This window comes from Mycena indigotica (assembly GCF_014461135.1).
Source record: "Mycena indigotica strain 171206Taipei chromosome Unknown Mind.scaff0009, whole genome shotgun sequence".
Taxonomy (NCBI): domain Eukaryota; kingdom Fungi; phylum Basidiomycota; class Agaricomycetes; order Agaricales; family Mycenaceae; genus Mycena; species Mycena indigotica.
The window spans coordinates 879,924-946,598 of NW_023503008.1; the positions used below are offsets into that span (position 1 = coordinate 879,924).

Below are 66,675 nucleotides of genomic sequence, written 5' to 3' on the forward strand. Positions count from 1 at the left end.
CGCTCCTCTCCCCTGGCCAAGGAGACGGAGCGATCCGAAATTGTTGATTCGAAATATGGACGTTATTCTCCTCTCAGTAAATTAAATGCGACTTCCAATATGCCTGCTACGGACTCTTTTTATGGTACCGACTCGGACTCGTTACGAAAGGACATACATGAATTCCTTTACAACTCTCGTCGTATCCATGTTTTGCAAAATCAGAATCGTCTTCATAACTTAAAGGAACAAAAGCGTGCTGAGAAAGATGAGTGGTGGACTGAGTTCCAAAAAGGCCTGCGGAGAAAAAACCGCATCAACAAAGACTGAGAGAGGAAGTGAGGAGGCGGAAGCTGATGTGACTGTACCTCCAGTCCCAGTGCACACTAGGGTTCGAGACTCTATCCGGATGCAAGAGGCTGCTGCGACAAGCTAGAGCCAAGCCAGATCGTCTTAGTCAGGAACTGAAAGACTTTCAACGGGAACGTAAACGCTATGAGATGTTGGTCCCAATAACTCTCATGGTTCCCGAGACTGGCAAGGTTCGCGCAATAAAAGGCTTTGCTTGACAATGGTTGTACAACGACCTGCATTGACCGAGCATATGCCCAAGCAGAAGGATTTGAGTTGAAAGAGCTGGACTCTCATATTATTGCCCGCAATGCAGACGGCACCGAGAATACTCATGGCAAAATAACACACTATGTCGAACTACGCATGGGTGTTGGCGATCATTGGGAAATGCAACGCTTCCTTGTCACTGGACTGGGTAAAGCCCGTGTCTTCATTGGATACGACTGGCTTCTTAAACATAACCCGGAAATTGACTGGCGTTCCCAAAAGATCAAGTTTTCTCGCTGCCCTGTTGAATGCAATGCTCGTGATGAAGAGTTCCAAGCTGACCCTGATCTGGAAGAAGGAGAGTCGATCTTGCTCGTGGACTTTGGTCCAGCAGTTGATCTCCGACTGAAGGAGACCCAAGCACAGCGAATGGCAGAAGAAGCTGGTCGAAACAAAGAACGAATGACCGAGGAGAAGATTCCCAATCAGTATCGAGAGTTTGTCAAAGTGTTCGCTAAAGAATCATTTGACTCTCTACCTGAACGTCGTCCGTGGGATCATGCAATCGAACTTAAGCCAGACTCTAAGGCTGTAGATTGCAAAATCTATCCTCTGTCTCGTGATGAACAAAGAGAGCTCGACAATTTCCTGGAAGAAAACCTAAAGAGCGGACGCATCCAACCATCAAAGTCACCGATGGCATCAGCCTTCTTCTTTGTCAAGAAAAAAGACGGCTCTCTTCGACCTGTGCAAGATTATCGGAAGTTAAACGAGATGACAATTAAAAACCGTTATCCTCTGCCCTTGATCTCTGAGCTTGTCAATAAGCTCCAAGGTGCCCGATACTTCACAAAGCTTGACATTCGCTGGGGTTATAATAATGTGCGCATCAAGGAGGGAGACGAGTGGAAGGCAGCTTTCCGAACCAACCGAGGACTGTTCGAACCCTTAGTCATGTTCTTTGGGCTTACCAATTCGCCGGCAACATTCCAAACAATGATGAATGACATCTTACGTGATCTGATCAATGAAGGACACGTTGTCGTCTATCTTGACGATATTCTTATCTTTACGGATTCACTGGAGGAACATCGGAAGATTGTTCGCCAGGTGCTTGAGGTTCTCCAGAAGCACAAACTCTATCTCAAACCCGAAAAGTGTGAATTTGAACGCACTGAGATTGAGTATCTGGGAGTGATTATCTCGCACAACTCAATGAAAATGGATCCTGTGAAGATCAAAGGTGTCATGGAATGGCCGCAGCCCAGAACAGTAAAGCATGTGCAAGCTTTCTTAGGGTTCACCAACTTCTACCGCCGATTTATTCGAGGCTACAGCGAAGTGGCTCGACCTTTGACCAAGCTCACTGGCAAAGGCGGTTGGACTTGGGGACCAGAACAGCAACAAGCCTTCGATGGACTGAAGTTGCGAATAGCTGAGGATGCAGTACTGGCACTGCCAACGGACGATGGAAAATTCCGTCTTGAGGCTGATGCTTCGGAAGGTGCAATTGGAGCCATTCTTAGTCAAGAACAGAATGGTGTATGGCGTCCCGTTGGGTTTTTGTCACATAGCCTGACGGAGACAGAGCGAAATTACGAAATCTATGGCAAAGAAATGCTCGCCATCATGTTTGCACTGGAAGAATATCGTGCCATCCTCATGGGTGCTAAGGAGACGTTCGAGATCTTCACTGATCATCAAAACCTCGAATATTTCAAGAAGCCCCAGAAGCTGAATCGCCGACAAGCCCGATGGGTCACCGAGTTGTCACAATATGACTTCACACTGCACCATCGGCCCGGAGCGCTTAATCGGAAGGCTGACCTGCTATCTCGACGGGCTGATCATGATCAAGGAAAGGACGATAACAAGGACGTCATTCTCCTAAAGCCAGAATTATTCAGGGCGACTCAAGTACACTTCGAGGGACCAGAAGATGATCTTCTTAGTCAGATCAAAACGACTAGAAGATTAGATACCAGCGTCAAATTGGCCCTTGAAAAGTCGCTGCCTGATTGGCGAAAAGATGGCGACCTGATCCTTTACCGAGATAAGATCTATGTGCCTCGAGATGATACTCTTCGTGAACGGATCATTCGCTTGCATCATGATACCCCGCTTGTTGGACATCCAGGAGAATATCGGACCCAGGAACTCATTGAACGTAAATATTGGTGGCCCAGAATGGGTAACCAAATCAAAGAGTATATCCGAACCTGTGATGCATGCCAACGGACTCGATGGAGACAACGAACTCATGGATTCCTGAAACCCCATAGTGTCCCCAATGGACCATGGGAGACAGTGTCAATGGACTTGATCGGCCCACTACCAGAAAGTAATGGCTTTACAGCTATCCAAGTCTGGGTCGACTTGTTTACCAAACGGATCCATATCGAGCCCGTGAGCATCAAGATCAACAGCGAGGGAATCGCACGCTTGACACGCGATCGGATTGTGCGATATCACGGGGTTCCTCGGAAGATAATCTCAGACCGAGACCCCCGCTATGTATCCGACTTCATGCGTGAGCTTAATCGGCTGCTGGGAACAGAGATGAACCCAAGCACGGCATACCATCCTCAAACCGACGGTCAGACAGAGCGGATGAACAAAGAGATTGAACACTATCTCCGCATCTATGTCAACCACCACCAATCAGACTGGTCAGAATGGTTACCGTTGGCCGAGTTCGCCTACAACGACAAAGCTCATGCTTCGACCAAGGTCTCGCCATTCTTCCTAGATCATGGGTACCATCCCTGGAAAGGCGTTGAAGGACCATATGACTCTAAGGTCGAGGCAGCAGAAGAATTCGCGAAAAAGATGCAGCGCGTGCGTGAGGATGCAACGGTGGCAATTAAGAAGGCCCAAGAGCGGATGAAGAAGTACTATGACCAGAAACGTGTACCAGCACCTGAGTTCAAAGTCGGAGACAAGGTGTACGTTGAAGGGTCAAAAGTGCAACAGAATCGACCATCCGAGAAGCTCAATGATCGACGTGTGGGACCATTCAAAGTGGAGGCAAAGGTTGGACCTTCGGCATACGAACTCAAGATGCCAGGTTCTAGTCAGGCTCATCCAGTCTACAATGAGACAGAGCTGACACCTTACCACGAGCCACCACCCCACCGGCGAGAAGAAAGGCCGCCACCGGACATTGTGGATGATCACGAGGAGTGGGAGGTTGAGGAGATTATGAAGAAGCGGAAGCATGGTCGTGGTTGGCAGTATCTGGTGAAGTGGAAGGGATACCCGCATAGCGAGGATACATGGGAGACGGCGCAAAGGCTTGAAAACTCTCAAGAATTGTTAGACGAGTTCAACCAGAAGAACCCAGTGGTCAAGACCCGTAGTGTGCCTGTCCTTGCCCAGGGTCATTGGGATTACCTGGTCAAACGTTATAAGCCGACGCAAGAGAAGCTCCCATATCCGTCCCGGAAACTCTTTAATTATCAGACTGGCCATTTTGTGGAGGCTGAAGGGGGGGTGGATGATGAACGCGCTTTAATGCCCTCTGTCGACGAGGACGTCGACCTTGAAGGGGGGGTAATGTCAAACCCTGGGTTCAAAAACCCTTTTTCTTCGCCTTTTAAACCTTTTATTTTGGCCCTGGTTGATAAGATAAGACAAGGAGGAGATAAGATGGACGATAAGATAGTGATTGGATCATCAGATGTCGATGCTGATGTTGATTGACAGCGTGGAGTTGAACATGAGGCAAACAGCACGTAAAGGCATGGCTAAAGCATGACATCATTACCTCTCGTATTAGGCATGGTAAACACATGGTAGTAGTGTATATAAGTAGAGTAGATTTCGTCTTGTACCCCAGTCTTCGAATTCCATCATCTTTACGATATCCTTTCACGGTGCTTCTTGCTTGCCTTCACTGGCCAACTGGCATCCTCTGAATTGGTGTTGTTTGTGACAGGTAACCATGAAATGACTTGGCGATACTTGCAAGTTAACAGCGAGTGCGACAGGCTGCGACGCGTCGAGCTCCGCGGGATCGCCTTTTCTGTTTTTTTTTTGTTTCATGTGACCCAATTGATTGCTTCTTTCCGCCATCTCCACCACAAGCCACTCAAATGCGGCCACAAGCCACTCAAATGCGGTTATGAAAATTGGCAATGTCACTGTGGACCCGGACACAGTAACCAAAAGGTACCAAAATGCATCGCGGTCAAGGCTAGCGAATGCCGTTACTGCCCTTCAATGGTGCACAAAAGGCCACAGCAACGATTGCACGACCTCGCTTTCTCCCAAGTCGCACTTCTCCGTGGTGCCAGGGCCATATTTGCCTGGTCCGACTCGTCGCACAGCTTCAACTTCTCTCCCCCGGCTCCATGGCATCTTTATCGGTCGACGTCTCAGCGGACACCTCCAATTCCAGTATGTCTGCGCTGCTCAATCTCAGGCTCCGCGTTACTAACTAACTATGTTTCCACAGTGCCAGCCGAATCAGGGCAGCGAAGACGGCCGCGTGCGGAGAGCGCCGCAAGCGAACTTTCAGGTAATCTCTCGTTCCACTGGCAATGACTGCTTCCAAGCTAAATGACACGGGCAGCGGCTCTGCGACCTACTCGACGCGCCACGAACAGCCGCGACTATTGTCAACACCGTGGTTAACGTCAGTGTTACCTCCTCTCCGCCCATCGCTGTTCTGCCAGTCGAGGACTCTCAGACTGCAAGTTCTGTCTCCTCAGGAGAACTTTCCGACGCATCCAACACCACTGGCACTGCCGACAGCCCGCGCCCGCCCTTCCTATTGGACGACGAGCGCGAGCAACTTGACCAACGCGCTCAGGCGCTGCTGAACATGGAGCGTTTCAGAGAGCTCCGTCAACAGCGGTTTCTTAATCGCAGAGCGGAGGGTCATCGCGCACTCAGAGGAATTGACAACAACTCAACTTTACCTCGACGGCGGCCTGTTTCACCCACCACCGAGCCCAAATCCCCTCGTGAAAGCTTTTGAATGTCCTATTTGTTACGAAATGCTCTCCCATCCCTGTCGTGTGCGTGCCAGCTATACTGACACCAAATCCTCGTTGGCTTACTCACTCTCTCATAGTACCGCGTGCGGACACACATTCTGTTACACTTGTATCCGGAAAAACCTTCAGGCACGATGGGCCTGTCCCGAATGCGCCAGCCCGATTCAAACCCAGCCCCACCGTCATTACAAGTTTGAGCATCTCATTCAATTGGCTTATCCTGAATGGATCGATCCCACCCGAGTCTCCTACAGTTTTTCCGACCTCCGTTTCCCTCGAGGCCCCGCCGCCAGCACTTAGAGTTACCTTTATATCCTTTTCATATTCCGTCTCCCGTTACTGCACTCTCAAAACTTTGACCTGACTACTCCCTCCACTCATCATTATACATTATGCCCAACTTGAAGTAGATCTAGACTCGTACTGGGGATACAAAATTATATTTTCCTTCGCAATGCGGCGCGCTGAAAGGACTGAGAATAAGACATCCGTAAGGTGTGATTCGTCGCCTGTTCCAGCTCCAGGTTTTTCGGGCAATGCGCTGGCCTTGACAACCTGCGCACGTTGGTCTTCTTCATCGTATATTTCATGCAACATGGCATCTCTGGCAGCGCGCCGACACCGTTTCCTCTCTTTTTCTTCGTTTAACCTCTTTCTAAGCTCCTCCTGCTCTTCCTCCTGTTGTCGACGTAAACGCTCACTCGCGAGTTTCTCGAGCAGAGCATCGACTCCATGCTTCCGAGCATATTCCCTATGACCGGAGCATTAAAAACACTGGGCTTTGTATAAAGGAAGAAAAAAACATGCCTCTCACTCAAATCGGTTCGTATTTGAGCAGTCTCTGCGCGTTTAGAACGCTGCTTGCGGTTTGCAATCTGAATTCGCTTTCGATGTTCCGCATGAAGAAGGGGGTCTGCTTTGATAGCAGCGCGGTACCTGAGTCAGACTGAGCAGGACTCGTCTTCAGAGAGCAGCCTTACTGCTTCATTCGTTCCGGCGCGAGCCTTGACTTCCTCAAGGTTCCTGGCCAGACAGTTTGACAATTTACTCGGGTTTATGCTACTAGTAGTTGGTACCCACCTCTGCCTATAGTTTTCAGATGCACGGCGGCGGGCATCTGAGGTCTTGAGCTGAGGAGGCGAATTCATTACGCCGAGGAGCTAGTAGGGAAGTAAAGTCAGATGGGAGAATCTTGAGAGAGAGATGATCGACTTATTTGATCATCTCTCGAGATAAGACAACACAGTCGCCGACACATTTTTTCCACCCCATAGTTTGTCTTGAAAAGGTCAGCCGAGTGTGTACTGAGCTTGTCTCAAAGCACTTACTTATGCGGCATTTCTGGATTTACAAGCATTGAATCGACTCCTTCCAGCTGAACTGGAGATAAAAGGGAAGCCCCTGTGATTGAACAAGCATGAACATCCGCGGCCGATAGACTGATGTCGACAAGTGTTTTGAAGCCACAGCGGGTTGTCTACGATGTAGGCAGTACTTCTATAGGTCGTTAGCCGAAATTCAAGTTCCAATATGAATCAAGAAAGGTTGAGACGTTGTCGTTCTATGTGGTTTATAGTGGCCTATGACTGATATTCAGACAAACACGAAACCCTTTATAACAAAGATCGCCGACCAGGGATTGCTGGACTTAGGTTGGGAACAAAGTACACACGACCTGCTGACCGAGCTTTAGAGGCTACGATGACTTTCCCTTAGAGTTATGGTCGAGGCCAAAAGCACAAGTCGAAGAGTGTGCGTTACATCACTTGAGTGTGCGTTACACAAGTCAGTGTGTGTTACACCCATGTCGTTTTCTGCTCTTCACATACTCTATCTTGCGCTGATCGGCTTGCTTCTTCATGGACCGCTCGCATTCCACTCAACAGTCGCCACTTCCCCAGCAACGCGCTGAAAACACAGTGCTTGAGCGAAAACGTGAAGCCTGCGCTAAGTATCGTCGAAGTACTGCAGGTTGGCCACCGTCGGAAGACACTCAAGTCCACCAGGAATATCTCGAAGCTGCGGGAGAAGGCCAAGGAACGAATGGCGAGGTGCGTTTGCAGCAACAATCTTTGCCCTCAGTTGGGAATACTGACTGGTGCCACAGACTTCGAAGAGAAGTACTTTCAGACGCAGAGCAAGCATTGGGCGCTCGACGGCGCGCTCGAGAGTACAGCCAACGATACAGAGAAGCGTACTAAACCGAAATAACTCTCTTGGGGTTGCTGAATCTTCCATCTTAGAAATCGGGACACAATTCTCGTCAAACAGCGAACTCAGCGGAGAAAGTGCGTTATGTCTTGCCCGCCCTTATACTCTTATTCACATGTGCGATAGAGCATTCGAAGACCGCTATGGTTCCATTTGCCCTCGATCTCTGGCTCCATGGGAAGAGCGGCAGCTACTGTCGTTCTATGACACGAGTGATTCAGATACTCCATCATGTTGAAGTCCGTCCCCTACTCCCCTACTACCTCTTCGCGCTATCTTAAGTTATTTGCTTTGTATCATTGTGCTATCAATTGTCATTTTGGAATGCTGCTATCATGCTGGACTACGTGCTACCCATGAATTACCATCCTTCTTGGCTCTGTCGAATTCCTCCTTCGCCTCTTCAAACGACGTTGCCTTCTTGTGTAAACCACCCCGAATTCCAATGCAATTTAATGCGCATTCTATCCTGCAGCGGATGGTCAGTACGAGGCAGCTTTTGCATGACAGGGAAAGCGCACCAGGTTGGATAGACACCAGGATGAATACCAACAAAACACATATACCAAAGGTCGTTCGGGCGCGGGCCAGAAGACGGTCTCCGACTAGCAAGGGGTCGCCTGACTGCAATGGGCGCGGCGTCATGTTTAACGGCATGGGTAGCGTTCCGTGTGCTAAACTTGTGGTTGTGCATTGTCCAGCCTGTAGCGCCAGCTTGAATGCATTGCGTGCGTGTTCGATGTGAGTGTACGACGAGAATATTGAGCCGCGAAAGCCGTGGACCGCTTCCTCAACATCAGGCCTGCAAGTCAAGTTGAATGTCAGCAGGGGCGAAGGCCAAAAGAGAACTCACGTGTAGGTGTTCTTGACTCCAATACTTTTCCCTCGAAATACAACCCAGAACTTCGCAGTACCACCCTTTTGGACGGATGAAGGATGCAGCTTGTCGACATGACCTCCGGAAACACCCTGGGAACGGCTGCCCGCCTCAGCCCTGTGAATGGTCGGTCTAATACGCAATTGGAAAATGGCTTCTTACCAGTCTGCTGTGAGAATGATTGGCTGGCCAGGTACTTTGTAAGCATATTGCGGTTGGCGATGGCGTGAACTTGAATTGGCAACGAAACTTGCAATTGACGGGTTCTTTGTGGCTCGTGCGCCGGCGAACGGGAAGGAGCAAAAGACGATGACCCTTCGGACAGCGACAACGAAGACACAAGTGACGTGCTTGTGGAGGTCATCAGACTCGGAGAAGCTGAGTAACGCAGAGATAGGCTTGAGTGGTCGTCATATCCACGCTGACTAGACTGGTGCAGACGAAGCTCTAGCTGCCTGACTCGTCGGCGGAGGGACTGGATTTCGAGCTCAGCGAGTCGCAGTCGTAGTTGATCGCGGTCCAGCTCGACTCGGGAGAGGCGTTGCTTGAGGTTTTCGATGTCTTTATCTGTCATGATGGGGGAGGAGGAGCCAGAGGCGAGAAAGCATCTACTGTAGTCATTTGTTTCAGACTTGGACTTGGCAATTTGTGGCAGCTTGGGAGAAACCAAGGAAAATGTTCTGTGCCGCGCGGTCAGAAGTCAGATGGCACGTTTGGAACGGGATCGATATCGCCAAATGACGACAACACAACGGCTAGTAGATCACACTGAGGCTGATTGATTCAAGGTACGCGAGGGACAAAATTGGCAGGCATGGGGGGTGCGGGCAAAACAAAAGTATTAGGAGGCAAGGCCGGGTTGAGGTCCTCCGCCTCGACAACGATACTGTATCAGCGAGTATTCAGCTAGAAGCCGGAGGTAAGGAAGAAACAGACACACCGCCCGCACAAAAGTGTCGATGAGCTCAAGATCTGCAGCGTCGACATCGAAAATACGAGCATCCCAAACGGCATCAGGCCCACCAGAGATGGGAGCATGCTTTATGACCACGTAGTTGCCTTGAATTGATCGATAGTTGGGGGAAGTAAAGTGCCAATGGAATCGTTGAGAGTTCTGTCCAGATTGCTTTTGCGCGACGGGCGGTCGCTCGTGCATGCAACACCCAATGAAAGTTAGCGCGTAGGGAACCGCCGAAGTCCGTGGTTGCGCCGTAAAGCGACGGAAGGCACATTCGAGACAATACAGTGGACGAGATTCCCAGTACTGGGCCAGACTCTCGCGGCCTCCAGCCAACGTCGGAGTCGGAGTAGAGAAATCGTGGAGATTGTGTTGGCGCTGCCCAGAAATGGGATAGACGACGATATATCGACGCTAGCGAGTGGGTGAGTTGTAGCTATATAAAATAAACGGGTGAGGATCTTACCGTCGGTGCCGTCTGTGCTGTCTGACCTGGCGTAGAGGCCATGAGTTCTCCAAAAGATGCGAGACGATAAGCAGGAAGAGGTCGAAAGCTTTGAGACTTTATATCGGATGCCGCAGAAAAGAAAGATTCTGGGCCTTGGCGTTTGACAATTAGACCCCTCGAAACAAGTGTGTCCGAACCAGAGTAACGGTCCTTTCTTTTAAATTCGTTCCTTCTTCTTCTGGCCTTCAACTCCGACTGGAACCTTTCTTCCCCTCCAATAACTTGAGGACGACAACAGCGAGGCGACTGACTAGAACTACAACACGTGTGCGTTAAGTCGGCAATTCTGCATGTTGGCTTACTGCTGACCTTTTCTGATTCTGGCTTGCAGGATGGCACGCACAAAATCGAATAGCAAGAAGCGGTTGATGTCGAAGTCTGACCGCAAGTCTAGAAAATTCTGGGCAAAAGGCGTTAGAGAGCGCATTCTGTGGCCTCACGTCGAAGCGTCACGCCAAAGCCATGTCCTTGGACTGGCGAACAAATCGCGACAGAATTCAACAAGCTTGCAACGAGTATCATGCAAGGATTTCCTGGCGAACGGCAGACGACGAAGAGCCCGACCTCCCCAACCCTCTGGCTCCATATAACCCTCACGCCAGACCGTCGTCGCCGGAGCCACAAACGCAGGAGGAGCTCGAGAAGAAACATGGGCGCATCAAAGATCTCAATGGGGTATGCACGTGATCGCTATTCCGCTTCTGTTCTCTCACTCATGTGGCAACGCAGAGATTATTGCTCGCTACATGAAGTATCATGCCCGAAAACTGCGAGGGAAATTCTTCCGCCCTGTCGCCAACAGTCCTTACACCGTTCTTTTCCATCGCCTGAAGGCAATACCCAAGGCGAAGCGCAAACTTCAGCCCCAACAACAGTACCAGCATGAACACACCGTAGAGTTGCGCTCGGTTTACCTTGCGGAGGCCAATCGCATCAACGAAGCCAATCCTGGCGCCAAACCCGTCGTTATCAACGCTCCCTTCCGGCAAAAGGTGGTCAAGGATATTTTCACAGCATTGCCCGAGGAAAGCCAAAAGGAGTATGCGGAGCGTGCGGAGGCAGAGGCAGCAGCCAACAAATCCAAGGTTTCGATCTACGACAAGGAAGGACTCCCAATGACTCCAGAGTTTCGTGAAGAGTGGGTTTTTTCAAGACGAGATTTGGCTGCTAAAGCGCTCGATTCACAGATGCATGCAAGACTTCAAGGATTTCATTTGGCCCATCGCGACCAGGTTTACGGAGATTACTCAACTCCATTTCTTTTGCATGGTGGGCGGCTTGAAACCGACAGAGAACGGTGGCGAAATTTGGACATCCTCGTAAGTTGTTGTCGGCTTATTGAATGACCAAGTATGACACCTTCTACAGGGTTTATAATGGCGTGAATCGCGCCACAGATCCAGTTTCCTGGCCGGCCTCCGATAAACCTCGATTCCAGACAAACGTCGTCGATTTCTTTCGCGAATATCTGGAGGGAGCTTTCAGTGAGTGATCCTTTTTTATTTATTTCAGTTCATCTTCTGACCAGCTGGATACAGGCGACAAGGAACGAGCTGAAGCAACGTTGGGTAACAAAGACGCTGTTGCAGCAAAACCTGTTATCCCCCAACCCCAATTCGATCAACTTATCCGTCTTCCTACCGAGGCCCCCGACGACCACGACGAGAATTTGAGTTCCGCGTCACTGCCTCAGACCTGGAGGGTTCCGATGAAGACAGCTCAGACTCGGACATGTCAGAGAATGAGTCGGACTCTGAAAGTCCGAAGAAGCGCAGAGATAAAGCAAAGGCGCCGATGAAGACGAAGACTAAAGCCACCACAACGAAGACAGCGAAGACTAAAGCCGCGACTACAACAAAACCCAAACCAAAATCCACTCCCTCCACCGTCGACTCTGCGGCCAATACCAGCGGTAGCTCCTCCCAAGCAGGTCCCTCGACCCTGGCTCAAACAACTACCCCCTCGGGTCCGAATGGTCTCGTTGTGGCCGGCGAAACTTCTGGTCAATCAGAGTCCAGGGGTCGAAAACGTGGGCGTGACGATGCAACAGAACAAGATGTTGCAAAGCGCCCAAAACGCATGACGGAATCCGCCGCCCGAAAAGAAAAGGCGTCTTGCAGATGAGGCATCGGAGAAAGCCAAGCTACTCGCGGGAGAAAGAGCAACGAAAGGAGAAGGCCTACCAGAAGAAGCTTGCCAAAGATCGAGCGGATGCCGATAAACTATTGGCGGGCTACAGGCAAAGGATTGCGAATGAGGAGAAAGAGGCAAAGGAGAAAGAGGCGAAGGAGAAGGAGGCGAGGGAGAAAGAGGCGAAGGAGAAGGAGGCGAGGGAGAAAGAGGCGAAGGAGAAGGAGGCGAGGGAGAAGGAGGCGAGGGAGGCCAGTGTTATTCAGCCCACGAACAAGACACTCGCTGTTCCTGGCCCTGTCACTGCGCCTGTTGTCAACTCCCCTGTACAGAGCAACGACAAACCCCCAGACTGTCCTTCCGATGCTCCTGCCTGGTTCACCAAGATCTACTCCGACATTACGGGGGTCAATTTGGGACCGAAGTTCAACCGCCTCTTACGGAGTCTCATTTTACTCGAAGCTGCATACGGCTTCCTCGATCGCCCTACCAAGTCCTCTGGTCGCAATCGCCCTGTTTTAGTAGCCACATGGTTCAAGACGGGTCGCATCTACAAGGCCGACAAAATGACAATGCCAAACCCAGTCGAGTTCGGCCAGGAGTGGGTCGCCTGGTGGCGGAGCTTGCAACCGTCATGGCGAAAAGCCAATGCCGATGGCAGTCTCTCGCGGTTGGAACCGAATAACCCAGATTGGGGTTCATTGGCCTTGCCGGGATCAAGTGGGATGGGTGTTCTGGTTGCGTCGCTCAGCTGGTGGGGTCGAAAAGTCTGGGACAAGAAAGTATCTGAGTGGGAGGCAGCGGTGGATGAGGTTGAGTGGGTGTTGGAACGGCTGAGAGCGGCGTCTGCGACGACGTTGACGGGACTAAAGACTCAACGGCAGTGATACTTATGCAGCACATAATATCAATAATACAATTATCTCCTGTGGCTACTACGTCCATTTTGTCGTTAAATGTCGAAAAGCACTGATCTGTTGACTTTGACTCTTGCAAGTGAGGAAGTGACTAAGGTGGCTGCGTTGGTGTGACAAAGCTTAAATTTGCTCTTCTTCTTTTCCACTCATCGTCCTTACAATGCCTCCGTGGGCAACGGGACTGAAGCAGCCATGGGGACAGGGAAGGAGGTGAGTGAAAGCAATACTGCTGTCTCCCTTGTCTAACTTAGGTATACTACACAGACCATCTGAAGAACGCATATACGCAAAAGGGAAACTTTCCCGCCAAGACCGCGCCTTAGCTCGTGCTCTTGCAAATGCGGGTTGGACGCGAACAAGTGGGAACTGAGCTTGAAACTGGGACTGGGAACATTACTCGGGCTGTCCACAATGAGACGCCAGCAAAAGATACATTAGCGAGATGGGCAATATTTGGACAAACAACGATACAAGGAATTGACCGGGACGGATTGGGCAAGTGAATCATGGGGGATTTCGATTGGCTGACCCTAAATAGCAACCGGATTCCCAACCTGAACATGCTACCAGCGAAGATGAAATTGCTGAAACGGACAACGAAGAGGAGAATACGAACGACAGGGAGAATGTCGCGGGCCGTGAGGTACATGTGCGTTGAGAATCTTTTTCTTAGTTATTATTGACCTATATATCTATAGGACAACGACGAGGATAATATCAAAGACGAGGAGAATATACACGACAAAGAGAATATCGCAATCGACAAGGATATAGACGAAGAGAAGATTGGCCGAGGTGAAAGCGAAACAACAGCCAGCATGGAACCCGACGAGTCTCTGTCCGTCGTTGAAGGCGATATACTGCAGGCATCAGGTCAACCGCTCGAGGGAGACGAAAAAGCACTATCAAGTTTCTTATATCAACCACCCTATATTGACTGGAGCAACAAACTCGAAAATTTCAACGCCCACGACATTTCCACCCTTGAAGACCTGATGCTCTTGAAGTGGTGGCCGCAGGAAGAGGTGGATGAAGCACTGCTACTGCTGTTCTCCCGCAACACTTACAGTTGGATATCGGACGGGGAGCAGCAAAAGCAACCACACTGCCTCGGCGCTTTCGACATCGTTGTGCTCGGCCTGCTCATTAAAACGACAGAGTATCGGGAGCCGTCTCCAGATAGCTACACCGTAGTCCTTCCTACCGGTTTCGATCCCGGCTTTGCAAGATTCCTTGTCCAAGTCAAACCGACCGTCGACTTTGGAGAGCGACTGAATTTGTTTGCTGCGGTGGGCTGGACCAACTTCAATGCGATACAACAATTTGCTGGGTGGGAATTTGCCGCAGTCTTGTCGACTCTCGAATTCACGCTGCGTGCCCCATTTCGCCGCAATGGTCCTGAATGGGTTGGGCGGCACCTTAGAGACATTGGAGGAGGTGGATTGAAGATGATCGAGGTGGTGGCACTCGCGCAAGAGATGCGGAAATGGCTGGCAGCTCAAGGAACTCCTTTGCAGCGTGGTCGTCGCGTAACTTTGATAACTCTTTGACTTGGACTGCTTTTCTCTCTGTTGGACAACGAATCCTTATTACATACAGTAGGTACAAATACGATATGCTTTGTAACTCGCCACATTGACTCGAAATTGATATTCTGAATGGCGCGTGAATTTGAGAGGGCTCCGAGTTGTGGAAAAATATCGATTGAGCGGTTCGGGATGTTTTGGTAGTCGACAGTATAGTCAGGATGATGCGAAAAAAAAAGAGTCGCAGTTAATGCGCGGAAAGTGGGGGGAGGCTGCCTCGCCGCCTCGCCTCAGAAGAGAAGCAATGTGAGGGGAGGAATTGTGCAGTTGCTTGAACCAAGTTTCCTGGAACGGTCGTCATGTTTTGCAGACGCGGTTACTGGCCCATAATATCGAATGTCGAATGCGTCACAACAAACCAAAAAGGGTGGACTTTAGATACAAATATTGGGTTGATGTGGCCCGCATGCCGCGTGCCGTTCAAGCCGTCTTTTCCTGCCCGCTGATTGCCTGGTCGCAGCCAGCCGAGGAGCAAAGCCTTTATTCCGTGGCTATTGCCAGAGGGTGGCTGGTGCCAGCCCATTTGGAATCAAATAGCCTGGCAACTGCCACAGGTTTATTGCAAATACTTACAGCGTGGGCTCCTTCCTATGGATGTCTAATATTTTCATTTCTTGTGCTTATTCTGTGTAATGAGTGCTCATTGAGTTGATGGTTTTACAGAATGCATGGTATTCTACTTGGGCTTGTCTTTAGTATGTTCAAGTTATGTTCAAGTGGTATAACTTGTGTTACCAGTAGCTGCAAGATAGAAAATTTGTTTGAACTCAACAAGCAAGGCTTATGTTTTCCAGTCCACTGGTAATTTCCTTGAGATTGTGGTCTCAAATTCTTATTGATTCCTCTCAAATGCAAAACTCACGGCTACTTAATAGTCTCTAATGTTCTGTTTCTTACCCCATTTGAGCTCTTGTTTCCATTTTGCCACTATGGTGTGCGTCTAGAGCCAGATCGCGTGATGTTGAGAGGGTGTTCGGCTGTTCCTTGGCCAGAGCCGCCATGTTCACTCGATTATGCCAGCGCCGACTAATCCCGGGCCTCAACAGACACTTCTCAATTTCGTCTTTGCGCCAGGAGGCTCCTCCACCAAATTTACGAAGCAGTTTTGCTTCTGTACAGCCCAGAAAACTCGGCCCGAGCGCGCCGAAACCACCTGCACCCGAACTCCCAACTCCAGGATGGTTCCGTTATTCGCCATGGTCAGACAAATTTCAGGGGTCCCACAAGACGCGTGTTTTGCTGCAAGCGCTTCTATATGCCCTCGTTATCGCGCAGGCAACCAACTACGTTGACTCCACTCTATTCGTGCGTGTTGCTTTTCTTCACAGTGGCGCTTGTCAATGACACAGTTCAAGCCAAGCAAGTCAGAAGAGGCTGCCCCAAAATATGCCACCCCTTCACAACTTAAAACGGCCATTGAAAAGCTACGCCAAACATTTCCTGAGTCGGGACGCGTCGACACAAATCCAGATGCGGTCAAAACTGCCGGGTCCAGCGAGAACTCTTACCATCCATCCTCTGCCCACTCTGTCATCGTGCGACCCCAATCTACTGAAGATGTTGTCAAGGTGGTCAACATCGCTCGCGAATTCAAGGTTGGCTGCAACTTCTAGTCGCCGCTGCGGCGCTGCTCTTACCCATTGGAAAAGGTTCCTGTCACGGCCTACTCGGGTGCAACCAGTCTGGAAGGGCATTTCTCTGGCGTGAGCGAGTCTTCTTCCGCCGTTTTCTTGCATTCATCGACTCACAGTATCCCTCGGGAAGTATTTGCCTCGACCTCTCTGGCATGGACAAAATCCTCCATATCAACGAAGACGACTCGGACCTCGTTTGTCAAGCCGGAACGCGTTGGGAGGACATCAACCAAACACTGAAGGCTAAGGGGATCCCCTTATTTTTCCCACTTGACCCTGGACCTGGTGCGGTAAATCCATTCCATTATTCCCTTGGTCAGCATTAAACACGGAATCAGACAATTGGCGGAATGGTAGGAACAGGATGCAGCGGCAGTGAGTTGTTTTTGCTGTTTGGAGTGTAATTTAGCATTATGGCAGCAAACGCCGTGAGATATGGGACAGCAAAGGCCGAATGGTTCCTCAACCTCGTACGCTCGTTGTTCATTCAAATACCACATCCAATGTTCGCAGACTGTGGTATTACCCACCGGTGAAGTTATCAAGACGCGAAGGAGGAGTCGCAAGTCCTCTGCTGGGTGGGATGCGACGAAACTATTCATCGGAGCAGAGGTTTGTTGTCTTGCTTTTTGTCGATATGCCATTTCATTTCACTATAGGGTACCCTCGGGATCGTGACTGAAGGTACAGACAATCAAGTCAGCAAAAGGCTGGCCTAAATAAGCACAGCGACTCTCCGACTAGCGCCGGCATTACCGACTAAAGTCGCTATGGCACAATTCCCAGATGTCAGACAGGCCGTCAGTGCCGTCCAGGAAATCTTAAACACCTCTTATGGCCCGCATGTCCGTGAGTGTGCCCTGATCTCGTCGACCCATGGCTTGACTGTTTCATAGAATGCGTCGAATTATTAGACGACAACAGTATGCGTTCTTCGCTAGGTGGAATACTCGTTTATATCTGGTTATAGTGATGGAAGCAATAAACAAAGCCGGACTCGTTGACCAGGCATATCCTGTGCAAGACACACTTTTTTTCAAGATTCAAGGAGACGAAGCCGCCATTGATCTCACATCCAAGACTATCAAAACTATCGTTAAGAAACACGGAAGCAGCAAGTTCAAGTTTGCCGCAACCGCTGACGAGGCAGAGAATCTATGGCAGAACCGCAAATATGCGTTGATGTCGACGCTCGCGGCTCATCCTGATTCGCGATGTTGGACAACGGATGTCTGGTGGGTTTATATTTCTCAGTCAGTATCATTGCTCAAATTACTCCAGCGTTCCGGTGTCTCGCTTGCCTCAGCTAGTCCTCGAAACCAAGAAAGATCTCTCCGAGACGGGCCTCAACAGCACTATTGTCGGACATGTCGGAGATGGGAACTTTCATGCATTAATTTTGTTCCGCGACGACGAGGAACTCGAGAAGGTGAACCAGGCGGTTCATCGCATAGTCCACCGCGCACTAGCCATGGACGGAACTTGTAGGTTATCTAAATTGATCTCTAGGTTTGGCTGAGGAACATTTCAGGCACGGGCGAGCATGGCGTCGGTGTAGGCAAGAAAGAGTATCTCAGCCAGGAGCTGGGTCCGGGAACGATCGCCTTAATGAAGCAGGTTAAGAAGGCAGTCGATCCCGACAACATTATGAATCCGGGCAAGGTGAGCGTGGTTTTTGGCTTCTGGCTGTTTCTGACGAGTCAACAACTAGCTGTACCCAGACTAGTAGACTATCCAAGCAAGAAAACATTGTTGCCCCATTTCGTCCATCTTTGCTTTACTGAACACAGTTGACTGGTGGCTCGACAAGGATGACATTCAGTGCAAGTCGCGAAAGCGATATTATTTCTCAGCAGTCACAAGCTTCTGCACTATTTTTTTGGGCTACGTCTAAGGCATCTCGAACGCATTTTAATATTGCTTCAGTGTCCTCCATTCCGACGCTGATACGAACCTGCTGCAGATAAGGTATGTGTAGTGCAATAGAGACCCACTAACCAGATACTCTTCGACACCATGCTGTTCAAGCCACTCCATTTTGTCTGGAGGGAAAGCGATCGCCGACCAGGCTGTGGCCAAGGTAAAGATGGCGCCAAATGTCGGGGTTCTGTAGCACTGCAGCGACGTGTAGAATGCTTTGGCGGCTTCGAGAGAAGTAAAGGTGACGGAGAGAAGAAAACCATATCCCGTTTCTTCGAGCCCAGCGTCGCCGGCTAGAGGATTCCGCACCTGGTCGAAGTTTTTGCGGGCGCGGTATTTGGGGTAATGGACCTATAAAATGTTCAGTGGTCTTGAGAGTACAATCATAAATCTTTCTGTTACCGCTTCCAGCACGGACTCGCGTGCCCCGCCATGTCGGGAAAGCGGATACAACATATCGCTCAGCATTTCGGCATTACGATTAGTGACAGCAATCCGTTGCACGTATTCCCTCGAGTTCATTTCGAGAACGAGGGCGTCATGATCGAACAGAGCGTCTTCATACGTTATTTCGAGAGTCCTCTTGAATCGGGAATAAAATAGCGATGAAGGGTTCAGCAACATCCTGGAAAAAAATGAGTGAAAGCACAGGCCAAGGGATGATAGACCATACGCGCCACCCAATACGTTGGCTAAACCGCTGAAGAGCTTCGTTAGACTGCTCACAACTACGTCACAATACGGTAAGAGCTGAACATTCAGAAAGCCGCCAACACTTTCATCCACAATGAGGGGAACGCCATAACGATTGGAGAGAGCCTAAAGCAAGTCAAGCGGGATATCAACTTTGTTGAGGTGGGTCGCCCTACATGAAGTCTGATGATATCGGTGCTCAACAAGTGTGGATTCCCGGGGAAATCGGTATAAATCGCCAGAACAGCTGGCTGGGTACGCGTCCCAGTGCTGAGCAGGGTTTCGAGTTCATCCAAAGTCTCATTGGTGAAGAAGTGATGTCCAGGCGCGCCAGGGAGGTCGACATATTTGTAGATGTCGCAATACAAGAGACTAAGGGTCTTGAGAAACTCGGTTAGGATGGGGATGCAGGAATGACTCACTTGACATGCGCAACTTTGACATCTTTTTCTGAAGAGCCGAAGACATTCTGGAGCAGCTTGTAGGACTGCCAAATGGCATGCATCCCAGAAGAGTACAAGTATACGTCTTCCGCCGTTACCCCTGCAACACCTCGAACATTTACACCACCAAAAGTTCCAGAAAACCGAGTCCGTAGCGCTTGCTTTGCTGCCTCTGGAGAAGAAAGAGGCGCGTGCTTGACATAATAGTCTCCAAAACAATGGTCGCCATTGGATTGCGGAAGGCTCAGAGGCTGACTAAAGTTGCCTTCCGCCCGCTGCACACAGATCTCTGCAAGACGCGGAGAAATCCCACAGCCGGCAAATATGTAGAACTTCATAGCGTCTTTTAACTCCGTTGTGAATAGCGCGGCGAAAAGAGAGTGGTTGACTGGGACATTTGCTATGTCGGTCACATTTTGCACTAGACACGAAGCCCCAGAAACGTTTGTTTCAAGGTGGATGCGGAACTCGTGGGCCAGCCGGGCCGTCGGAAAGAGAAAGCAGCGTTGGTTTTTGCTTGCCCCCAGTGCATTTAACACAATGGTTGAAAGCTAGAGAAAAATTAGACCATGCCATCAGAATATAGGTTGTGCAAATACTTTTTCAACGTGAGGGTGGATTGAAAACCGATGGTAGGTACTTTCCGCTTTCGTCCTGAGTTTGACCGCTTCAATTCTGCTCGTCACCAAGTCAACATTGTCCTCCCATCGTGGCAACGAGTTGCATAGTGTATGCGGCGTATGAGGAGGAAGGCAGCTTCCCGTTGGAGGAGTGGATTCTGGCAGCATTTGTAACGGACCAGTGACAAGAGTGCACGTGGAAATGCCCAGAGCATATATACGACGTGCCAAATGGACTAATAGTGGATGCGGTTAGATTATGCAGATTGCCTGAAAGTAGTGGATGAAGAGCTTACCTACTAGAGTACGAAGAAAAATGCTGCCACAAAGTGCCACAACAACTAAGTGGCCGAGGCTACCATTCGGAAATCGTCGACTCTCTGGCGAACAGCAATAAAAGCGACAGCCTCCGGGGTTAACATCAGTGTGCAGCAGCAATCGCTTGGCCTTTGCTGTTTAGCCACGACCAACAACATCATATAGCATCAAAGAAAACCGGTCTACACCCAGTCTGGTGCCATATCAAACACGAGTGTGCAACCTTGAGTATGGTTGGAGACGTGTTTGGGTTGCCTCTTGTTATCGCTTCGTTATGGTCGTTTCGGTCAACAAGATATGTATTAGTCAGCAGGGATCAGTTTCGTTCATTCCAATTGTTTCCACTGTATGCAAAAAAGTGTACATAATGGACTACTTTTGACAGCAAAATAGCCATTCGTCCCAAAGGTTTGTAATGTAATCACACCAAATTGAAAGCGCTTCGCAACTATAGTATAGCGCCCACTCGTCCAGTTCTTAGGGTTAACTGCTCCAATTTCACCTGATGTCAAAGCCCGAAATGCCTTTTGTTTGGGTTTGAATGCAGGTGGCCGCCATTCCTAAAGTTTTCCGGAACTGCAAATGTTATTGTGTCCGTTTGCCATACGCCTGGAATCTCCTCGTGAGCGTCGGCCCCCTGGTTCTTTCCTCTCCGCTTGTCATGGGCGAAGCTTGTTCCATGTAGCGTAGGACGACTGGTTTTTGTGCGAGGATAATCTTGAAGATCTGGGCCGTTCGTTCCACTTTGTCTTCGTCGAGAATAATACGGAAAGGAGACTCGGGAACGCAGAAGGTTGGGGCATTCGAAGCCCGAGAGCGACCAAAGATCAGCGACTCATGTGGCTTCAGCACCTTTGGTTCCATACCCTCATCCTCACGCAATGGCGAGTACAGTTCCTGGCAGTAATGTATTAGTCGTGTAGCTGCTGAAAACTGCACCCTTACAGTTATTTCGTAGGTGTCTGTATCGAAGTGAAAGACATATGGGTACATGCTCTGGTCACTGGTGTTGGTGATTTTGAGACCTAGCAGGTGGTCGTTCGGAACGTCGTCCAGAAGGGCAACGCCGTTATGTAAGATGTTTTCAGAGATCCATGCGTCATCTTCGCCGTCTCCCTCCTCGTCTGGTTTGAAGTGGTATATCTCGATAGACGATGGAGAGTCAGATTTTCTCCATTGTCGAAGCGCTCGGAACCGCTGAACCCAGGAACGCTTGCAAGATGGACGAAGATTCAGGTAGTAATTGAATCGCGCAACACCATTTAACACTTGAGGAGTTTTCGCTAAGGCGAATGGTATCGATAGGGTACCGTACCGAGCAGTCAATCGGTCAAGGCGTTGCATGTTTGCTTCAGTTTGACTCGAGGTCCGCACAACGACATTCGCGTTCCATCTTCTGGAGGCATGGAAAAGTGGATCCTCCACCGAATCGACGCCAAGATCGACATTCGAGGAAAATACACGTAGTTTGGTGATAGGGAGAAGTTTCGGGGGCATAAAGAGGAGGCGGTCCAGATATGGACCATAGCAGGCAGAGACTTGACCTGCGGTACCTATTTCCCAGTTTTGGGTACGCACGGTGAGCTCTCGACAGCTTAATAGCCAGGAGGACCGCATTGCAGAAACCATACTCTGAGTGAAAAACGCTCCACTTGGAGTTTCGGCACAATGTTTATTCCTATTGCTGGCAGCGATAAGCACATAGGATTGGTTGTCGAAGAATCCACGGTAGCCAACCAGGCTATTTTCACGACGGAGATCTGCGAGATGGGACGGCCATGAGGGGGTTTGGATTCGACGTATGTTGGCCGCGGACAATATGAGAGCTGGGGAGAAACAACAGTCCAAAATAACTGTCTGAGGAAGATTCAATGAATTCTTGACAGAGACATACATAAGTGAGGACTGACGACATTGGGGCCTTTGGCTTGGACGAGCATGTTCAAAAGCCCATGAAGAGTAACGTCGAATATTGGTGGAACGTCCTGTGCATAATCATACGGTATCAGCGCATCTACATCCCTCTCTTTTCCTTCGAATCGCTGCCCATAGCCAGCGAAGTAAATGAGAATCGGGTCATCAACCAAGATATGATCATTTGCTATGAGGTGTCTCTTCAACGAATCGAGTATGCCTTTTCGAGTTGCTGCCTGATTCGTTAGACTCAAAATTTGTGCGTCTGGGTAGCCCAACAACAGAGCGTCTCGCAGGGACATGACATCCTTTTCGCAGCCTTGCAGATTCTCAATCTCGGGGTGGGCACACTAATGGGTTTGCCTCCATCAGTATTTCTTCAACCAAGAATACGACTCCACCTCGTCGATGCCTATGCACAAGGCAAACAGTTGAGGAGGCATAGTTCACTGGAAAGAAAAAAGGCCATCGCGTCCATTTATCTTGCTTGTTACAGCGCTGAAACCGGCGAGTAGTCCACAAAACAGCTTTTGGCAGCACGAGTCTGCAATGACATGGTATTAATTCATTCAGCTTGCTATGTAGATGGACCTGGTAGACTATTGAGTAAGCGAAGACCGCGCGATTTAGCTATTGACCTGGCTGCTATTCACCTTGGCAAAGTTCAAGTTGATTTGCGTGACAGTCACGTAGTCACGCAAATCAATCTTATCCTCGATCCTATGGTCTGTGCGCAGCACTCGTTTCTGGCTCGCACTTATGGCTCGATTGTGTTAGTCTCACACCGTCGATATTCCCCAGGTATGGAGAAGAACTCCCACCTATCCATCGTAGAAGCTCAATATCTTCCACTGGCAGGCGCTCAAGGACTCACTTCGCAAGTTTCGTTTCCGACGCAGCAAAGGCAGTTCCGCATTGGTAGTGAAGATCAATAAAGCTCAATTAATCATGGAGGAGGCTGAGCTGCTTGACGATATCACCATTGAGGAGCTTGCAGAGGGTGCGTCTCGTTGACCTGGTTGGCCCGAATTAGACTTTTCAACGTAATGCAACAGAACTACCAGAGAACAGCCCACGCTACGTCGTACTCAGCTACGAACTCAAGCACAAAGACGGACGTGTCAGCTACCCGCTTGCGCTCATCGACTGGAAGCCTATTTCAAGCGAAATCGGAATGTTGACACTCCATGCATCTGCGCTACTTGACTTCCAATCGGCAGTACGTGTTTCTCCCCCCACTTTTTGCCCAATATGCACTCATCTTCACTTGAGGCTGATGTGAGCAAAGTGATTGAGATGCGGGACGGTCCGGAGGGTTTGACGACCGAAGTCATCGATGCTAAACTGCTTGGATAATGGTGTTCTTTGCGGATCCCCGGCTCATGACTGACGTGCGAAGTACTTCCCTTCTTTATCTGTGTAAATTCTGTGCGAGACCGATTTGGGCCGCAATGGGCTTCTATCGTGTGCTATAAAGGACTCGTCCAATCGAATGTCTGTCCAACATCCACCATGTCCTCCCTTTTCACCCCTCTCAAGCTTGGAAGCATCACTATTTCCAACAGGATCGGTATGATCATTCGCACTCAAACAACTCCATGTCCCATCCATCGCTTTAGGTATGAGTGCCTTGACACGTAATCGCTCTAGCGCAACCGTCCCGAACGAAGTAATGCTCGAGTACTATTTCCAGCGGGCCAAGGGTGGCGCGGGCTTCATCATCAGCGAAGGAACTCTTATTACGCGTCAAGGGTAAGCAATTGACAATTTTGGTTGTACGCATAAGCTTACTCTGTGATTTTACTTAGTACCGAGTGGCAGGCGGCGCCTGGTGTTTGGAATGATGCACAGGTGGCAGGATGGAAGAAGATAACCAACGCGGTTCACGGAGCAGGTAGTAAGATGTATTGCCAGGTCGGTATCCCTCCATCCATCCCAGATCAACTGTTTATCAGCGTCTAGGTTTGGCATCGTATGTCCTCCATAGACGGTTGCATTTCGGTGGTTGACCCGTTGTAGTCGGCCGTGTTTCCCACCCCGATGCGCCAGAGCAGATCGCTGCGGGCGAGGTGAGATTTCTTGCCCCGCGCAACGACTAATCAAATGCTTGCAGCCCGTTTACGCACCATCCGCAATAAGCGCTCGTGGCGGCAAGTTCAGATTTCTTCCAGGGAAGCCGGGCTACGTCAAGGTGATGGCTGTTTCGCTTTCCTTTCGAAGCTCACTCGAAAAATAGCCCACGGAGCTTCCTGATCCAACGGTGATCATCGAGCAGTTCAAGCAGGCTGCCATTCACGCAAAAGAGGCTGGGTTCGATGGCGTCGAATGTTGGTGTTTAATCATTGGTTTGCTTTGCCAGAATTTGATGTCCTTGTAGTGCATGGCGCGAATGGCTACATCGTGCACCAATTCTTGGATTCAAGTTCGAACCAACGCACTGACAAATGGGGTGGTAGTCCCGAGAACCGCGCGAGGTTTGCTCTGGAGACTTTGAAAGCGCTGATTGAGGTTTATGGACCAGATGTGTCGATAAAGCTCAGTCCAGGTATGGATTTGACTGATCTATGTTGTTGTTGTTTTGACAGAACAAGCTGGCGGGTATAACGATATGGGTATGCCTTTGCAAGAGACTATCGACACATATGGTTGTCTTCTGAGCGAGGCGGACAAACTCGGGCTCGCGTATGTGACGCTGGTGCGATACGCTGAGTCCACCGATGTCGAGTATGATGGTGGGCATTCCTGGGCGTGTTGGTTGGCTTGACGCTGACTTGAAATAGGCAAGAAACGCGCGACGAAACACGACGTCGTTGGGACCTTCAAGCCCTTTTTGAAGAACACACCGCTCTTTGTGAACGCAGGGGTTACTCCTGAGGAGGCCGAAGAGCTTGTGAGCAATGGGACGGCAGCCGGTGTCTTTTTCGGGTTGCCTATGGTGACCCACCCAGACGTGGGCAATCGCATTCGGCAGGGAAAGCCTTTAGACAACGCCCCTGACTTTGTGCACTTGTATGGGGCTGAAGGTGTGGACCCGGCCATAGGTTATGTTGATTACCCAGCTGCCACTAGTACTTGAACGTGAATAGAAGTAGACAGAAAGGAATGCGTTTGTTTTGTTCACAAGCGTAGTATTGTGTATACGGCATCAGTGTGCGTCTAATGGTGATGCCGGGCTCCACATACTTCCTCCGACAGAGAAGAAAGGCCAATGGAAGGAATCAGGATCAAGGGGCAGTAAAATTGACGTTCCGTTTGCCCAGGCTTTCGACGATTCAGAGTTGGCTGTACAAGCAAAGCATTGGGTACACCCAGGCAGGGATTATGGAATGAAATCAGGTTGAAACACTGTTGGTGGTCGTGGCACGAGGTGAAGTTTGTCTTGGAAAAGGACATCGAGGACCGACACATCTTGATGACCCAAGTGTCAGAAACATCAAGCATGTGCGAAGCGGCTAACTGCTGCTTGTTCTTGTCTCTGAACGCGGAGGAGGAGGCATACGACGGGGAGGTCAGTGTTACATACAAGCCGTGGAGCCAAAAAAGACTGACATGAGGCTCTTTTCTCCAGGCCACCACTCACGCTCTTTAAAATCATAGACAACCCTAATTCTTCATGCATGTCGCCACCCGCCAAATGGATGCAACGGAACTCGCTCGTTGGACCCGTTTTGCGGCAAAGGGTGGTATCGGAAAGGCCACCGCGATTGGAGACTGTGTTGCAGAGGCCCCAGACGAGCTTATGTTCTTGAAGGTCCGCTTCATCTAGTACTCCACTGCTCCCTTTCCCATACTCCATAGAACGATGAAATTGTTGTTTTGCTTCAATTCACCGACGAGGACAACATGTTCCTGGTGCGTCTATTCGCTTCGCCATGAAAATAGCTCATCTCACTTCAACAGGGCTTTTGTGAGGGGATCGTCGGTCGGTTTCGTGCAGCCGATGTTTATTTCCACTCCAAACTCAAGAAGCCCGTCATGACCAAACGCTCGTCAGTGTCGTCAGGCAAACTCACGCCCACCCCTTCCATTGTTGCCCCAAGTCCCGTTCCCTCGCCAAAATCCGATGTTAGCTTTCAAACCGCTCAAGCACGCTACCAACCTAATTCCTCAGAGGCCTTGTCGCCGAGTTCAAGCCTTTCTTCGACATCTCCACCGCTTTCCCATTCCGTCTCCTCGTCGTCTTCAGGGACTATTGTTGACACTCCCACAAGTCTCTACCCATCTCCAGAGCCCATAACCCAGACTCAGCCATTGGATACTTCAGCCCCGGCGACCTTCATCGAAACTAACGTTGATGGTCAGGACAAGGTGATCGAAAACGAGGAGTCAGAGGTTGCTCCTGGACGAAATCGGCGCTCAGAAACTGCTGCAGTCGAAATGTGGCCCTCTTCCCCTTCAACGACCCTGAGTCGCAAACCGGTCAATGGATCTCGACTGGCACTCGCAATGGAAACCGTCAACAGCGACGAAAGCGAATCAGAACATCATAGCCCCAAGGGAGACCGAGACAGCGACAATAGTAGCAGTGATGAGCGATACAGCCCGGAAGATGAGGAGGGGGGCTGGGCCAATGTCCCTGCAACACTCCCGCTTCAAGTGGTGAAACTGAACACTCCCAACTCCGCGATACCGCCATCCCCCTACCAACCCATGTTCTTTCCTCCATCATCTACTTCGTCAGATAACAATGTTGAATCGCAGTCCCTCAGCTCTGCCAGCGGAACGGACACGGAGTCTGAATATGATAGCTCGGATCCCGAGGACCAAGATACGACCACCAAATTTCCTGTGCCTCCTGATCGACGAAGTCTTTCGCCTACTTCTCCACGCATAATCGACACCAGCCGTCGTTCGTCGGCTTCTTCTACCCAAGATCCAAGTCGCTTATCAATCGCTGCGCCGTCGGTTCATTCAGAAGATGGCGAAGTTGGTATTGGTCTATCGTTGCTTCAGGGTCTGGCAGCCGCTGGCGAAGATGCCTCTGACGACGAAGACCTCATTCCTCCAGTTAGGGCACGTGATGAGGCCCGCCGAAGCATCAGCTCCTCAGTCAGAAGTGGTCAAGATTGGGACGGCGCTTCAATCTACGACAACTATTATCGATTTTCGAGGTCACGGTCCTCTGGGTCGACTTTTGCATCTCTCAGGATGGCACCGCAAATTCCTCATGGCTCTCAGCGTGGAGTTGAAGATGTACCACCCGTTCCTGCAGATTTGCGTCATGATTCAGAATCTGAAAGGAGTCGTCCGCGCGAGGACAAACGGCGCTCTGCTGACTCTGATGCTTCTGTCTACACACAAGCCTCCAAGGTTTCATCCATAGATCACACTCGCTTGACTGCCGAGCCTCTTGCGAAGCCGCCCTCGAAACACCGACCCGCGTCATTAGATCTACTCAACAGTAATGGCGAACCATCTCCGCTTCTTCATACACGTTGGGGAAGCCCGAATAGTTCGATGTCCCCGCCCTCATCTTCAGGGGCTCAAACAGCCTTTTTCAATCCTACTTCTGGTGGTTTACCTTCCACCGGCTCTAGTGGGAGTAATAGCCCTGGCGGAGCAGCTAGTATTCTACGGCAGCGACTAGAACTCGAGCGCGGGAGCCCGGCAGGTAGTAACTACGCCGAAATGGAGCCTCGAGAAGAAGGGGAAGGGGGTTTGGGCAGCGGGATTGTAATTGACGATGATGAAGAACCACCGCAAGCTTCCATGTTGGATGGGCCCACGTCTGAGTCTCCGGATGAAGACGGTGATGAAACTGTTGAAGGCGAGGACACAGTTGAGGGTATAAACTTGGAGGAATTACAAGAGAAGCCTGGGCTTGCGCCGCTTGTAATCACAGAAGATTCTGTCGATCCACCGACAGCTGTTGCTTCTCCTTCCGCGACTAACTCAACCTCGCCGCATTCTCCGCGTTCTTCGGCGGCAACGACTCCCCTTTCGCCTTCCTCACCACCAGATATTTCTCCTCCTCCTTCACAGCAACCACTTACTTCCAATCATCAACCCAAACCTTCGTTATCGGAATTGCGAGGCTACATGTCGAACCACAAAGCCTCAGAATTCGACCAGCCTGCTCAACGGACAAGCTTGTTTCTTCCTCACCCAAATGCCCCCAAAGCTCCACCTCCGACTAGTGGTGCGGAGGGTCCCATGTATATCAGACCGGCACCACCGCCGTCTCAACAACGTAGCGAAAGCGTCGTCAACATCATTAGGATGTCGATTGGCCGGTCTGCAGTGACAAGGGTTTCGCCCACCATCTATGGGAGAATAGAGGGAGATTTAACGAGTGCGACTGGTCCAGTTCGGGTCACGTTCAGTATCGACCCACCGCCGCCTGTTCCCCAACTGCCAAGCCGTATTCCGTTTAGAAATGGCGTGGCGTCACCAGCACCAGCACCTCCACTTCCTTCGGGTGCCCCGCCTCGACCAGCTCCCAGAAGGGCAGCAACGATGTCTGAATCTGACCCTAAACCACCTTCAACGCCAAGCCCCTCCACAACCGTGGTCCCCAGTCCCGCATCTTCGACACCGAGCATAAGCTCTCCATTGGCTTCAGCCTCAGCTAATCCGGCACCACCCGAACCAAGAACAGGCGCCATTCCCAGGCCTAATTTCTTCCCGAAAGTTGGGACTAGTCGGCCAAGATCAAGGAGCTTTAGTGGTTTTAACACGTCCCATATATCACCACCAATGCCGATCAGGTAGTTTTATTTCTTGTAGTCCTTTTTTTGCTCATTTCCTTGTAGTAAGGAAGACCCGGGCAGACTAAGTGCCCAGAAGCCATCCCGCTCCATGTCCAGTCTTGCAGCGCCTGTTGCTGGTCCTTCATCTTCATCCTCTCAGCCTACTCCTCCTCCAACCTCATCGTTGGGTAAACACGCTTCAAGAAGCTCTCTTCGTCCATCACCTCTCTCTCTGCCGCAGAACAACAGTGTACTGGGCGGAAGATCACCGACTAGTCCGCTGGCAACATCATTCACGCCATCTTCGCCGGTTACGGCTCGACCACATCAATTACGGCAAGCTTCTTCCCGCTCAACGCTGAACGAGGGTCGGCCATCGCTATCTCGACAGGCCGACGCGCCGGGAGCCTCTCCAATTCAAGAACGGCCTTCTGTTGATGTGGGAGGGCTAGCACCCAGTCGAGAAGCACTCCGCACCAAGCTGTCTCTCCCAAATCTGCGGCGGATGCAAAGTCGACAAAGCTCGGATTCGCCTTCGCCAACGGTGCAACACGACAACATGGACTTTGAACTCGTGATGCCAAATCGTGCCATGTTTGATCAGGCATCAGGGAGGACCAGCGAGGACTCGACTTTGGGCAGGGAGGCTTCGATAGATGGGCGGACGTCTGAGATGAGGAGAACAGACAGTCCAGCGTTGTCGATTACGTCAACTCAGGCGTATTCGGGGTCGGATAACAACTCAGTTGATGCTCATCGACAACGAGAGCAGAAGTGGCTGACGCTTATTGGCATCGTTTCTCCTGCGCAAGCCAAGAAGAGCAAGAAAGTGAAGAAACTGTTGATGGATGGCAGTGTCCCGTCCTCAGTTCGCTTCCTTGTCTGGTTGCTGTTGACGGATGGAAAGGGCAAGGCGATCCCGGGGGTGTATGCCCAGCTGGGCAAGAGAGCGCGGGTAGCGGCTCTGGATATCATTGAACGTGATGTTCAGCGGTGCTTTGCGGATCACCCGCATATGCATAGCAGCCAGTCTTCGCTGGTCACATTGCTGCAGGCGTATCTGACCATGGTGCCGGATGTGCAGTACTCGCGAGGACTGACTCTGATTGCGGGTCACTTGCTCGCGCTGTCGCCTGAAGAGGATGCGTTCTGGATATTTGTGTCTGTCATGGACTCGTATCTGCGACCGTATTTTTCGTCAAGCACCACCCAGTTGGAAGTCGATGCATCTTTGTTCAGTCGTGCTCTGGAGGCCAACGACCCACAGCTTGGCAAGAAGATTCTGGTTGAGCTGGGTATCAATCCCGTTGACTTGTGTCGACCATGGTAAGTTTATTTGTGAACATATTAATCCGGCTGACGTTGGTATAGGTTCTCTACTTTGTTTTCTGATGCCCTCCCGCTGGAATACCTGAACAGGGTTTGGGACTTATTCCTGTTTGAGGGTGGGTGTTTTGCTGCATTCCTCACAATGTTTCTCAGCATTTTTCCAGGCATACCCTTCTTGTTCCGCGTCTCTCTTGCTTTATTTCACTGCTGTCGGCGACGCCTGCTCGAAGCGCGGAGTCCTGACGCGCTGTTTGATATTCTTGCCCAACCACCCACTCCGCCTTCGCCTGACGCGCTGATTACGATGGCGCTTGCCGTCAAGCTGAAGGACGACGACATCCGAAAGTCGCGCGAAAAGCAACGTGCGCAGGTCGAGGCCCAGATGAAGCGCCAGACACAGGGCCCACGCCCTAGCACGGTTTCCGCGCGCTCGCTCTCTGGTTCACGCCAAATAGGCCCTCCGATTTGATCCTGCTGCTGTCCATGTCTATATATCTGTCCTTCTTCTTCTTCTTACGCTAGATTTTTTGGTTGTTTTTTATGGATCACTCGCTGCAAGTTATACTATCGCAATACCGCATTTTGTATTATACCTATGAACAGAACTGAGAAATGTTGATGATTTGGATTCCAACTAAGTACAAGCCACTTGTTTATATATGTGATTCTACCACCCTTTGGGGCTGAGTGTTATTTTGGATAGTGGCTTTTATGCTACACTAGAGGTAGTTCTTACCCATCCTCTTATGGTACTGTATATGGTTCAATTCATATTTGACAGACAGATTGATCAATCTAAGTCACTGCTTTCTGAGTGTTTTGGGGGCCTTATAACAATATCATGAGTAAGTATAAGAGCAACTCCAGAGGTGTCAGGGGAACCTCCCCCTCGACTTCCCAGAGATGAGTCCGAGTCTGTTTCCAGTCCAACCCCTTTCTTGCCGGCACCATCACAAATCCATTAACACCCTCCCAATGGTTGCCCTGGGACCTTGCCTATGACACCGCCCAAGCCTTTGGTGCCTGACAGCAAGCTACGGACAAGCAGTATATAAGCAGGTGGACCCTTAGAGTTTCTTCTCTTTGGATCCTCTCCTGCTAGGTCAGCTCCATTTGTATTTGCTTACCAATGTCCACACTTTGGATTCTCCCCTGCTAGGACCTTGATCTCAGGCCTCCAGGGTTGTTCTTACATAATTAGACTAGTAACTCATAGCCACTAGGTGGTTAGAAGGCTCTCCTAATATAAACACAATTACTATTAACAGGTACATAGGATTATCTTTTATCTAATTTAAAAGGATCATTAGATTGGATATCATTGATAAATGCTTGCTGATGTCAATCCAGGGCAATCACAAAGCTATAGTATCTGGACTGTAAGTAGCACCTCAGGGTAGTTTTAAGCAAAAAGTATGATTGATAAGAGACAGAAGTTGCTCAGTTAAACCATTCTAACTAAGTACTTATAAGAACTACAGGGTATTTACAGACCCAAGTCATCAACAAACTATGAATCTGCCACTGCTGAGCCATATGTTACTGTTGCTACAAAGGTATCCCAGAATATTTCTGATCTTCCAGCCTGATGTTGTTTGTTATGCAAGTATCGACTGTTATTAGTCTCCTCTTGCTCTATAAGTTCTTGAGACTCATCATAATCACCAGATAAAATCCCTTGCTGTTGTATATGATACATATTTACATTCTCAGAGCAGACATAAACCTTGATGTAGGTGACAGAGATAGGTTGTTCTGGTTTTAATCTGAGTGTAAGGGCAACCCCGGAGGCCTGAGATCAAGGTCCTAGCAGGGGAGGATCCAAAGCGTGAACATTGGTAAGCGAATACAAATGAAGCTGACCTAGCAGGGGAGGATCCAAAGAGAAGAAACTCTAAGGGTCCGCCTGCTAGGTAGCTGACTATATACTGCTTGTCCGTAGCTGCCGCTGTCGGGCACAGAAGGCTTGGGCGGCGTCGCAGGCGAGGTCCCAGGGCGACCGTCGGGAGGGCGTTGACGGATCGGTGATTGTGCGGGCGAGATGGAGGGCCGGACCGGAGTCGGACCGGAGTCGGACCGGAATCGGGCGCGTCTCCGGGCCGAAAGGGAGGTTCCCCTGACATCACCCCCCCTTTGAATGCGGCGTCCCGACGCATAGACCGGAACGGAATCGAGTCGAAGGGTCGCGGAGGCGATGTGTCGTGGCTTGCCGGGGTACTTACGATAGAACTCCGCAATTTTCTCCGGGGCGAAGACACGGTCGAAGCGGACCCATTGGTCGTGCGATGCGTCGTAGCCTTTCCATCTGACGAAGTAGTTCAGCCGTTTATACCTCACCCTTGCGTCCAGGATTTCCTCTACTTCCCACTCCGGGACTCCGTCCTCGAGGTCCGGAGGGGCTGGCGCCGGGCGTCCGTCGAAGGGGTCATCCTGGGCGAGCTCGAGCTTGACGACGGGGAAGACCGGGTGGAGCTTCGAGTAGCGCGGAGGAAGGTCGAGCTTGTAGGCACCTTTGCTGATCTCCGCGACTATCTTGAACGGTCCAAGGCGGCGATGGGAGAACTTTTCCGAGGGGCGAGTCGTCCTGATGTCAGAGGCATCTAGCCAAACACGGTCGCCAACCTTAAACTCCGGAGACGGAGTCCGTCTCCGGTCGTAGTAGCCACTTGTACTCCTCTTTGGCCTTAGTGAGCGCGGCCTTGGCTTCAGCAACACCAGTGGCGATCCGGTCGCGGAACTCGTTCACTGACTCCATGGCGGAACGGACTCCGGGTTCGAAGCCCATGCGCGGGAGCCGTCCCGTGTCCGTCATGAAGGGGACCTGCTGCGTGGAGGAGTGAACATGGTTGTTGTAGGCGAACTCCCTGGCCGGAATCAGTTCATCCCAGTCGTCCTGCTGGTAGTTGGTGAAGATCCGCAAGTACTGCTCCAGCTCCTGGTTGACGCGCTCTGTCTGACCGTCTGTCTGCGGGTGGTATGCGGTGGACGTGGCGGGCTTGATGCCGATTAGACGCCAAAGTTCTTGGGTGAAGTCCGCGATGAACTGCGAGCCGCGGTCGGAGACGTACTTATCCGGAGTCCCATGGTGCCGCCAGACATTCCGGTAGTAGAGGCGGGCTGCCCCTACTGCATCGACCGTCGTATGACACTCCGAGAAGTGGGCGCGCTTTCCGAGGGTGTCAACGACGACCATAATCGCGTCGTACCCATGGGCTTCGGGAAGCTCTACGATGAAGTCGACGGAGACGGTATGCCAGCGTTCGGGGCGTTTCCGTGGGGTGCAGCTCTCCGTGGGGCAGTCTCCGGAGTGCCTTGGTGCGACAGCACAAGTCACAGGTCGCGACATACCGGCCGATATGGCGAGACATCTGAGGCCACCAGTAGTTCCGGGAGACCAACTCCAGGGTCTTGAAACGACCTGCGTGTCCGGCGACTCGGGTGTCATGGCAGAGCTCGATGATGCGTCTCCGGAGGTCCTTGTCCTTTGGTACGACGATCTTTCCTCGGAAATGGAGAAGACCGCCGGAGACGGCCCACTCGTCAGAACGTGAGGAGCGGGGGCCTCGAGCTTGACCTTGAACCTTAAGAAGTTGCCGGGCCGCTAGTGCGACGGGCTCCTCTAGGTCTGGCTCACCGGAGAGGGCATCACGGATGTCGCGGAGGAGTTCAGAGCCGGGACCGGAAACGGAAACACCCTCGAGTGCGCGGACGTGGAAGAGTTCAGGCCGCAGAAGGACGACATCGGAGTTGTCGGAATCGACTCCATGGTCGGGTCTCCGGGAGAGGGCGTCAGGCCGACCCATATCGCGGCCAGGCTTGTGGTGCAGCGTGAAGTCGAACCGGGAGAGGTACAGAGACCACCGGGCCTGTCTCCGGTTGAGGTGCTGCGTCTTCCTAAAGTACTCCAAATTCTTATGGTCAGTCCAAATCTCGACAGGGTGCGCGGCGCCCTCGAGGAAGTGTCTATACTCCTCGAGTGCGCGGATGATCGCGAGCATCTCCTTGTCGTGGATTTCGTAGTTGCGCTGGACATCATTTAAGCTTTTGGAATAGAATGCTACAGGGTGCCACTTCCCGTCCGGGGCGGATTGTGAAAGAACCGCCCCCCGTCGCATAATCAGAGCTGTCCGCCTCAAGTCGGAAAGGCCGTGCGTCGTCCGGAATCGCCAGGACCGGTTCCGAGGTGACCGCGTCCTTGATCGCTTGGAACGCGGAGGCCTCCGCGCCGCCCCAAGTCCATTGCTGGTCCTTCTTGGTGAGCACGAAAAGAGGGCGCGCAAGGGTCGAGAAGTCCCGAATGAACCTGCGGTAGAAGTTAGCGAACCCAAGGAACTGCTGAATGTCCTTCTTGTTTTCCGGAGTCGGCCAAGCGGAGACGCCTGCGACTTTGACAGGGTCCATTTCGACGTGGTTGTGGGAGATGATGACTCCGAGGTACTCGATTGACGATTTTTCAAAGTCGCACTTCTCCGCTCGAAGGTACAACTTGTGCTCCCGGAGTCGCCGTAAGACCTCCTGGACAATCTGCCGGTGTTTCCGGAGGTCGGAATGGGCGATCAGGATGTCGTCAAGGTAGATCATGACGTCTCCGGAGAGGATGAGATCCTGGAAAATGTCATTCATCATCGTTTGGAACGTCGCGGGAGAGTTTGTCAGGCCGAAATACATCACCAAGGGCTCGAACAGGCCTCGGTTAGTCCGAAAAGCCGCTTTCCACTTGTCACCTTCCTTGATCCGGACGTTGTTGAAGCCCCAACGGACGTCGAGTTTGGTGAAGTAACGAGTGCCTTTGAGCCGGTTGATGAGGTCGTTGATCAGCGGAAGGGGGTACCGGTTTTTGACAGTCATCGCGTTGAGAGCACGGTAGTCCTGGACGAAGCGGAGTCCGCCGTCCTTCTTCTTGACGAAGAAGACCGGAGACGCCATCGGAGACTTGGAGGGGCGAATCCGGCCCGTCGAAAGCCCTTCCTCGATGAACGCGTCGAGCTCGCGTTGCTCGAGGGGCGAGATGGGGTACACCTTGCAGTTGGTCGGCTTAGCGTCGGGGACGAGTTCGATGGCGTGGTCCCAGGTTCTCCGTTCCGGGAGCGTGTCGAAGGACTCCTTGTTGAAGACGTCCTGGAACTCCTTAGCCCAGTCCGGGATCTCGGAGGACGGTGGGGCGGAGTTCTTGGCGAAGGCTTCGGCCAGACGCTGTGAGACGGTGCTACCTGCGCATATCTCCTCTGAGGGACGGAACGAGGTGTAGAAGATGCGGTCACCATCTTCGAGCTGGTCATCTTCGTCATCCGAGTCCGAGTCCAGCGTCAGATCAGGCAGGTCGGAATCGAGACCGGAATCGGAATCGTCTCCGTCCTCAGGGCCAGAGAGGTCCATAGTGCAAACCGAGGGGAACGGGCCGGAGCGGAGACGCTTCTGAAGCGACCGGAGTCGCCGCAGCTCGGTCCGTTCGACGCGCTCTTCCTCACGGCAGGTCGAGCAATTGCGGGGGCACCGTGTCATCTTGACCTCCTTGGTTTCCCAATTGATCTCTGGGTTATGTTTCCGCAACCAGGAATACCCCAGGATGAGGTCTTGCTTGCCAAGATGGGTGACGGCCAGTTGAACATTGAAAACCGGAATCGGCTGATCGAGGGTGCGGACCGGAATGCCATTCCGAGCAACATAGTTCGTGTCAATGAAGTCGGAGGTGGCACCACAGTCGACAAGCCCAGAGAGTGAGAGCTTCAGCGCTGGTGGTGGACTCAAGCTCCAACGGGGAGGTGGAGGGAGTTCGCCCAGGGGGCAGCGGCAACGGTGTACTGCTTGGGCAGTTTCTTTTCCCAGGCAGTGAGGCGGCGAAGGACGATGACCGGAGTCCGGGCAGAGTCGGAGACGGAGTTGAGGCGGGGGCAGGAGAGGGTGTGTCTTTCGTTTCGGGCTCATTGTAGGGCAAGGAACTGCATTCATCATACAAAGAGGCAAAACGATTTATAGACGCGAACGAGGGCACACCAGTCACTCGTCGCGGGGACAAAATCCTCTCTGGCCATCGACTCCGCTGCCGTCTCCGGCAGGGCAGCTGTGTCCGTGTAGCGGGCGATCAACTCCGCTAACATCTCGTCACCGAGTTGTTGGATCACCTCGTCGAGGATGTCCATCGAGCGGATCAGCTTGGCCCGGACCAGGGCCTCGTATTGACGGAAGGCCCGGGTGCGCCAGCTAAGGTAATCCCGGAGGTCCGGGGGGTCGTTCGAGGACGTGATTCCGTTGTTGATCAAGGGGTCAAGTCCGTGGCGGAACTTGGTCACCTTGACCAGCGCGTCTTCGAATCCGGCGAGGTCCATCAGGTCCTCAAAGTCGTCGGTGTACTGGTAGACATCCTTTGTGCCCATGTGATAGGCGGAAGTCTCCAGCTTGGAGAGAGCGTGATCTTGCTCGTTCTCCTCAATGAACCGGAGTCGAAACTCGGAAACGAACGAGCCCCAGGACGGAAACGGAAACGGGGCTTTGCTTCCGTGGCGCTCCGCCCATTGCTGAGCGGGTCCTTCTGCCATAAACGACATGGCATAGCGGACGGCCTTTTTCCTCGCTCGCCTCTCCGTTGACCACGGAAGGCCTCAGGGGCAAGGCGGGCGTAGGTGCGGACCGCGTAAAGGCAACGCGGGCCGCGTTCCCGGTCGCCGTTGAAGGTGAACGGGGGGTTTGGTCGCAAGACCAATTTTGAGGCGAGGTTGATGTCGCCAAAAAGGGCTTCGAGTCGCCCTGGACCGGAGTCGGAGTCGGAATCGACGTCTCCGGCGAAGGTGTTTGGGGTCCGCCAGCATTATTAGCGGCGGCAGCGGCAGCGGAAGCCTGGTTGGTGAGTAAAGCAAGGGCCTCAGTTAGGCTATCAATTTTCGCCTCGAGTGAGTCCAGCCGGGTGTCTGCGGTAGGAGTGACTCCAGACGGCATGACGGGTGCGGGGACCACAGGAGTAGAGGAGGAGGGGACAAGTGGCAGGGGCAGTGACGAGGGCAGAACGGACTCGTACTCCGAGCCTGAGTCAGCGCCGAACCTGGCAATCTTGTCCGGTTGATCCCGTAGAGAGTTTCTTCTGCTGTAAGGGCAACCCCGGAGGCCTGAGATCAAGGTCCTAGCAGGGGAGGATCCAAAGCGTGAACATTGGTAAGCGAATACAAATGAAGCTGACCTAGCAGGGGAGGATCCAAAGAGAAGAAACTCTAAGGGTCCGCCTGCTAGGTAGCTGACTATATACTGCTTGTCCGTAGCTGCCGCTGTCGGGCACAGAAGGCTTGGGCGGCGTCGCAGGCGAGGTCCCAGGGCGACCGTCGGGAGGGCGTTGACGGATCGGTGATTGTGCGGCGAGATGGAGGGCCGGACCGGAGTCGGAACCGGAGTCGGACCGGAATCGGGCGCGTCTCCAGGCCGAAAGGGAGGTTCCCCTGACACTGAGTGGTTCATTACTGCCTTCCCCAGTATAGCTCCAGGTCTCCCCAGGCTGTAGACAAGCAGTTTCTGATCCAATTCCAGGCAAATGCAAGGCCTGAATAACATAAGTATATTTAGTGTAGCCATGAATTATGCTGACTTACAGTTATAGCAAATGTGCACAAGTCAAATGCAAAAACATATATATAGCGGGGTTGGCTCCCACTATTTTTCACCTCCAGTTCAAATGCTCTGTCTTCACTGCCTACTGCAAGACATACCTCTCTCTGCTTGTTCAATAAATTTTTTGCAGACAACCCAATACACCCCTGCTCAATAGGGTACAAGGCCACCTTGAATAGGCAGCTAATATGATCATTAGATGTTTGTTATTGTTTGTGGCCCAAATGGTACTTGAAATGAGCTATTTTCCTAAGATTTTGGACAGCCAATGTTGGAGTAGGGGCAGAGAGAAATAGATGCTAATCCTATCAGACAGGGGTGCTTTCAGAACTGTGGATCTAGCACCAGTGGTATTTGCGATAAGCATCCATTCATCTGGGCTATCACACTTCAACAAAACATCTGCATCGAGGGTGTTCTTGGTTGGGACAAGGTCATACTCTGTCAATGACAGATCAGCAGTGATACCAGACATGAAAACATGCAATTTTCCAGCGCCTGCATTCCATTTCTCAATGCGTACCCATGAAGGTGGGCCACATGAGTCTCCAACTTCCTTCGCCACAGCCCGAGAAGATATTGCTTTCACCTGGAAGCACTCCAACCTGTGCCCCTCGGAAGTGATCATCAATGTCCCTTTTACAACTCCATGCATTTGGCCTGCGGAGATCTGGAAATTTCGGTTTCCTTGGTCTATGCAACGAAACCAAAAGGCTGTTGTTCGTGTTGTGAATAGCACCCGATCAACATATCTACCATAGGCCTCTGGCCTTTGGTGCCGTGGCTGCAGGTCAAGTGTCAGTTGCTGGATGAGAATGGCATAGCTTGTAGAATCTTCCAGTTGATTGGCAGCCAAACGCTCCAGTCTCTCTACCAGCGCCAAGGTGAAATAGCCGCTGGGACGCTGATTGCCAAGTAGCCAGTGATCACGATCTTCATATGCTTTCTTGTCCTTGCCACAAGCAGCAAGAAAAATGTAGGCTTCAGTGTCTGCACGGAACCCAATATCAGCCAACCGTTCAAGATTATTCTCAGATAGAATCGCAGCGTCGATGTTGATATCAATGTACTGTGCACCATTTTTGCGATTTCGAGACCCGTCCCCATGCTCCTCCTCTCCATGTACTATACCCCCGGAGTGGCAGGAGTCGCAAACAACGACCTGTAAGCTCTCAGATATACCTAGTTCAAGATGACACATAAAACGTACGATATTGTTGCCTTTCTTGCGTACCAGCATTTGGAGCAAGGCAATGATTGTAACATCTGGGATTCCTGGAATACCAGTGCCGTCGATTGACTCATCAACGGGACAGAGTGTTTCGACTTTCCAAAACTGTGGGGAACTAGAATCGACGTTCCTGGCAGCGTGTCGGGCGATGTGTACCGTTCCTCCATGGCCAGCATAGAAAACAACGATTAAATCTTTGAAGTGGATGTTGTCGTTTTCGATCAAGCCAGTGAAAGCAGCCAGGATCTGAGCCCGAGTCGCTTTATCATTGAAGAGTTCGGTTTTTGTAGCAGCCTCTCCGCAAATGTTCTTCACGCAAGCTTCAAACCGCTTCGCATCGTTTATGCACCCACGTAAATGCGGTACCACATGGTGGTACTAGACAATATGACCCAGTCAGTGTTAGTGAGCAGAAAAGTTTCAAATATTAACCTTATCAATGGCAATTAGTAGTAAATAGTATCAAATTTTCATCATGGTACCGGATACGATTGGGATACTTTGAAACAGAGGGCAAGACAATGGCGACCTATCTGGGCGTGGTCTCCCTATTCTGAGGATTTTATACCGGTCTTCTCAGCGTAGACGCCAGCGCCAGAGTATGTATGTTTGTCATGCAAATTCTAAAGTGCGGTCTATTAATTATCATACTCAGGCTCCGCACAGACTCTATTAAACACACGCTGAATGCTTCAAACAACATACGAGGTACGGTAGGCCAGATCGATTTGGTTCGATTTCAAGTCGGTGACTGGGTGACTCAGTGGCGCTGGGTTCGAACCTTAACCAAGTAATATGTATAAGGCTGGTATAAAAATAAGTGGTACTGCACCCAAATAGCTACTGCTTCTATTTACTCCATGGCAGGCCATGTATTTCGTCCCAATGCATCCATTTTGTCAGACATCTGCACGAAAACAGAGGAATGGTTGTGAAAGTCAGGTTCAAGCGCTGAATTGAGATTTTATTCCAAAGGAGCTTGAATCTTCTGAAACTGTGCCACTGAGATAAGATATAGTTAGCATATCCTCCCTAATTTTTTCATGATTTTAGGTGCAGCCAGTATGGCTGCAAAAGTCCCAGCATTGAGCTTCCCAGATGTCATATGACCGGGAAGGCAAGGGTGTCAGACTTTCTCGCTATATGATTGGTGTAAGGGGAGCATGTGATGTGACAGCTGTGACTGATCACGTGACTGGTCCGTGCGCAGATAGCCCTGTACTTAAGTAGTTGGCCGTGGGGCTGTTCCCCCGGCTTTGGTATCAACTAGGCACCTGGACCCTCATCCCCTGACAGCATACCAAAGCCTCTACATCGACTCTGGCACTCTTCTAGCCCCAGTTGATCCTCTCTATCTCCTATATTCGTCCTCACCCTACTGTGCTTGCCTTCTCTCCTCCAATGACGACTCCCGGCGTCCCTGTCGACCTGTATTCGTACTGCCTGCTCCTGCAGAGCGAGATTACTCGCCTCACCGACCGTCTTGAGTATGGTACGCCTGCTCCACCCCCTGCTCCCCCTTCCCCTGGTCCTACATTCCACGGTGTCTGGGACGGCAGTCGCTGGGTTCTTCCAACAATCCCGGCCCCCCCCTGCCGTCATCGCTGCGGCCCACACTTCCATACCACTTGCCGAAACCTTCCCCCCTACTGCGCCTGACACTGTCACGCTTCTCTTGTACGCTTGTGGTGCCTGACTCGGCTGTCGGGCATATCGTGGGTCGTGGTGGCAAGGGTCTCCACCAAGCTCATGACACTTCCGGTGCTCAGTTCGGCGTACTCTGATCGCTGCGCCTGGCGAGCGCCGGGTCTCTATCCGGGGAACCGACCAGCAAATCGGTGACGCACTTATTGCGCTTGGGAAACAGTTCATGCGTAAGCGTGTCCGTGCGAAGAAGCAACGTCAGCCACCGTCTGCTGAGGGACCTGCTCCCCCTCCTCCTGTCGCGCCTGTGCCTGCGTCCCACGCCACTAAGATGGATGTCGACCGTGCCCACACCGCTCGTCCACTGTGCCCCGTGGCCAGTCTCAGGTGCCCCGCGCCCCACTGCCGCACGTCCTGCCGCTCATCCGAGGGCTTCGACTGCCGCCCGGCGGGCCAGCTGGGCATTCGCGACTGTCTTCTCCCCTCTTCCCGTCTACCCTACCCCGTCAGCCCCGCCGCCGCCACTACCCAACCTATACGGGCCGCGGCTTCCACTCTCCCTACTCCCTTCGCACCCTCGGTGGCTATGGGAACTCCGTCGACGTTTACCCGAGTCTCGCATACCCAAGGCGCCTCTCCCATGCGGATGGATACCAGTGTGGCTTCCACTCCCATGCAGATTGACGCGGTAGCGCACGGTCGGCAGCGCAATCGACAGACGGCCCAACGAGGGGGCGTACCTGCGCAATCATCGCGTGTTATAGGCGACAACCTCTATTTCCCTGGCGACCCCGAATACGAGTTCGCAGAACCCTACACTCCGCCTATCCGTCGAGGCGACGGATCTTGAGGAGGGGTTGGTGTAAGGGGAGCATGTGATGTGACAGCTGTGACTGATCACGTGACTGGTCCGTGCGCAGATAGCCCTGTACTTAAGTAGTTGGCCGTGGGGCTGTTCCCTCGGCTTTGGTATCAACTAGGCACCTGGACCCTCATCCCCTGACAATTGGCTGATAATTTGGTCCCGGCGGGATGCCTCATCGCTGCCACCCGTCATTCTCCTGCCACCATGCCTCTCTTTACCACCGCTGAGCTGCTGGTGACTCAGCTGCAAGACCTGGACCTATTGGCTTTGGACAAGGCCAGTTTTATTATATTAGAGGAAGCTACTTAATGCTAATCGTATGAACAGGTCTAATCATGGACTTCAATATCATCGTCCTCGCCATTCACTCGGTCCAGACGATAGTTGTCGTGGATGTGGAGGCCGAGACACATGCAGATCTGGTTATACTTATGCTGCTCGACGAATGACTGGATTCCCTTTTCGCCACAGTCACCAACTCCAGAGCCACTGTTTTGCATTAGCATCTCCATATACTAGGTGAGTTAGACGTACACATTCATGGGTCATGACATCGAACAGGACAAGACCGTCTTTTCCTCGAACTTGGGCAGGGGTAGCTGGACTACTTGTAGGTTAATGGTCAAGGCGAGGATCTCTCTTGGCAACAACCACGACGTGACAGCTGATCGAGGACCGAAAAACACTTCGGGACTTGTGCATTAGCGCACGTAGTGGAATAGTAGCTCTGTATACAGCTAGAATAAATGCCTGAGATCTCTAGAACGACGCCGGGCCCGACAACGGGACCGGAAAAACACGGCACAACATCACCACCAACATCAACCCACAAAACGCGCTCTCAAGGCGCAGCCGTATGGAAGGACAGCGAAGGAAAAACGAGGGCGGAGCTGTTAAACACGAAGGAGAAGGACTGGGCCCACTGTGGAGCAGAACAAGCAGCGGAGATACTGGCGGCAGCAACCTTGCTCCCAGACAACTCAAGCCCCACGCTAGAGCAGCTGGCCGCAATCCTCCTGCGGGTGGCGGTCAAAGCGGACACGACCCCAAGCAGCAAGCCAATAGCGACAATCTGCCGAGCAGTAGCCGTCCTGCTCAACGACCAGGCAGGGAGAACATCGACAGCCGACATACTAGCAGCCATCAACGACCTTAAGACGCAACCTTCGGAGCGCGGCAGAAACGCGGAATGGGAGGACAACGGGAATGGAGACCTCGAAGGGGGACTACGAACAGCGGCTCAAATGCTCACAAGAACGGTCGAACAGCAATGCACGGATGTGGACACAATAACGGCTAGGATGGAAGAGGCGGTCGATGGACTAAGCAAGCGCATAGCGGCCCTGGAGCTCACGCAACAAGCCGCACAACCAGCCGTAACATATGCAAGCATCGCGGCAAGGGGAGAAGAGACCAACGGGCAAGCCGACATGCTGGCCAAGATTCAAACTCGTGAAAAACAAATTCTCATCACCAAGGGCAAGGAGGCGCAGACATGGATGGAAGGGCTGACGGAGAGAGAGCTGGTGGAGAAAGCACAGATAGCAATGCGAAGGGCGGCGGAACAAGATGGTGACAGCGACACTGTGGTCGAATACCGCTTCCTGGCGGCAACTCTGTACAAGAACGGAGCGGCACTCCTGCACCTGAACAACAAAGAGGCCGCGGACTGGGTCAAACGACACATGAACTCATTCCTGGACAACATGGGAGGTACGTCACTCTTCAAATCCCGTTCTTATAATGTTATTGTGGAGTACATCCCTGTCGAAGCCGACATAGAGGATGAGGGGAGCCGGCACGCGATTGCTATGGACAATGGGCTCCCCCAAGGGTCGCTGATGGAGGCGAAGTGGATCAAACCGAAAGAACGCAGGAAACCAGAGCAGAGAGTAGCCCACGCTGTCTTTGGCTTTACTAGCGCCGCTGCGGCCAATAAATCTATTCGCGCGGGACTCTACGTGGCGGGGAAGGCGCTTACGGCGCGTAAGCTCCTCTCTGAGCCGATACGCTGTTTAAAATGCCAATGCTTTGGCCAGTCGCACGTGGCAGCTACCTGTCCGAGCATCCACGAGACTTGCGCAAGGTGCGGCGAATTCCACCGCACCGCAGCATGTGTTGTAAAGGAAGATCAACGCGCTTGTGCGAACTGTAGGAGCGAGAAACGCCCACACTTGGGGCACGGTGCGGCAGACCGCTCGTGCCCGGTATTCGCAGACAAGCTACAGGTTTGGATTGAAAGGAACCCGGAAGCAAAGTACCGCTTCTTCCCAGAAGAACGGGACCCTTCCTCATGGGAGCTCTGCGACAAAAGCGAGGGCAATAGTATGTCGAACTGGCAAACTATAGCGCGCAAAAGGGGCCCCGGCCCCAACCCGACAGTCGCGGCAGCCCAAAGGGCTAACATGACGGCTACGCCCTTCTTCGGAGGGGCAGCACGCGTCTTTGCGCAAAGTCGTACAGTGAACCAGCAGGATTTTGCTGGCACACAGCTGACATACAGGGAATCGGTAACGACGAGAAACAAAACCAAAGATGCGTCAAATGGAGGGCGAGCAGCACAAACCCAGCCACCCATTCAACATGAATGATGACAACCACACGATATCCAACCCAGAACGGAAGCTAACCATTTTACAGCAGAATCTTGACAAAAGCCTGGCGGCACAAAACGACTTACTTAACAGGCTAGATCCTTCCATCTACGACATCGCGCTGCTCCAAGAGCCTTCCGACTTCAGAGGTGTATCACGAGCAAACAGGTGGTGGACGACAATTTATCCTCCGACACACACACCGCACCAGGCACGCACGCGCTCCATGATCCTCGTCAAACAGTTCATATCCACGGCTGACTGGTCCGCCATACCCATTCCCTCGCCAGACGTGACAGCAATCGAAATAAGAGGAGACTACGGAACGATAAGGATAATCAACGTGTATAACGACTGCCACAACAACGACGCCATTGAAGCGGTAAAGGCATACCAAGCAAGCCCAGCAGGAAGAACGGCAATGATACTACCGCTAAGGTACATCTGGGCGGGAGATTTTAACCGGCACCATCCAGACTGGGACGAGGAGAGGAACTTCCACTTGTTCACGGCGCAAGCAGCAAGACTAGTCCAACCCCTCCTCAACATGCTAGGCAGCTTCCACATGAAGATGATCCTACCGAAAGACATCCCAACGCTGGAGGCGAAATCGACAGGCAACTTGACGCGGCCCGACAACGTCTTCTGCTCGGAGGACCTGGCACCCTTGTACATCGAGTGCAATACGAGGCCGGAGATGCGACCGGTCAAGGCTGATCATTTCCCAGTAGTGCAAGTGCTCGACCTGGGCTACAGGACAACACCCTATACACCAGTACCGATGTACCGAAAGGCGGACTGGGGGGAATTTGCCAAGACACTGGAAACCAAATTGCAGGACTTGGAGGTGGTTGCGGCGTACGACACAATCCCTGCTGTCGAACATGCGATCAAACGACTCGAAACGGCAGTGGAGGACACCATACAGCAAACGGTTAAGTTTTCAGACCCGACTCCATACTGTAAGAGATGGTTTAATGAGAAGCTGACTAAACAGAGAAAAGAGTGCGCCAAACTCCAAAGAGACGCCTACCACCTCCGGACAGCACCTGACCACCCAATTCACCAGCAAACAAAAGAGGCGCAGAAACGTTATCACCAAGCAATAGAAGCGGCGAAAAAGAGACACTGGGAGAAATGGCTGAACAAGGCAACGGGCAACGACGCCTGGACTGTGGCCAAGTTCGTCTCGGCTGAACCCTCTGACGGCGCAGCAACGACCATACCCACCCTTGAACGGCGGGATCCTGTCTCCAGGAGGGTCACACAAACAGCCGCGGACAACGCAGCAAAGGCGGACATGCTCCGGAGCGAATTCTACCCAGCGGTAGCGAATGGACTGCAGATACCGGACGACCAGGAATACCCGGAAGAGGAATGGGTTTGGAAACCAATAACGGATGAACTGATACTACAGGCCATCACTCACTTCAAAATGTACAAGGCAACATTCCCGGGCTCACCACCAAACTGCGTAATGATCAAGACAGCTCACATCCTCGTCAAATACCTCGGCCCAATTTTCCGCTCACTCGACAACCTGGCCCACTACCCGGACTGGTGGGCCGAGATCAAGACGATCGTCCTGAAAAAACCAGGCAAGCCCAACTATATGGACCCTGGCGCCTACCGCCCAATCATGCTCTCCAAAGGATTCGCGCGCTTGTTGAACGGCGTGCAAGACACAGCAACTCGTAACGGAAGCCGAAATGGCAGGGATTCTACCGCCAAATCAGTATGGTGCGAGACCGGGGCGCTCGACAACGGACGCCCTCCACATGATCGTGAAGATAATTCAGGATGCGTGGCAGAAAGGTAAGGTGGCGAGCGTGCTGTGTATGGACGTCAAAGGCGCCTTCCCCAGTGTCAACCTGAACAGACTAACACATGACATGAGAATGCGAGGGGTACCAAAAAAGCACACTGACTGGATGACTAGACGCTACGCCAACCGGACCAATCGGATAGCCTTTGGCGACTACACCTCCGAACCCTTCCGTGTTGAAGGAGGACTTGATCAAGGCGACCCGCACTCAGGCATTGCTTACCTGCTTTACAACGCGGGGCTCGCGGACATCACAAGGCAGGATCGAGGGGAGGACACGGTCGTTATTTGTGGACGATGCGACACTGGTAACGACGAGCGACACGATCAGAGAGAACCACAGCAAGCTCCGTAATATCATCGAGAGAACGGAAGGGGTTAACGACTGGGCGGACGACCACAACGCGCTCTTTGGGCCAGCCAAGTATCAACTGCTAGATGCAACGAGAAGGAGGGTCCCGCACCCATTCATGCTCCGCAAGAGGCAACCGGAGCACTGCCCAGACCTCAAGCTTGGAAATCACACCATAAAATCGGTCGACCACGTCAAGATGTTAGGCCTACTTATCGACAAGGAACTACGGTGGAAACAACAGGGCGCGGCGATGGTGAGGAAGGGGAACATGTGGCTGGAGATATTCGCGAGACTGGGTAGAGCGAGCAGGGGACTGAGCGCCACTGAGGTAAGGCGGCTGTACCTGGGGATATGCGTCCCCAAAATGCTCTATGGAGCGGATGTCTTCTTAACGCAAACAAGGAAGCGGCTCAAGGGGGTAAGCAAGAAAACAGAGAATGCGGCGGTTAGAAGTATGCGCACCGTCCAGCGTAAAGCTGCAAGGGCGATAACGGGCGCCATGCCCTCGACAGCCACTGAAATTCTTGACGTCTACGCTAACCTCCTCCCAGTACAGCAGCTCATTGAGAAAAAGCGAAGCATGGCGGCTTTACGGCTGGCCACTCTCCCGGAAACACACCCACTACACGAGGAAATCAATCGAAGGAGGAGGAGAAAGCGAAAGTTCCCGACCTCAGTCGAGGAGTTGATGAAAGAACTTCCGTACCACCCTGACGAACTCGAAACAATCCAACCCGTCCCGTCCTCCCGAAAATGACAAGAAATGTCGGGATCATCATCCCGAACTCCAAGGAAGAGGCAATCGACGTAGAGAAGGCGGAGAAGGCGGAGTGGGTCGTGTACTCAGACGGGTCGGGCATAGAGGGGAGAATTGGAGCAGCGGCAGTGCTTTTCCGTAACGGCCACGAATCAGCAAGCCTACGACTACGACTAGGACACAACACCGAACACACAGTCTACGAGGGAGAAGGAATTGGGTGCAACTTGGCGATAAAATTGTTGAGGGACGAACCGGCAGTAAGTGGCAGAGTAACTTTGGTCGTCGACAGCCAAGCGGCCGTCAGAGCCGTCAAACTCACGAAACCCTCGCCATCGCATTGGATATGGGACACATGGCACAGAGCGTGCAGCGACTTGCTAAAATACAATACTGACATAGCTATAACAGTCCGCTGGGCTCCGGGTCACAAGGACATTCTGGGGAATGAACGTGCCGACCAAGAGGCGAAGCGCGCAGCGACGACATCTGCATCACCCAAGGATTGCTTACCGTTGGACCTCGAGCGGAATTGCCAGTCAGCAAGTCGGCAGTGCGGCAGGACATTAACAAGGAGTTGCGCGAGAAGGCCGATAAGCTCTGGAGAGAGTCCGCCCGGTACCAGAGGACCATGCAATACGACCACAAACTCGACCGAGGCGCGTTCATAAAACAAACTACCGCAAGCATGCCGAGAAGCCACGCGACCATCCTTCTACAGCTCCAAACGGGCCACTGCACACTCGCGAAACACCTCCATCGAATCAACCGGGCCGACTCACCCATATGCCCATGCTGTCGGCAAGCAGACGAGTCCGTCGCACACTACCTCCTGCACTGCAGTGCACACGACGAACCACGCAGCCGCTTACAACGAGCAGGGGGACCACTCACGAGAGGAATACGAAAACTGCTCGGCACTCCGAAGCTCTACCCCCACCTCTTCAGGTTCATTGCAGCCACGGGGAGGTTTCGACCTGTCCACGGCAACATCGCCGACCTAGATGTCTTAGCAAAAGAACGCGCAAAAGCAGAGTCCCGAAATCGAGCATGACACGACCCAGAATGTCCTCCCCTGGAGCACGGTAGGCTGACTACTATACCACCTTCATTTTTCTCTTCCCCCTCTTCGTTACCATGAACAACTAATATACAGCACTGCCGCAGAAGACAGCTACTTACACCTACCATACCTTACATACCCACAGCACACTTATTCGGCGCTCTGGAGCGCGCCCGCCCGACAGACCAAATGTTGGGCCGAGGGCATGATTCCGAAGGAAAAGATGGATATGCGATGGCGAGGATAGATACATTTGTTGTGTACGACGATGGCTACCATGCCCGAGGGCGAAGGCCAAATAAACTGGATACAAAAAAAAAAAAAAAAAAAAAAAAAAAAAAAAAAAAAAAAAAATGGTCAAGGCGGATAGATAGATGATTACCTTGGAGGTCTGCAAAAACAAGGTTGCAGTTGCAAAATCCATAGGCAAAGTGCGTAAGGGCTGAAAGAGTTGCGGAGGGGAGGTCATCGTGTAGCTAGACATGAGTGCGAGTGCCGGTAAACTTGGTGACTGTCTTTGCCCGTTTCTCCTCCACAAGCCATTCAATTCCCTCATCCTCAACATATTTTTCAGTGGTAAGATCGCCTGAAGCCTTGGAGGGTAAACCAATTTCTTTTGCAATGAATGCGTTTGCAACCCCGAAATCTATGGGTTGTTCAACAACAACACGAATCCAGTAACCGGAAACAATTACTGAGGTAGATGGCAATTTCGTCTTGTCCTCCGTGAGTGTTGTGGTATTTGGGTGCAGTACCACTTATTTTTATACCAGCCTTATACATATTACTTGGTTAAGGTTCGAACCCAGCGCCACCGAGTCACCCAGTCACCGACTTGAAATCGAACCAAAATCGATCCGGCCTACCGTACACGAGGATGCCATCGCCTGATTGGAGACCGGAATTCGACTTCTAACATTGGCAACGCTGAGGTTGTTTGTTTGTTTGTTTGTAATACGGTACATGCCTCCATCAACGTTGACTATGTAGCCCATCGGCAAGTTAAAGCTTGTGTCGCTCCAAATTTGCGCAATGAGAGTTTCACCTTACGCTAGTAAGGTCCCGAGACTGGTAATTCGTCACGTTACCTGTGAAAAACAATGAGTCATACAAATTTGCGTAAATGAGGAGATGGGTTCGAGCCTCAGTCTGACACATATTATTCTATCAGTCAAATATAAGTAGATTGTAAAGATGAGGAAAAATCTTAGTATATATAACCATAGCTTCTCTCTAACTTTGACCTCCCATATTCCGATCATGAGTATGTACAAAGTCTTCAATGGCTTGAGATTAGATAGACATAATGATATGGCAATTAAATGATGATGATAATATATATAAGTATATACTCTTATAACTGTGATTCAGATATATAGATATGTAGATAAATATTTAACAATACTCTATTATTAGCATTTTAATTGTCATAAATTTAAGAGTGTCTGATCACCCCTGAGCAGAACAATATATAAAAGGCACAATATTGTATCATGCAACCTTCTTGCTTAGCTTGTCAACAATACTACTTCTCTGTCATGAACAAGACCTAGCCTGTTCTGGTACCAGTCTAAGGCCATTGAGGGCTTGGGATATGCAGTACATGATAATGAGAATATATGTCTCCGAAGGGATGAAATGAACATGTGAAAAGCACATGACTGAGCATGACATGTCAGGCCTAATGTCAAGCCCAACTCGGGGCAATAGGGAATTGAGAAGAAGTGCCAGGAGGTTGGGTATAGCACCTGGACTATAAGAGATGTACAACCATCTCTGTCATAGCCAGGGACAGTGATGGCCTGGGGGAGTGCTAGAAGAGTTAGGGTATCTAATTACCCCTCAGCAGGGCCACATATATAAGATACAATAGTTTACCCATTAATCTATCACTCAGATTGTTTATTGTACTACTTCTCTTTATGCAAGGATGCATTGGGCCCTGATGACCTGATTGAACTTAGCAGCCAGACAGACCACAGGGACTGCCTTACCAGGCCCACACAACTTAACTCATCTCCACCTACTTCACTCACAGGCCTAATACTGACCTATTTCCTTCAATTCAGCGGACCTGTGACCCGTGACCATTTGGCCGAAACGTCCAATTCAGCTGGAGGCCGAATTTTGTGTGACCTCTTACCTAAATAGGAAATTCAGCATGTGCCAAAATTTTAAGATTCTTCCAAATTTGGGACACTTTGGAACCAAAAGAATGGGCTGTGACCTGTGACCGGCCGAAATATTTCAGCCAAAAAATCTGATGTGACTGTGACCCACTGAATTGAATGAAATGGGTCAGTAATTTAAGGGTACACAAGAATGGTGGGACTCTATCTATCAAAGTGGAACTCAGAGCTAGTCACACTGATTGTCTCCAATAGCCTCTAATATACATAATATCAATGGTGGGTCTTAGTCAGTATCGCACAGTGAGCCTTTGTGACGAGCAGCAGCCTCTAGGATAGAAAACCCTGGCTATGAAGCAATCTCATCAACAGAGGCTTTATTCTAGCAATAAAACAGCAGAAAATGAAAGAAAAAAACCTAGAGACATAATATATATATAGGATATTCTGAATATATTTGATATTTAATCAGCACTATTTGATTGAGAATTATCCAACTGATTTCAACTTGTATTTATCACATGAAAATTCACTATTATGATCAGCTTTTCCAGGTCACTAATCCCTAGTATATATGTTTCTGTAGTAAATAGTCTTAAATATTTATTTCTGTCAGTATTTATGTGTTTATAGATCCAGTACTTATTTCAGCATAAAACTTGACTACTTGAGTTAGGATAACTATAATACTGCTTGTTAAGGGATATTGCAATTAAGGGAATTAAAAAAGAATCTCTACATAGTATTCCAGTATAGAAAGTTTAGAAACAACCTAGTCAACAATTCTCTTTATTCAAGTTTATATAGTGTGAGAAGCTAATTAAGTGCGTAAGGTCCTAGTCTCTCGCGCGAGCGCCGAGGACCCCTTGTCGCAAGAGAACCATCATCACGTGTGACCGGTGTGCCATAACTTGCCCTGGCTCCTCTCCGAGTCGGACCCCAGATTCAGCCTGCAGTGGCAGTCTTCACCTCAGGTCGAATGGAACTACTTGCATGTCGTTGACTAAAGGGAACTCCCAGGATCATTAATCATGCCGCCCCATTCCTAGCAAGCTGAGCCGCAGGCGACCTCCGCAACAGCTCCGTTTACAAGCGTGTTGATCCATAGCCCGATTCTAATTCCGACGTGAGACCACCAGCCTCGGTGCTGTCACTAGTAAATGGTCCGCAGGTCTTGAATCTCTCTCTCTCAAGCCTTTTTTAGCTTTCCATATTTTCGAGCGCAACCGATTCTCATAATCGGGAAACAGCGAGGATCTCCAATCCCAGCACTGAGGTATTGATAGTTTTACCAACTTTGCTAAACGCTGTTTAAATTGCCACACTAGCACGGGCCACGACGCCCGAACGGCGACTTTTTTCACTCATGCCTTACAAAACTACTCTCAACCCCCCCAAACTGTTCGCCTTGTGCATAGGACTTGACGAGGTTTGGTGTCATACTTCCTCCTCGAACCACTAACGAAACCTCGTTAGTATGCGCATCCTGAGATTGAACATTTGCAGGGTTGCGCGAAGGATGTCAGCTCCCTACGGGACGTTCTCTTGTTACACTATCCGGACGCACAAATTCTAAGTCTAACGAATGAGGCAGCCACTCGAAAAGGCATACTTGACTCGTTCAGGATACACCTGATGGAAAACGATCATATTTTGAAGGGTGACCCAATTCTCATCTACTTCGCTGGCCACGGGCAGCGACTCGGGCGGAAGGGACAGAGAAGTAGACGCACTCATCCCATACGACTATGCACCTGGACACCCGTGGCTGTAGCCTGTTTCAATCATCCCCGGGAACTGCCAGAAAATCCGATTCCATCATCCCTGTGTGTTGCCAGGTCTCTGACAACACTCAAACCCCACCCGTTTCCGTGCTTCCTTGCCGCTGATCTCCGAACTCCGCTTTATCCTGCAGCTTTGATATCATCATTACGACTGATTTGGTCCGAATCATACAATTTTAACATTGTTCTCTACATTCCCTCTGCCATAAATGTTCCCTCTAATATTTCCCGCTCCTCCTCTGCTGCCCAATGACGGACAGCAGCTCCCATTGTTTTGTCCCACTCCTCTCGAAAGCGCACTATAAATTCAGTATGCAGGTACACGTTACGCAGCGCATAAGCTCGGATTCCAGCCGCCGTCGTTCCATCAACGTCTGAACGAACTTCGTCGGCTCGTTTTTGCCATTCTGAAGCCTCCCACTTCAATGATCGCATGACCCGCTTCATCTCCTCTCGCAACAATTCAACCTCCTCGTTCCAGCGTTCCTTCCGTGCACGTGCTTTTGCCCACTCGACACGCATAGCTATGATACCACGTTCAACCGAAAGCAAATGGTCAACAAGCCATAGTTACTCACAGTCATGAAGTTCAACCCCGTCGGCCTGCCCGCCTGCTGCCCAAATCCAGGAAATTGGCGCCGTCTTGGTTTTCTTCTTTTTTGCAGCAGTCTCCTCTCTCGTAGGTCGCGATCCGTCTGCTGTTCGTAAGCTTCTTGCTGCATCTTCGTCACTCTCGATTTCGATACGAGTGTTCAAATGGGCCTTGTCCAATTTTTGAAACTTCGGGAGCGTAACGTTTGCCTTTGAGGTGAACGAGAGCCTCGTAGCCTTCAGTATATTTGGCAGCGGCCTTCGTTACACCTTCTTCCATCCGAGCCATTAGAGTGACGGAGCGCGCGTTCTTGCACGTTGCCCCACCATGTTTTCCCCGCGAAACCAAATCATGTGTTGCTTCGAATGAAGCCTCCCTCGTAAGGCAGCCAGTGCATCTGCACACTGTCCCCGACGCAATTTCGCCGGTCTCAATCAAGTCCGCCATGCTGACTTGTCGACACTCTTCCGCGGTTAACTGTGACGGAAGATAAAGCTTTGCGTTTTCCGGTTGCGCGTCCTCCGCGTCCAATTTATACCCGCTGCGTCGCGAAGACCCTGAACCCCAGGCATGTAAGTTAGTTGAAGTTTTTCGAAGGTGCGCATTTGTTTGATCAGAGATAGACGTAATTCTTGTATCTGGCTCGCTTGATCTGCTGACTTTTTTGCCTTCAGAGCAGTCCGTATACGACGCCTGGGGATAGTGAATAGAGTGTGTGGAATGAAGACTTTGACATACTGGATGGCCTGAAGCTGCATACCCGCTCTGATGAACGCTGTTATGGTCATTTTACCTTCCAGCAAAGGTTTGATTCCGGCTCGTGCAGCTTCCACCTCAGCTCGTTTCAACTCTTCACTTATTTCGTTCACTAGGCCCGGCTGTCGAGACAGGTCATCAATGCTACAACAGGTATTCAACGTCATGCATACCGAGCTTCCCACCCTGGACTTCAAATGGATTCGTCTGGGTGTTATCCTTATACCAGGCATCCATCATCTTGGCCCATTCACGTCGTTTTTTTTAGGAACGCTGTCGTCCAGCTCCTGGAATTCAATGCCCTGCCTTTGACGCTCTGCTACAGCGACAATCAAACGTCTTGCAAGTGTCCGCCCTTGCAAATAGTGAGCTTAAACTCTCAAAGAAACCTTAACTGACCCATGCTCCTGTTTTTCTCAAAATTAATCAGGTCGATCTTGTCCTCCAGGACATCATGACGGGCGCCTTCTCCCATTTCCTTTGTCGACCAACTTGCGGGATTGAGTAGGCTCCACAAACGCTCGGTGCTTTCCCCATCCGTCTTTCCAACACCCAACAAGTACCTAAGCGCAAACTGAATTCGACATTTGGGGTCATGAGCTTCAGCATGCCAGACCGGCAGTCCGTATTGCAGGCGAATACGGTCCAATTCGGTGAATATCTCTTCGATATCCACGCCCGTTGTCTTCATTCGTGCGACGCGCTCAGGAAAGTATACTTGCCAGTGACATACGATGTCGTATGCAAGCAAGACCCACAGAACTTCCTCGTCTGACAGAGTTGATAGCACGGTCCAATCCACGTTTCCATAGCTGGCACAAAGAGTTAGTATCCAAGTTGTTCCTGGCATCAAGCAACTTGCCGTTCTCCACGTTGAAGGTCTCCCATCCCTCGACGACGTGCGAGGCCGTGCCGTGCACAGACACAACCAACTACGCCAGAAACTCTCAGGCCAGTGGTCAATTTGGTCTCCTTCTGCAAAAAGAGCAGCAAACGCAGCACAAGCCTGGACCTGAAGTATCGCATTAACATGGAATAGATTCGACTAGAGCGCACTGACATCTTTTTCGTCAACGAGCGTTTTGATATGTTCTTTATATGGTCCAGATCGTCACGAAGTATCCCAAGCCATCGGTCAACGCCGGATCCATGCGTTCTCCAGCACGAAGCTTGTTCTTCAGGCGGAAATTGGCATCGAATGCCAACATGAGCTTATACAAGTATCTGCACATTTGTTGGTCAAGAATAGTTTGATTAAATAGCTACTCACGCCTTCGACTCCGGAACCTTGTCCCATCCGGAAGGCAAGTTACGAGAAGCATCTGGGCATGCCCAGCAACGCACAGCCAACGCCCCTGGCGGCGTAGTTACAATTCCATTGGCTTCATGCCCGCGACCTCCACGCTTCATCATTTTAAGATAGCTGTATTGTCGAGCCATTCGACCGAAAGCAACGCGACGATCTGGGACCTTTTCCAGTCCGGTTGAATCCGTCAACTTCTCCAACGTGCGCACATAGTCTTGGACATTGATGTTTGCGATGGAGCGCAGGAAGCGAAATGTCTCCAAAACGTTGAAGGTTGCACAGGTCGCAGGGTTTGTTGTCGTGGCCGGATACCACGCATTTGAAGCAATTGTCTGACGGGGTCGAATCCGAACGGATTCACGCAGCCACAGTACTGCACGTCCAAAGTAAAAATGCCATTGACATCGATGACCACCAACGGTCGACGGTTACTGGGGAATGGGCATGGGGCACCGTCATGACCAAGTTGATAACAGCCCGCCAAACCACGAGCTCCATGCTGGATGGGTCCGGCATAAAACAAGGAGGCCTTCGTCCAGAAGTGACCCGTCCATTCCTAAACAAGCTAGGTAAACAAGTAACAAAATCGGTGAAGAAATAAATACCTGCAATTCATGGAGCGGCAATTTCTGATGAGCGGCTTCCACACAGGTCTCACAATGGAGTCCGTCCCCACATTGCTTGCAGCGAAAAAAACGGAGCCCCGTCTCCTCCATATGATTGGCTTGACAATTCACACATTCTTGGCATGCGTTAGGGTTTCCGAGACCGTCTCTTCGTAGCATTTCCTCCAGAAAGAGAGCCGTCAGTGGTTGCCACATTGCCATAGGATCGTCCTAAGGGAATGAGCTTCTGTATAAAGTCGTAGTATCAACCGACCGATGCATAACGTTTTCTCTTCAATGTCGATTCTTCTTCCAGTTGAATCTCCAACGACGACACAGTATCCACCAGCTCTCTTACGTCCTCCAGTTGCGCATCTGGGAATGGCATCCAGTCAGCGAGTTCAGGTTGAGTTTCAATGACCTCTTGATTAAGGCGAGCCTTTTTTTTAGGCGATGGATTTGTCTGCTGGCTCAGCACGCGCTGTCCATCCAGAGAATAATGAACTTGTAGGTGGTTGAATTCCTCCTCAGCGGCGTCGTCAAAATATGTGTGTCGCACAACGTTGGGGAGTCGAGGCATGCGAAAAGATGGAGGCATCAACTTGATGCGCTGTCCATTTATTTCACGACAATTATTTCTTTTGGTCCATAAGTAATTACAGGCTACTCTCGTCAACCTTGGCTGGCGGTTGGGGAAGTTCAGGTCGGGTTGATTCCTTGACCTCCCGTCGGGCGCTATGTGAAGATAATGGCAGTCATAGAGACTGCCCGTCTCATCGGACAAGGCCCATCCCGCAGTCCAATCCACATTTTCATAACTGTCCAAAAATGAGGATCGCATTGCTCCCATAAGCCAAGAACTTGCCGCTCTCCAAGTTGAAGGTTTCTTGGTGTTTCGTGGATCTTGTGCAGGACATGCGACTGCGGCTGGTAGATTCGCATCGTTTCAAAGAAGTTGGTCGGAAGGGGGCACCTCGCGGCGTCTGAAGTACAGTGTAAACCGTCACGGCTGGTGGATACAGCTCGCAACGTTCGAGAGTTTCGCGAAAGGGCTTTAAAGTACTGTGTAAACCGTCACGGCTGGTGGATACAGCTCGCAACGTCCGAAAGTTTCGAAAGGGCTTTAAAGTGTGTAAACCGTCACGGCTGGTGGATACAGCTCGCCAACAGCTCGCAGTGTCAAGGAACGAACTAACAATCGGAAGGGACCGCTTCCGAGTCGTCACATCGTCATCACGAGTCGTCACATCGTCACGTATCGTCACACCTCATCAGACTTCATCGCACCAAGGTCACGATTCTGCCATTTTCTCAGTCTGGATCGTGTTGCGAAGGTACACGCTGAACACTGTTCGTTTCTCATGTCTGACAGTTGGCTGCAAGCACATTCTCACCGTGCTCAAGTTGTGCGGCGGCGGGACGACGACATTGAACACTCTCTTCCTTGTTGCTGGATACTCTCTTCCTTCCTCTCTTGTTGCTGGCTTAGACGCTAAGACGTCGGGTCGGGCCGTTTCTCAGATCTCAAGACTAGCTCAGACGCTAAGACGTCGGGTAACAACCATTCATGGCGTCATGCGAAATGTCGACGTCCGGAAATTCATTTGTGCGGCTGCTACCTCTCCTCTCAGCGCTTGATGAGGAGGAGCGACCAAAGGTAACTTAGCTCCCACCAAACCGGTACTCGACGTTAACCTCTGTTATCAAGACCTCCCCAAACATTATACTGGTCTTGTGCGAAATAAGCCCGCAATTTTTTCGTGTTCAACGGCGATCGGGCTGTCATTTACTCCATCCCCAGTCAGCGGCAAGCCCCTCCCACTTCCTCGAACAAAACGCTTGACGGGCGAGATGGCCAAAACGGCCTGGCTTAATATGGACCTACCTCACTTGTTATTTATGCCTCGTTTCCACATCTTGCACAATACTCTATTGAAGCCGCTGGACTTTCAGATCGGTGCAACCCCGCAAGAGGAGCTTGTTGTCCCGCATTTTCGTGGTGCGCAGCACGTTCGAGTTAGGGGTATGAAAGGTGACTTGCGTGATCAATGGCTCCGACTCGAGGGTTTTTTGCGAACGACCTTGACTTGGTTAGATCAAAATGTTATGAAAGCGCCAAAGGCTCCGACGGAACTCAAATCTAACGTTCGTCCGTGGCACTCTCTACCATCAACATTCGGGTATACACAACACTTTGACCTTGAATCCCCACAAGATCTACACAAAGCTGTCTTGCAATCTCTCCATGCTTTTCGCCCGCTGCTTGGGGCTATCACATTATTGACTCTAGTTCTCGATGACATTAAAATGCCAGGATGGCGCGAACGCTATATCAAGGAGAGTCAAGTGGATGCGGCACTGTGGGACGAACTAGAAGAAGTCGTTTTCCAGATTGCCGCGGGACCCATTGGAGGTATCTTAGACTTTTCAAGCCCAGCAGCAATCGAGAAAGCTCGGTCTCTGGATTGGCTATTCTCCATGATATTGAAGAATGACATTCGTGTACCCTTGTATTTCTTCTTGAACAGCACCGATCCCGCGTTGTTCAATGCTCTTCCCTCCATGCGATGTTACCACCTTTCTGTCCAATCAGAGCACATACAGAAAGTTCGCAATCTTAGTGGCCAAGATGCAATCATGGAATGGACATTCATCGACAACGCTAGGCGCCGATTTGGAGTATTCCGCAATGCTGATTTCTATGCAACGTGCGCTCAAGCTGAGGAACTGCCAAAGAAGCCGCCGCGCCGGGAAATGCCGCCCGGTTGATCCGAATAGCGGCCAAAGATTCGGCGAGAGTTATCAAGATTTTTTTCCTGCGGCGCACCAGACACAACGCGGCGATCAATTCCGCGGAGGAGAAGGCACAGCTTAAAAAGCGACAAGAGCGTGTCACGAAGATGCAAGGACTGGGTCCGAGTTCGAAGAACACACAGGTTTTCATGTGGAATGCTTATGACGGCTTTTTTGATACGCAGACCGATAACACATTCATTTGCTGTCAGTGTGTGGAAAGATTATGAGCCCTATCAACGGTGTCTATGATGTGGGCTCGAATCAATGGGACCTCTGTCCTGGAATCAGGACTTGGGAAGAGAGCACAGCTTTGACGACAATCGCAGATGATCCGGCACCGAGGACGAGAACCAGTCAGAACTCTGCTCCGGGCCAAGCAAAAACTCTCGAATCGGGTCAAAGTTCTGATGATCAGTCCGATGACTCCGAGTCTAATTCGGGCCAGCTGGAAATTCCAAACTCTCAACTTGAATCCCATCCGGTGACTTTCGACAGCGAGTCTGTAGCGAATGGTGTCGGGGATGATGTTCAGCTGGAGCCTGACGACAAGCTGGAGCCTGACGACATCGAGTCTCAAGTGAGCGACTTGAGTCGAACACGGTTGGGATAGCCAGTGTCAGTGATGTTGCCGACGACTCGGATGCCAGTGGTCGACCTGCCTTCCCAAATCTTCCCGTAAATCTTCCGGATAACATGTCGTTGTTGCTGAACGATGGAGGTGGAGCCTCCTGCCAATGTCGTCGCTTTCTACGAGTCTGAAAGAATGGACTTTGAGACAACGCAACTGGAGTCTCTGACAAATTGGGATGATTGCGGTGTCGTCTTAGCAGAACGCTTTGGTCATATAGAAAATCAATCCTTCGACGCTCCAGGACCTGAGGTTATCACATCCGAGAACTGTTTAAATGTGCTCGGAGACCTCCGTTCATCGTACCTAGTGTCAAATTCGACTCGAGTTCTATTCCAGGAGATTGCAAATGCAAAACCCCTAGCCGAAATCCCAGCAGTGTTGCTTGATTTGGCCCAGGCGGAAGAAGAGACGCACCTCTGGAAAGATCGGGGGATTAACGTTGTTTATTTCCGACAACAAGACGCTCCGGTCCACGAGAGCCGCGTTTTCGTGATAACCCCCCGTGGAAGGAACAGCGACCATGGCGAAAAGATTCTGCTTTTCAGTGCGACCACTGTTTTGCACCTCATTCGACTGAGATTTCAAGACTGGGAAGATCTATTGTCGGAACTTGTTCATCTCGGTTGCCCATTCCATATCATACTGGCGAATTCCAGAATCCCATATGCTCCTAGATACATGAGATGGGTTGGTCTTGGGGTTCGTCAAGAGGGTTATCGGCCATCTCGACTCGATTTCTTGTCCTATGTGGCCCACCGAGACCGATTCCTTCACTCTCCACGAGGTGTGCTTGCGCTATATTCCGGTGGCATCATCAGCCGTATCGCACGTCATGTTCTCGATGATCCTCTACACAGAATACGTTGGAACTCAGTCGACATCTTGCGGGCTGACGCGGAGATTGTGGATCCAAAGTTCGCCGACCACGCGTACTATTATTACCATCGCCTCACCCCGCAGGAAGAGGACCTCATTTGTGGTGTGTACTTGGTCGAAATAAGTGGGTGTATCCAGATTATTTCCATGACTATCATCCATTCAGTATGTTATTAGACCACCTGGAACATAGTCGTCACGTCCGAGTGGGCGGTCAGCAAACATCCACAGCCAGATTATCATGGTGGCCTCAGCCCGCAGCATTCTTCAAATCAGGTCTTAATGTTGGATGGTGGACGCCTAATTGCGAGCACTTCTTCCGGAAGATATTGAATGAGATGGAGTCGGGTGGTGGCCGGATGTGGACTCACACAAAATGGCGACGAAATATTAAATACTTTCAGAAGGCCCACCACATTTACGAACATCAGGATCTGTTATGCCAAGAATACCTTTCATCTCGATTGTAAACCACTGCTTTGTATGTACAACGTGTCTTATAAATCTTAAGAATTCTTCCAATCATTCAAACAGCGTTATTCTGATGATGCTGATGATTCTGATGTCACGGGTCACGTCACTCTCATCCTCCTTTCAACCAATGACCACGCGCTTCTGCGAGCGTTGCGGGCTTTGGTTTTGCGACTGTCCGCCGTGTTCACCGGCAGCAGTGGTCGATGGGACTTAATGACTTGCCAGCTTTGGTTTGCGACTGTCCGCCGTATTCACCGGCAGCAGCGATGGGCGCCTTGTCCTATTCCTTGTCCCGCCGGTTCTGACCCGCTTCCCGAATGGCCGTAAAACGACTTGTCAGGGACGATGGGTCAGTCTTATCTCAGTAATCGTTGTCCTGCTCTGACCCGCTTCCAGATTGGTTGTGAGAGTCTGTGCCAGCTGGTTTGCGACTGTCCGCCGTATTCACCGGCAGCAGCGATGGGCGCCTTGTCCTATTCCTTGTCCTGCCGGTTCTGACCCGCTTCCCGAATGGCCGTAAAACGACTTGTCAGGGATTCAGACGATGGATCAGTCTTATCTCAGTAATCGTTGTCCTGCTCTGACCCGCTTCCAGATTGGTTGTGAGAGTCTGTGCCAGCTGGTTTGCGACTGCCCGCCGTATTCACCGGCAGTAGTGATGGGCGCCCTTGCCTATTTGTTGTCCTGGCTAGTGTCCGCTGTATTCAACGGCAGCAATTCATCTTAATATATTTTTTTTTGTCCTTTGTTTCTTCTCTGTTTCTTCCAAGATCGATGCCCAGCTAGCTACCGTTTGTCTCTCATATGCCGACATTCTCCCACAAGCCACAGTCATTGATTACAAGTAAAGAAAACAAAAAAGCAACATTGGTCACAAAGGAAGAAAATAAGCACTTATGTATTTGACTCTTGATGCACGCCTCCATCGCAAACCAGGCCCTGCGCTGAGCTCTCCAGTGGGCAAGCTACCGAAGCCATAATCCGCTCCAAGTTGCAAGCAATTGAAGCCCACGCCAATAAATGGAGACGTCTACTGCAATTCCAGGTTGCGACCAACAAAGGAGTCAGCGACCGATTGGGTGGTATCGTATTCGACACAAACTCTGCTCCCGTGGAAGTTCTCAATATCATTTTTGAGCACTACGTTACCAACCCTGCGGGTTTCGAAGGAGAAGGAACACCTACGCTCTTGGCGTCGGTCTGTAGACGTTGGAGGGAAATTGTCCTCCACAACTCTCGGCTATGGGCCTCCTTGCGCTTCCAGCGGGTGGATAACCCAGGTTTACCTCAGCTAGTTAGGCTTTGGGCCGACCGTTCTGGCCAACAACTCCTCACATACGTTATCCGCCCTCGGCCTCTCGTTCCAATTCACGACCACTTCATCGATGCGATAAACGCAATTTGCGCCCGTCCGAATGCGATGGAAATCTCTCTGCTTGGAATTGCCTGCCGAGCTGCTCTCTCGATTCGACGGACCCGCCCCAAGGTTGAAGGAGTTGACTGTTCTGGGGAAGGCGTCCTTAATCTCGACTTCGCCCAGCCAACTGACTCACTCCTGTTTTTTCGCTCATCAACCAACACTGGCTCCTTCCAATCTTACGGTGCTGTGCATCAACGATACTCATCGTCCCAACGAGCTTGAGGCCGACCTTGTCGCGATGTTGAATTTTCTACCAAACCTTCGGCACCTGAAATGGGCTGTGTGCAGTCAATCCGACCTTGAAGCCACCCAGGTTCATTTGCCCGCTCTCGACACACTGTTCCTCTTATGCTGCTGCTCAGAGCCTGAAAACATCCGATCGCTCTTCCATCATATCGTCTATGGCCGTTTGCAGAATTTGGTGGTTGCCAGCGAATCTATGGCAGTCGCGATAGAGGAATTGTCCTCGCACCCTCCTCCTCCGCATACGCTGATGTGGTTTGAGCCGACTAATTATGAGATCGACGAGCACTTTGCTCGCAATGCGATAGTAAAAGCCGAGCAAGTTTTCTCCGGCGCGGACCAACAGCGGATTCGAATAATGGGTCGGACTATATCCGACAAGAAAATATCAATGAGAAAAGCGAAGCAGATTGCGCAAAAATCCTCCCCGTCCTGGTTTAATCCTTCCGAAGATCGGGATAGCTTGCCATGGGAGAAAGCATGCTGGAATGCGATGATCTCACAATCTCATGCCCGAGGCAGGGCTGTCAACGAGGGATGGGGACACCTCCGTGCGGTCGGGTTGGCGGAGTCTCAATGGAGCGTACACTACGGCTGGGGGGAAGTAGGGGACTTGGACGACATGCTGGGAGTCGTGCATGATTGGCTCTGGTGCAATCCGCAACTAGAAGCAAAGATAGCTGCAGCTGGCGAATTTGGTTCCGATTTCGATTCAGATATTGATGGACAACGCCTTATTCAGTAATTAATACATCGAAAGCACGCTAGAAATGTGTAATGTAGTACTACAGAGCTGCTACCCACTCGGTCGCCGACTTATTTCCTGCTGACCCGCTCGTGCCTCGCGCAGCCAACAATGTGACAAGTCATTGAGTGTCACAACGATGACTCGTCTGATGCACTGTCACCAGCTGCTCGCCAGCGATGACCTTGTTTCCTACTCTTGCTCTTTCATGAATATCACCAGCTGTTCACCAGCGATGATCTTGAATAGGTCTCGTCGATCGTGCTTCGATTGTGCATGGTAATATATACTATCTACCAAGGCAACAAGGACTCAATTTCGTCTTTGAGAATGTCGCCGCGGCGCATGCGAACTTCAACGTGAAACAAGGCCCAGTATGCATTGAACGCATCCTTTTCCTCCTTCTTGGCCATCTTAGCTCGAGCTAGGTGGTACGCGATTTCTCGATGGTGTTGAGTCGCCTTCACATGATGCCCGACTTCTTCGCACCAGTCCGCCACGCTTTGGTTGGCTCGAATAACCATGCCATGATATTGACCACTCAAATCTCGTTTCTGTTTGACCAGGTCAAAATCTCCAGCTAAGGCTTGTATCTGGCGAATAAGGGTTTGAAGTGCTTTTGCGTTGAGTATTCAATCGTTCTCGTCGCTCTCGGTGCCTTTGGCGAAGCTCCGCTTTGTCTGAAAGAGAGTCAGAGATGATGACAACGTCGACGTCAAGCAGAGCGTACCTTGACCAGTCAAAGGTCTGGGACTTGGCCGTGCGTAGGTTTTTTTTACCTCGAATGATTGCTGGAGAAGCGAAGCCTAGACAAGTCAACGACAAAGACTCTCAAGACGACTGCTGGATGTCCTTACGACCAGACGACGGAGGCTTTTTGCGGTTTTGATGGAGGCTGGAAGTGTGAGGATATCTTGCGAGGAGTCGAAGGAACGGTTATATGTCCCTCATCTTCTCCCGAGGCGGCGTCGTAGGACTGCTCTCGCATGGAAGAAATAGGTTGAGGACAAAAAGACGGGCTTGAAATGAGTGAAGCATAACATTTGATGCTGACGCGACCGACACCGGCTACGCCGATAGATCCAAACCCCCGCTATTCCAAATGAGAATTGGGCCCGTAACTTTCCCAGTCACCAAAAAAAAAAAATTTGTTCCACCACCATGGACTCGGATCCCCATACTGAAAACTTGGACGATTCTCGTCTCTCCTTCGAGACTAATACGCGTTCCTCCACGCCTCCAACGCCTCCGCCCTCCTCCTCTTCTCCCATAAGTTTCGATTCAGGTCTATCTCCTACTACTTCAAGTCCTTAAATTGACTGAATTGTGGCACAGACGACTGTATGGACGATGAACTTGAAGACGATTCAAGCCGTGCGTCTGAGGACACTACCCACCAGTGTAAGGCCTCGTTTTGTCCCTCGAAGCTGGCTAAATCGTTTCAAAGCTGGTGGTGCTTACTACGCCCTTCGCGATTCCGACATTATGCGACAACTTGTTACAGTAGACGTCGAGGTTGAGCTCGCTGAGCAACGGGCTCGGGCTGCTGGCCGTCTCCCTCGCAACGGCCCACCAGCTATTTCCCCTACTCGCAGTGGCCCTCCTCGTTTCAACGTTGATCGTTTTGTCCCGAATTTACCGGCTGAACTCGTGCCTCACATGCAATCCGAGCGTCAACGCCTTGTCGAAGGGGAAGCTATCGAGACAGCATGGGCTTTAAGCCCTGCATCTCGCGGCCGTCGCCAACTGCGGACTCTCAACATGCCCTCGAACCCTTCGCTGGCCCATCTCGAGTATTATCACCTCGGATCACAAAACCATGCCTCATCCCTACTTCGTCGCTCGGTTTTTGAGGAGTTGTACACTGTTGTCGACGACGAGGGCACGCGATATATCCACGAGGGTCGATTGGCACACACTTTGGACAAAGCAAACACCAGGATCGACGCTCACAATCGAATTGTTGTACAAACGTTGGATGGCCCGGTGACATACGCGCGACGAGCAGTGTAAACGATGATAACAGTAGTCAGCGTGTTATTCAGTATTGTTGCCCAAAAAGTTTTCATAAAGTTCCAATGAATATTTATTGAATTGTCGTTATAATAATATCAACTCTTAAGAGTTGATTTCCCTTGTGTTAATTTTACCTGTATGTAAATGAAAAAAGTCCCAAAAATGCTGCTCATAAAAAAGTCCCAAATAAGTGATGCTGCTCGTCAGATAATTTCTGACCGCCACCGTTGGATTCTTTGTCGCATTTCGCTGTCGTAGTCCTCAGACATCGCGGCATTCATCAACGAGAATTCTGCATAATCACTACGTAAATTGTACATTTTGAACAGATGACGCCACTAACGGATATTGAAAACCTTCCGATCTGCCGCATTCTGCTGAATCAGCAACTCCTTCGGATAACTGTAAGGCCGTGTCAATTGGCCAGTGCGTCCCTCCCGGTTCCGCCGCGGCTTATATTTCTCGTTGAAATACGTCTGCGCGATAACGAAGTGCGACGTGCACACGATCTTCTGGCGAATGCCCTGAAGGAGGAACAACATCTCATAGGAGAAGTCGCCGACCGAGCGCTCGAAGTCGGTAGAGTAGAGAGCATAAGCGGCGCATTGATGGGCTGCACATAGTCCAAGTACCAGGCGTGCTTCTGCAGGTTGGATCGACTCCCGTGAAAATGGAGGACCTGCATTGTGCTCTGGTAGTAGGCGGTCTTGAAGTCGTAGTCGATCACCATATCCTCGCCCTTGGCCATTATCTCCAAGGCTGGAACGTCCTCTGTATCCTCCTCCCAGCTGGATGTGCACAAAGATGATCGGTAATTGTGCAAGATGTATCGACAAATGGGGAAGCCATCAATTGCATGGTCCACTTTCCCCAAGACGTCCGGCACGGACAGAAAGGGAGACGGACTTTTGACCAATGTGAATGAGTTGGCACAGGTGTCGGAGGAGAGGGGATTGAATGAATAGCTCCTCCAGGAACTCCTTCGCTGTGTGTGTTTCCGGCTCCCAATCTTGATACAGGGCCCAAAGAATCGGCTCGGGGGACGAGCGACATATCACCCTGGTCGAAGGAGCTATGACAGGTACCACAAACTGTAAGATTGAGTTCAGCAACATTGAATTCGTCCTAAGTGAAAACCTACGCCACATGCCGTTCTTCGTGGCATCCTTTATGGCCAGTTCGCTATCATGCTTAACAAGACGATCGCTGACGGCACGGTTTCGAAGTTTGAAGGCGACCTTTGCAGCCGCAGGAAGACAATGGGCCATTTGTCCAGACGGATGGGAAACTCTCCAATGAGCAGGGCCCATGCAGATATTGCAGATTCCCCCTTTCGAAAGGATATCCCGAGCCCCACTGAGATTATCGAAGCGCATTGATTCGATGCCGATTGGTGCTTCGGGGTGGTACTCGCTTCGTCGGAAGTTGCTGATGGAATGTGAAAATTGTATTTGCGCGGATGGCGCAGATGAAGATGGAGAAGGCGAAGTGTGCTCATAATTGGGGAGCTGCCAGACTGATCGCCCTTCGGATTGGTTGGCAGGTTGCATAGAATTTTGGGGACGGAACGACTGGCCCTTGCGTTCCTGTAGCGTTGCCTTGGGTTTACCTGAAGGACTTGGGGTACGTCGATTTTCATACGTTTCTGTGGCGATACGTCGGTTTTTGGACGTTTCTGTGGTGGAGGCATGCTGGAGGGTGTCTCCGACACAATAGTCTGCATTGAGTTCCAAGAGCTAGCGCCAAGCGTACTACTCCCGGTTGCACTTGTAAATGGAGTCAACCCCTGAGGAAGGCAAAAAAACCTCGCGCACCTGCTGCCAGTAGCGATCTGGGGATCTGGGGAGGGCCCATAGACTCAGTACTCCGAGAACGGGGCCTCTTTTGCTTCCGACCAGTACTCGGGTTTGTCGGCGGTGGTGTTGCACTCTCAAGGTTCATCAAGTTGTGCATCATCCTATCCGCGTTGCCGGTGATCTCAGTATCGCTGGAGATCTTCTTTGCTGGACTCCCACTTCTGTTGGACTTGTTACTCGACCCTTTTTTGATGCTACTTGCCGTGAGCGATTCTATTGTTCGGGAACATGG

At 51.1% G+C, this 66,675-nt stretch overlaps 7 protein-coding genes across 7 annotated transcripts; 4 read left to right on the forward strand and 3 right to left on the reverse strand.

Moving 5' to 3' along the window:
* Positions 1-15,708: 15,708 nt before the first annotated feature.
* Positions 15,709-18,087, forward strand: MIND_01010200 (uncharacterized protein; the record flags this gene model as incomplete). The annotated part of the gene is made up of 14 exons (XM_037366697.1): positions 15,709-16,032; positions 16,077-16,322; positions 16,377-16,430; positions 16,478-16,651; positions 16,700-16,736; positions 16,782-16,831; positions 16,875-16,973; positions 17,021-17,045; positions 17,091-17,210; positions 17,258-17,284; positions 17,332-17,596; positions 17,643-17,845; positions 17,893-18,023; positions 18,073-18,087. The coding sequence occupies exons 1-14, from the start codon at positions 15,727-15,729 to the stop codon at positions 18,085-18,087; spliced, it is 1,752 nt and encodes a 583-aa protein (XP_037216091.1). The 5' UTR covers positions 15,709-15,726.
* Positions 18,088-18,210: 123 nt separating this feature from the next.
* Positions 18,211-20,205, reverse strand: MIND_01010300 (PLC-like phosphodiesterase; the record flags this gene model as incomplete). Its single annotated transcript, XM_037366698.1, has 7 exons — positions 18,211-18,315; positions 18,360-18,632; positions 18,684-18,906; positions 18,955-19,100; positions 19,151-19,346; positions 19,397-19,968; positions 20,017-20,205. 7 exons carry the CDS (start codon positions 20,203-20,205, stop codon positions 18,211-18,213), a joined length of 1,704 nt encoding a protein of 567 aa, XP_037216092.1.
* Positions 20,206-20,940: 735 nt separating this feature from the next.
* MIND_01010400 (uncharacterized protein) lies at positions 20,941-22,712 on the reverse strand (the record flags this gene model as incomplete). The annotated part of the gene is made up of 4 exons (XM_037366699.1): positions 20,941-21,252; positions 21,301-22,212; positions 22,266-22,619; positions 22,671-22,712. 4 exons carry the CDS (start codon positions 22,710-22,712, stop codon positions 20,941-20,943), a joined length of 1,620 nt encoding a protein of 539 aa, XP_037216093.1.
* A 279-nt stretch (positions 22,713-22,991) lies between these two features.
* On the forward strand, positions 22,992-23,625 carry MIND_01010500 (uncharacterized protein; the record flags this gene model as incomplete). Its single annotated transcript, XM_037366700.1, has 5 exons — positions 22,992-22,994; positions 23,047-23,070; positions 23,128-23,269; positions 23,325-23,488; positions 23,542-23,625. 5 exons carry the CDS (start codon positions 22,992-22,994, stop codon positions 23,623-23,625), a joined length of 417 nt encoding a protein of 138 aa, XP_037216094.1.
* A 26-nt stretch (positions 23,626-23,651) lies between these two features.
* Positions 23,652-25,345, forward strand: MIND_01010600 (Oxidored-FMN domain-containing protein; the record flags this gene model as incomplete). The annotated part of the gene is made up of 11 exons (XM_037366701.1): positions 23,652-23,667; positions 23,705-23,839; positions 23,889-24,021; positions 24,078-24,183; positions 24,232-24,241; positions 24,289-24,338; positions 24,383-24,460; positions 24,506-24,596; positions 24,647-24,814; positions 24,855-25,001; positions 25,050-25,345. 11 exons carry the CDS (start codon positions 23,652-23,654, stop codon positions 25,343-25,345), a joined length of 1,230 nt encoding a protein of 409 aa, XP_037216095.1.
* A 537-nt stretch (positions 25,346-25,882) lies between these two features.
* On the forward strand, positions 25,883-30,756 carry MIND_01010700 (Rab-GAP TBC domain-containing protein; the record flags this gene model as incomplete). The annotated part of the gene is made up of 6 exons (XM_037366702.1): positions 25,883-26,020; positions 26,068-26,121; positions 26,170-28,976; positions 29,022-30,284; positions 30,330-30,403; positions 30,452-30,756. 6 exons carry the CDS (start codon positions 25,883-25,885, stop codon positions 30,754-30,756), a joined length of 4,641 nt encoding a protein of 1,546 aa, XP_037216096.1.
* Positions 30,757-54,569: 23,813 nt separating this feature from the next.
* MIND_01010800 (CxC2 domain-containing protein) lies at positions 54,570-55,279 on the reverse strand (the record flags this gene model as incomplete). The annotated part of the gene is made up of 3 exons (XM_037366703.1): positions 54,570-54,699; positions 54,746-55,154; positions 55,201-55,279. The coding sequence occupies 3 exons, from the start codon at positions 55,277-55,279 to the stop codon at positions 54,570-54,572; spliced, it is 618 nt and encodes a 205-aa protein (XP_037216097.1).
* Between the last annotated feature and the right edge of the window lie 11,396 nt (positions 55,280-66,675).